At 39.1% G+C, this 72,089-nt stretch overlaps 1 protein-coding gene across 1 annotated transcript; it reads right to left on the reverse strand.

Moving 5' to 3' along the window:
- Positions 1-636: 636 nt before the first annotated feature.
- Positions 637-52,112, reverse strand: LOC139732218 (uncharacterized). Its single transcript, XM_071643426.1, has 27 exons — positions 51,331-52,112; positions 50,223-50,498; positions 49,342-49,525; positions 48,824-49,006; positions 44,000-44,328; positions 43,105-43,215; positions 42,420-42,573; positions 41,736-42,017; positions 41,066-41,254; positions 40,028-40,309; positions 39,008-39,280; positions 37,232-38,224; positions 35,607-35,846; positions 29,258-29,376; positions 25,311-25,607; positions 24,392-24,650; positions 22,383-22,445; positions 19,089-19,499; positions 16,276-16,416; positions 15,214-15,435; positions 14,245-14,322; positions 13,161-13,489; positions 11,915-11,941; positions 5,056-5,151; positions 3,353-3,564; positions 1,973-2,145; positions 637-1,113 (listed from the first exon to the last, which is right to left on the reverse strand). Exons 1-27 carry the CDS (start codon positions 51,466-51,468, stop codon positions 695-697), a joined length of 6,480 nt encoding a protein of 2,159 aa, XP_071499527.1. The 5' UTR covers positions 51,469-52,112; the 3' UTR covers positions 637-694.
- Between the last annotated feature and the right edge of the window lie 19,977 nt (positions 52,113-72,089).

Below are 72,089 nucleotides of genomic sequence, written 5' to 3' on the forward strand. Positions count from 1 at the left end.
ATTCTCATCTTCTAGGGATTTTTAAGAACAGAACAAACTTGCGCACTGCAAGATGTCTGTCCTCTCTGACTTCTTTATGGACTTTCAGGATATCCCGGGCAACACCCAGTCCACACTTGTGCAGGTACGTTTTCTCGCAATCCTCTCTCACACGTGTGTATGGAATTTGCTCTGTCATGGCAACAGACGACATGCATGTTTTGCATTATGTTCACACCCCCCGTGTAGTCTGGCTGCACACATAGGCATGTTGTCTAAGAGATGTAATGGATACAAGATGTTTTTGACTGCTGAGCCATAAATAGAGAAAGCCTATTCTAAGTATGGAATGTAATTTGATTTAAGGAGACTTATGATAGGAAAGAACAGAAAAGAAATTTATATTCAATATCCCAGACAGCTCAAACGCACCTCTGCATAAGCTGGCAGACTCTGCCCACCATGTCTGAACCCTCAAAAGAGCTTTGGTGTGAGAATAAAAGAACTCTACACAAGATTTCTTGCTCATCAGCCTAGATCTCTTCAAGAAGTAAGGTTGGCAGTTTTGAGAGGACAGGATACACCTCTATTGAAGGAGACAAGAAGGTGACCCAGATTGAAAACCTTTGCTCTCGAAGCCAACTATCTTCTTTTGTGAAAAGACTATACACTCTGCATCTTATCACTAGGATGAAACTAGCATCCATCCGAGTGACTAGCCCTCTTCTGCCCCTCCTGCAATCTCCTTGTAGTGCTCCTTCAGCGAGTCCGGGATCTCGATGCCCAGGTAGTCGAGGAGCTCGAAGTAGGACCACGTGAAGGCGCGGGTCATCTCCTGCGAGTGGGCGAAGACGTTGGCCTCCGAGTGGAGCTCCTTGTTGAACTGCAGCCGCGCCTCCAGCTCCTTCTGCCGCCGGGCCATCTCGAGGGCCAGCTTCTCCGCCTGGGCCTGGGCGATCTTCTCCTCAATCTCACGCCGGATGCGCTCCTCCTCGGCGATGCGCGCCGCCTCCAGCTCCTCGGCCCGCTTCCGCTTCTCGTACTCCAGCCGCTCCGCCTCCTCCATGGCCGCCAGCTGCTCCGCCTCGAGCCTCTGCCTCTCCTCCTCTTCCTTCCGCCGGACCTCCTCCTCAGCTGATGTCAGGACAGAAAGAGCGAGAGTGAGATAAAAAGACAGACAGATAGACAGACACAGACACACAGACAGACAGAGAAAAAGAGAAAGGTTGAAGGAAGATGATGATTTATATGGGTGGAGGGGAGGGATGGGGAGAGAAAATTCAATGGAAAGAGTAGGGAGGTCGATTAAATGTGAATCAACCGAGCTAGATTGTTGGTGTGAAGAAGATTAATTCCTACAGGTTAATATCCCTTTGCAGCTACCATGTCATTTTTTCCTACATTGATGGCATCATTTTCTCTCTCACATCAAAATGATTCACAATTCAAATACTTTTCAACATTTTGTGATGCCTCTGCTTGGGTACGGTGTACACTACATTCCAGTTACCCTACTGCATGTTTGTTTTGTTGGCCTTTTTTTTTTGGGGGGGGGTGCATGGGGGCGGGTGGGGTGATGAAGGAGGGGCAAAAAACCCTTGTCTTCTTCAAGTGGCCATTCTTTTTTTTTATCAAAATACAATCAACCTTTAAGATGAATCTGTTTGGACTGAAGGAATAGCATCGACTTGAGAAATCAATAGAATGTAAAGAGACTAGGACTTGAAAAGACCTTCGACTTAGGTGATTATTTGACTTATGCGAGGTCGACTTAACCCGTTGGGGATGGGCTGATTTTGCTACAACCGGCATTTTCCATAGCCACCTACCTGAGTATATTCGGAACTAGTCCTCAATGGGTTAAACAAGGTTGACTATAGCATGGATTCCATGCCAGGCAGATTCAAAGCAATGCTTTTACTTCTTTTCAAACACATCTTGCATACTTTCTCAAACTCTTAAATTTTACGGATGGATTTGACGACAATCTCACCTCTCTTCTTTGCCTCCTCTTCTTTCTTCTTGCGCGCCATCTCCTCCATCTTGCGCTTGTACTCCGCCTGCTGCCGGCGCTCGCGCTCCGCGGCCAGTGCGGCCTGACGCTGGCGCTCTTCTTCCTCCTTGGCTTGCTTCTGACGGTCCAGCGCCTCTCTCTCTGCACGTTCCCTGCAATGGTTGGGAGGTCGAGGCACAAACATTACACACTTTACCCATCAATGTCCTGCAGGGTAATTTTGCTTGCAGAAGTTACCTCCTAGTAATCATCAAATTGGCAACTCTTTCCATTTTTTCTTTTACTTACATTGGCAACTCTAAATGTCACTAAGTATACTCTAATACAGAAAGAGTTGATGGAACTACTTGAAATAATTAAACCTGTACAAAACCAGACCCCCCAAAAAAACAAAAAAACAAAAACAAAAACAAAAACAAAACAGAGAATTTGCCAATTTGAGAGAAAGATATTCACTTCAATTATCTAAAATGTGTTCAGATACACATATATAGCAATTCAGAGGCTTTTAATAATTTTGCAATCACAAATACACAATGGCATATGTTAGAAATAGAGCTTTAATGCAAAGAGAATTTTTATTCTACCTTGCTAAATATTGATACAGGCTACTCTCATTATAAGGAAGCCCCCTATGACCGGCAGTTTTCCTCTGTTATATCAAAATTTTGTCATAGCTGAACAGTACAGTACATTGTATATGAAGATAAATAGACTGTAATCTTAGGACCTGAATATTTACTTCATTGTAGTAAGAATTTCGTTACAATCATGATCGTTATAATAGGAGTGCACTGTAATGGACAGGGAAGATTCTGCTGTACAGACACAGCAGTAAACCAAGGATACAAGGAAATACATATAGTGTAATTTGTATTTACGATAAAGCAGACCAAAGTCAGTTTTTGTTTTACAGTGCATTCTCACTCTTTCACGAAAACATGAAAACATTATTCTAGTAATTAGAGTACCTTTTTATATGTATTTTTCTTTCTCTTGTCTCCAGTGTTATCCTATCCATCCTCTTCCTAATCTTCATAATCTTACCATTCTTCATTGCTGTCTTCTTTTTTAACACTTTCCTTTTCTCATTCCTCTTCTCTGCTGTCTCTTCTTCCTCTTTCTCATTCCTTCTTTTCACTGTCATCATTTCCTTCTATCACTTTCCCATAGTTATCTTCTCATCCTCTCCTTTCTCTTCTTCCTTCATATTCTTCTTCCTGTTCTTTTCCTTCTTTTATCTCTTCTTTTCCTACTCCTTTCTTCTTCACATCATAATTTTCTTTGCGTTCATTCTGCCTCCTCTTCTCCATAACAAATGTCATAGGTCATAGGTCATAGGTCATGACCCCATCTCACCTTGCTTCTGCCTCCTTGCGCCTCTTCTCCTCCTCAAACTCCAGCTGGATCCGCTCCTTGCGCTCTGCCTCCTCCTGGGCCTTGCGCTTGGCCTCCTCCCTCTCCCGCCTCTTCTTCTCCACGGCGACGCGCCTCTTCTCCGCCTCCGCTGCCCGCTTAAACGCCTTTGCCTGGGACCGCGAGATGCTGCTCGGACCCTGACTGGTGGAATCCTGGATTTCGAAAGAAGATGATCCAAGACAGAGCGTAGAGATGAATTTACTGCCTGCCTGCCCTAGAAGAAGTACTGGCATTATTTCCTTTCTTTTTTTCTTGTTCTTTTTGTTCAATCCTTGATGGATGCTTTAAAGTGACTTATCTTCTAGAAGTAGTTAAGAGATACACAGTACAGTGTTATACATAACACGTTTTCTGTTTTCTAAAGTTGATGCAGTGGTGTTCAGTATCTTTTGAATTGGGCTAATGTGGCCAAAATGATACAATGTATATTAGAAATATTTTGCAATATTTTACAAAGTACATGTATTTAGAACACAAAGTATTTAGACAACAGCTAATTGCACCCCTTGTGTATACACAAAATGGTGAAAGTACAGTGTACATCATATCATAATGATAACTAGAGAGCACTCTGAGAGCGCAGACCTCCGCCAAGTATGCAGCTCATTTCCACCACTGATCTTGTTAGAAAGTCGCCCGATTTCCCAATATTGAAGCCTTTGTTACGTCATAAACCCTCAGCTGCACGGCGCGCCTCACCCTAGCAGAAACTAGAGCACACACTTTAGTGCGCGCATGCAAACCTCAAATAAGCGCAGCCTGAACTCCCAAGTTCATTGACCCTACCTGCCAAAATATCAAAAATCCTTCATAAATTCCCCCAAAATTCTCGGATCACTACCAAAAGTTAATCATTTGTTACTTGTGTCATTCTCAACCTTTCCTGCAAGTTTCATCCCAATCCGTTAACTACTTATTTGAGTTATTTTGCACACGGACAAACCAACTAACTAACTAACTAACAAACAAACACACAAACCAACGGTAACGAAAACACACCTCCTCCCTTGGCAGAGGTAATAATAACACTTATACAGCGCTTGATATGGGTATTTCTAAGGGCATTAATACAGAACAGAACAAGAAAGTTACTGATAATAATAATAATAATAACAATAATAACAATATGAAATGTTTATACAGCACTTCATACAAACATGTTTCGAAGCACTTTAAAACTAACAAAAACAAACAAACAAACAAATGAAGTTGAATTAAGATATAGAATATAATTACAAACATCATGATATGCATATGGCATAGTTGTATATCAACATCTATCTACAGCCATTCGGTTTTCTTATTGTAGGTTCTACTTTGTGCCTGTATCAGATGGAAAAGGATCTCTGCTGACACCTCAAGCAACCCACAACATTAACCACAAACAAGGGCTATGTATGGTTAAACCCTACATTCAAATCACATTCAATACAAATTTTCAACTATGTCATGGCTCCTTGAGAATATTGTGTTAGTTGTCTGATCAATGAAAGCTTCTCAAAGGGAACTATCAAATGACTGGCTGACAAGGGAACTCATTGAGGATGGGCTGATTTTGCTACAACACGCATTTCCCATAGACGCCTGCCCGAGTATACCCGGGACTCGTCCTCAACGGGGTTAAAAGAGATAAAATCACTCACTTCTGTGAAATCTGTGAATTCAGACATGTCCTCGCTGGGGACGGCTGATACCGTGGGCTCCAGCTGAATTTCAGGTTCCGGGGGTTCAGGAGCAGGCTGCCGTGAACAAAAAAAAACATAAAATTCATATCAATCACGAGGCACAACATGATTGCAGTGGAACCCATGCAACTATGGCTTTATCTTTTTCTTTCTTTTCTTGGTATGTGTACAATGCTATGACAAGACAGATGAAATATTCAGTTATCATACGTATAAGAGATCAGTTAGGAGGCTAGGCTTTTCTTGAGTTCGATATAACATGTTGTTTACAGTACTTAAGATATACTAGTATACATTTTGTACCATCATAAGGCCAATGATTTCAATGACCACAGCAGCTGCCAGGCAATAGCAAGATTTGAGCATTTGTGTCAATGCTATAGCGGCTGGAAACACTCTAACTTGAGATTATTGCATACTTCTTTCTGATTTGGCCTCAGATGCTCACGCTCATGTTCATTCTAGCACTCCCAGCGTATATTAAAGCATGTTTTGTGTGTGCTGTCAGAGCTATGAGCTGAATGCACTACGTGCCTTGTTGACAACTTTGTACTTTGCAAGCTTGATTCATATTTCTACTTTATCTGGCATTTCTTTTTCATTCTTTAGATACTTAGTAATGGAATTCACTATCGAACTGTACAAATGTGTTCACAATTTAAAGGGTTTTTAAGATTGTAGATATGAAAAGAACCCCAACTATGTAGTATTTAAGAGACAGAACACATAAAAGACAGTCATTTTGATAAAGTACATTGCATATAGACTTTTAAAAATTATTCTTTACTGAAATTTTACAGTTTTTACCTGGTGCCTATGATCCATATCAACTTGTCAAACAGATTTTCTGTCAAAATTTTACACAAATCATACAATGCATTCTCAACCAAAAAGAATTAAAAAAAAAGCTCCATGCAGTATCTAAACTCTCACAATATTATCAAACGGGACACCGGGTAAAAATCAGTCCTACAAAAATCATGCACACAAATATAAATGCTATCTAAATCACAAGAATATACACAATCAAAGAATGCCTGTCTAGATTCACATGAACGAAGTAAGGCACGAACACCTAAAAAATAATAAGGGAAAACACAATACTTCTGCACAAAAAGTAAGTCTTTCCTCAGACACTACTAATAGGATGTTTGCACCAGAACAATCTTGCACAAGACCTTCAAGGTGCACAAACACTGGAGAGAGAACATGCAAGCTGTCCACGGGCAAACAAGACGTATGCACATGTACCAAAGCATTTAAGACTTGAAGTTTGGACCCAGCTGCATCAAACTAATGGTAACTTTACTCTTAATGATAACTCTGCATTCAATGGTAACTACCATCATCGCAACACTATTCCACAGCCAATAAAAGCTATGAAATCATTGATGGATAAACTAATTGCAGAATTAGATCTATTATAAAGTTACCATAGCTTTATGCAACAGGGCCCTGGTTGAAAGAACATGTAGTTGATTTTAACCATTGATTGGAAAGAAAAACATACACGTAATATCAAAATAAAATGAGAACGCTACCCCCTGCGGTGTGACTGTTTTCAGAGATAGATAACAATTGTCTGATAATCAAATGTCAACTCAGTAAGAATCTTTATCCATTTCTTATAAAAAGTGCATACAGTAAATATAATGATTATGCCATTGAGTACATGTACAAGTGCTTGTATCATGATAACATTGCCGATTTGCAAAGTTATCATGCAAATGTAAGATATTTATTTTAACAGATATATTTACTAAATTGTGAAAGTTAAGATAATGATAGCAGAGACAGGGGTGATTTGGATGTTTTCAGTGGCAGTCATGTGGGAAGGTGATACACACGTTGCCATGGTAATTGATAGTGACTGATGAAATTTGAGTATGTGCTCGATGGCAAACACAGGGCAAGTTTGATGAGGAAATTGGAATCACAAAAATCATGTGAAAATCTCAGTTGCAGATATAACTATGATATGTGAAATGAAAGTAAAAAAAAGAACAACAGAAACTCATTGTGACAGTAATGATGGTGATGACATTGGCAGATCTATGAAAGCAAAACATTGTCTGCCAAAAGGAGAAGAAAACAAATCATGATCATGATTGTTAAAGGACAAGTTCACCTTCATAGACATGTGGGTTGAGTGAATGCAGCAATATTAGTAGAACACATCAGTGAGAGTTTGAGCAAAAATCGGACAATCCATTAAAAAGTTATGAATACTGAAGTTTCTGCTCAGTCACGGCTGGATGAAAAGACTACTATAGCTTGTGATGTCACATGAGTACAACGATACAAAGAAAGAATAAAGAAAATTCAACATATTTCCATTTTTCTTGCATAACAAAAGAACACTCGACTTCTCTCTTTCAGAAGGCAGGGGGAATAATATTACCCTTAACATACGTCAGTAGCAAGTCGAAGAAATGTGCACTTTATTCAAAAAGTAAAGTTTTGTGAAATTCTCTTTTTATATTCCTTATATAGTTGTACGCATGTGACATCATACACTGTAGTAGTCTTCTCTTCCAGCAGTGACTACGCAGATACTTAAAATATTCGTAACTTTTGAACGGATTGTCCAATTTTCCTCAAACTTTCACTGATGTGTTCTACTAATATTGCTGCATTCTCTCAATCCTTATGTATATGAAGGTGGACTTGTCCTTTAATGAAAGACGTGAAAATCTTCTGGTGTAATCATATGCATGCTGTGTTCTCGTGTGCGGTACTTTCTAACAATGACAGTATTGATCAAAGGTGCACGGAATGATCTATTCTGTTTATAAATCCCATCATTCAAAGTGAATGTCACAATTCAACAGCGTGCGCTCCACATCACTGTGAGGCATAAGATCAATAGTTTTATAAATTAATTGATTGGCAATTAGGGAGTTATTTCTGTACGTGTGAACAGTTGAAAAAAAAAAATTGAGTTTCAGAGCACGCTCTCTAACCTGCTAATTTGGAGCATGTGAATGGTTGCAAAAAAAAAACACTTGAGTTTGGGGCACGCTCAGTAACCTGTTATTCTGTACATGTGAATGTGGCTAATGACTGAACAATACAAAATATATATGTTTTTTTTTTTAAATAGATGCCTGAAATATGCAATTCTAGGAATCTCTCATGCCCATGGGAAGTTGCTCAGCATGCATTCTTGCAACAAACATGCCACATATTTTCAAAAATTAAAAAAGATGGAAAAACAATGATCAATCAATGAATGTGGAGGGAAAAAAAAACTCACCAGGTGATATGAGAAAATGGTGGATTTGTCCAGCCAGAGTGAAAGCAGTGACAAATGATTTTGGATGAAAAAAAAAAAGTGCCAAACAAATGAAAAAACAATCAGGCACTTGAAAACACACACACACACACACACACACACACACACACACACACACACACACACACACACACACACACAAATATAGACAGATGTACTCGGATCAAATAGATTCCAAACTGCAATGTGACAAAGCTTGTGGTGAATGGGTGATTGAAATTTGAGAAAAAAATTAATTGTGAAAGTAAGGTTATCTGTGGGCTGTCTGGATGATGTACAGTGTACTGGTGCATTTCACATTGAGATGAAATATGAATAAAATGGAAAAACAAACAAAAACGAACAAAAACACACACACGTACACACGGATATGAGAAATCACAGTCATTGACAGCAATCTACAATTATGTGCAGAGAGGGAATGAGGTACAGTGTACAGTATGTGCACATGATTTGTCTGTGGATTCATGGACGACGAAACGAAATGAAATCGGGCAGGGTTGTGGGGTGTTCCTGTAGCAAAAACATTGATGCTGAATGAATGTGTGAACACACTGCTTATGTACCACTCTGTGCATGTGTTTGTGTGTGTGCTTGTGAGTGTATGTGTGTGAGTGCATTCACACTGGAGAGTCAATAGCAGAACAGATGTACAAAATGTAACTGTGCCACATTAAATGCAGGGAAGATGGTGATGGTGTGAATGTGTGTCTGTGTCAAACGTGAAGTTACAAAACACAACAAAAACAGAGACAATTCCACACTGTGGTCTCCTCAATCATAACATGCTACTTTTTGCTAAATAAGTTATTTTTCAAAAGTCTGTGACTAAAAAAAAACCAAAAAAAAACATGACAAATTAAAACCGTTCTTGAACTCATCACTGAGACGAGTTAGGTGACATGCAGGAGCCGAAAAAATATTGAGTGTTGCTGATCATCATCATCATTCTTTGAAATTCTGGAATCACTATTCAAAGCAATAGGGCCTACACTTGGAAAAATAACAGCGGAATAAATTATATTATACGGGTCATTATTTCAGTGTAGGTTTGCAAATACCATGCAGGTTCATAAATACATGTACCATGCAGGTTGGTACACAGTATCTGGCCTTAGAAGTGCAAGTAGGAAACATCTTCAACACCTGCCTGTTTTAATGAGAGAGTCTGATTTACAATCAAACACATTGTATCTTCATGTACTGTGTATCCAGCAGGTAGCAGATCATGTAATTAACCTGCGTGGAGCTATGATCAGTGGTTTATTTGTTTTTTTTTCTCCTGTTTGTTTGTTTGTCTTTTCTTTAAATAATTGAACCTGTATGCAATGCCTACATACATGGTGAATAGGAAACACCAGACTTAAACGTGCAGGAAACCCAATGGTACTTCACTAGCTTAAATCATCTTCTGAATGCAGGAAACATAAAATTTCATTATCTTGATAATCACAACCAGCACAATATTGTGTAACAACTTAATGTTAAGGGTCTGCTTGAGTAATCTGATATGTAATCAACTTTTCACAGACCAAATTATGATGTATCTGCAAGGTTACAACTGACAGTCACTCTGGGGTAGAGTGGGAGAAGTAAGAATACGGGAGGTGGGGGGGGGGGGGAGGGAGGGGAAATAAATGCCTATGGAGAGGGGAGGGGGAGGGGGAGAGGAAGGGGGAGGGGATGGGGTAATAGAGGGTAGTGCATTGCCAAAAGTGGGGGGGGGGGAGGAAAAGGAGGTGGAGAAAGATAGAAAGGTATGAAAGAAGGGAAGGAGGACAGAAAAATGACAAAGGGATTAGGAGGGAAGGCATGGAAGGTAAATGGAAGGAAGGTAGAGGAAATTTAGAAAAGACAGGCAGGCAGATTATTTTACAGTAAGGAAAGAGGGATGGGAAAGGTAAAGAAGGAGTGTGGGAAGGGAGAAGAAGAAGAAGTAGAAGAAGAGAAAAAGGTGAAGTGATGGGCAAAGGATATTAGACAATGGAAGAAGGGAGTACGACAATTTCAATGTGCTTTAAGAAACTACAAATTTAGACATCATACAAAATGAGTGCAATGTGACATGGTGCCAAGCTCTGGTTAGTGTTGTAGTTGCAGAAGAAATGAATACCTGAAGAAACTTTGACATGATAAAATTGAATTTAGGGTGATCACATGCATATGATAAACTTTCAAACTTAGATTTTTGTCAAAATCTGTATTCAGAGTGATGTGAATGGCTGGCTATGGCTAATGAAAAAAAGGAACTTAAGTATCAAAATCCAATCAGAAGAAAAAGAAACGGAGCAAAGAAGAATAAAGCATAAGGCAATATTTTTTTCTGTTTGTGTATATCTGAAATTAAAACTCTGAACCCATACTTCTACTACTCAGGTTCTCATAAACATGGATAATACTCAATCAGACTTCAAATGGATCTCAGCCCCTTATAAAAATAAGGAAGCAAAAGACTGAATAGTAGCAGTAGTAGAGGTAGAAGTAATAAAAGGAATGATAAATAATGAAGGGAAGGAAGAGAACAGCGAAAGAAAAGAAGCAAAAAGAAAGAGGAAGATAAGAAGAAGAAGTAAAGAAGAAAAAGAAAAGGAAGAAGAAGATAAGATGCAGATGTAAAAGGGAAAAAAACTTTTGTTGCTACATTTGAGTTAGAGATGGTATTCCTTTGTAATGCTTACAGAATTTATTACATGTGATGATACAATTTGTGGTTTTACAGAGAGAAGCTTTTTACAGTAGGTTGAAAAACTGAAGAAAAGTGTATACTGACTAGAAAAGCAATTTTTTTTTTTCTACCTCCCCCCCCCCCTGGAAAAAAACAAAAAAACAAACACAAATAAGAAAATGAATCAGAACTGCTGAAGATCATCATAACATTAAAATATAACAAATAAGATGTAGCAAAATGATCTTCTACAGTTGACACTGTCTTCTGGCAGTCCTGCAGTTTCTCAACAAATTCAAAAACTTTCATATTGAGTAGATACAGATGACACAGATACTTCAAAATGCATCAAGTATTGTATTTGTTGCAATGTGTCAAACACACCTGCAGTGCTCATCCTAATTCCGTGCTTTCATTTACATGCACAAACAATACCGCCCAACCCCTTAGATTATATTCAGTAAATAATCTTGTCCTTGATGAGAAAGCCATTGATACAACAGATCTCTCAACATAAGCGACATCGTAGGTAGTCATGGAAACAGTGGTGTTAGCTCAGGAAAGTCTTTCTGGAATTTGTTTCTCATTGGCGTGAAATCTTATTTGATACCCATAACAGTACTACATGTTGCACCATCAGTTAGATTTCTGGAAGAAAGATTTCAGTATCGCAGTTGTACTAGCACAAAGTTGTGAATAGTTTAGTCTCTTCCCTGCAGCAAACTGATGTTACCATGTATACAATACAGGTTTTGACCAGTTTATTATTTTTTTGTCTTGCATTATTACAAAAGTGAAAGTGTACGTAATGTGGAATCGGTAAACGAAGAAATGGAATGGGTGATGCGGATACATACCGGTTCGTCCTCGGACTCGGAGAATTCCTGGATGGAGGGAAGATGGAATGGGAATGAAACAGAGAATGGAAGGGGACACGGTAAAGGAGTGATCTTTAAAGGGATGATACAATTTTGGTTGTGGTCCTAATTAAAAGTGGGACCTGCCTTTTATTAGGATCACTTTGTTTTGGATATCTCAGCCATTTCAAAACCAACTTTCATGAAAGAAACATTAAATTCCTCTTATTGTATGCACTTATTGTATGCTTTTTCATATTTCATTAAAGTAGTTTCTCATTATCTCACAAAAAAAAGAAAAGAAAAAATCTGAAGCCCCATTTTTAACCAAACCTATACCATCCCTTTAATTGGTGTGTCTGCTTGTTTTTAATAAAACATTTCACTTATAATGCAATCCCATACCATTTAGTTAACTTCCATAATTGACACAAATCCCCAAAAGTAGAATGGCAGAAGTGGCATCAATATTGGATTTTTGGAAGTTAAAGGAAATAAAACAGTTTCATACATGTACATGTGTGTAATGTCCCTCCCCCCCCCCCCAAAAAAAAAAAAAAGTGATATTGGTTGCGAGCGCAAATGCAAATTTGAAGAGGCAATGATCTTATCACCTCAGAAGTCTGCAAACAAAATTGTATTAATGTGTTGTTGTTTTTTTCCAGAAATCACACAGGGAGAAACTCTTGAAGTCTTCAAGTCAAATAATGCCATGTTGTAATAACTGTTGAAAGTTGTAAAAGTGTCGATTTGAGTTTAAATAACACAAGCTTAAAATGCTCTAGAATATGCAATTCCAATCGATACATCCCTCCTCCCTTGAATAGTGATATGTATGCTACAAGAGTATCTTTCCCTGCTAAAAAAGCAGCTGTCATGCTCACTGATGACAAAATTATTTGAACTGATGATACTCCACGCATATAACATTTTCCTATGATTCCACCCATGTACACAACAGAAAAATGATACAGAAATGTAGAAGCATACAAAAACCGACATTATGAAGCAAGTGCCACCAAAACGTGTGATATACAGAGTGTACTTAGACAGTGAATTGAAGTCGTACAACATATACAATGGTGACCATGAAAATATACAACCTTTGACCAATCAAAGTCACTTAATGCAACACACGCAAATGTGGAATGCCGATGTATCAGAAGATAATACAAATATATATACATGCATAAAGAGAGACAGTATGAGTTGCCATGGAAACGGTCTTCAGTCCAGCTTTACTCACATCATGGATGAAGATGAATTCCGGAGACTCGGGAGACTGTCTCTCTGCTTCCTCCTCTTCCTCTTCCTCTTCTTCCTCCTTCTCCGGCGGCTGCTCCTCCTCTTTATCCTTCTCTGATTCTTCCTTCTGTACTTCCTCCTCCTTCTCCTCCTCCTCCTTCTTCTCGCTGGATGCTTTGCTCTTCGCATCCTCCTCCTGCTCCAGTCCGTCCTTGGACGACTTGGAGGATTCTGACTTGGGCTTCTTCTTGGGCTTCTTCAGTTTTTCCGGCTTAGGGGCCTGAGCCTTCTTGGTCTTCTTCTGGATTTTCTTCTTCTCTTTTGGAGGGGCTGCTAATGAAGCAGAACAGGTAATGAGGCAAAATGAAAAAAAAAATGATAAGATGGAAACCCTAGCACTATTTGTCCAAATATCAACAGCTGAAAGGAAGTCACAATCTAGCACATTTTACAAAAAAGCTGATTGATAGCAATACTGCACATTATTCTGACACACTCATGTTTGGGATAAGAAATTTGGGGAGGGGGAGGTAAAGCACACAGATGAACTTAAATGTGTAACTGCCAGTTTTCATAAAAAGAGAGAGGAATTTTGACTGGAATACACTGTCTGCTTCATGAGTTCAAAGGAATATGCTGAATAAACACAAACAAGTATAGATAGACAGAGACATTGACACAGACACAGACACAAACACAAACAAACATACACACGAGTAACACACTCTCACAAGCAATGTTCCCGCTTTCCAAGACATTTCCTTCCATATGAAAGCTTTGGATATCACTTGGATCCAATTCGGAAGCTCACAGATTATATGACTACACTGTACATTGGTATGCATCACATACTTTGCACCTAGGCCAAATGAGGCAGAATCTTTTTTTTTTTTTTTTTTGGCCTGACGTCGATGCACGGAATCATATTTTGAATCAACATCCTAATATTCTGATCAACTCAATTTCTTCCCAATGAAGTGCTTACAACACATAAAAACTTTGCCTATATGGCACTGATATTCACATGTTATGCCATATCTGGTCGGGGGGGGGGGGGGGGGGGGGGTAGGGAAGCATCAACTTACGTTTCGGTTCCTCCTTCTTCGGTTCTGGCGTCATGGGCTTGTAGAGCATAATGTCCGCCTTGCTTTCTTTGGGTATGCCTGGTAGAGAGAAAGAGAGAGAGAATGCAGAGTCAAAGTATTGTACACGCCATATACGTACGTATGTACATGTATTTAGCGAATCTGATTTTTCACGCATCTGGACTTCCCGAGAATTTCAGCAGAAAAATGTATGCGTATATGTGACCTTCATGTCGTGAACAGAATTAATATCTTTGTGCATTTTAAATTTGTGAATAGTACCTGATATGCGAAATTCACGAAAATTAAAACCTCACAAATATATTAGGTGTATACACAGTATGCTACCGCTTCGATGCACCACACAGAGTGTGCTGGTGTATGATACATTCAAACCCTGACTGAGGGAGGGGAGTTTTTGCAGTCTACATGAGGAAGAAAAAAAAGGGTTTTGGGATACTTAGTTTTCATCTCACACAAATGAGTGATAAAACAATAATCTAGGATGTCCTATTAATGCACATTTCTGTAATACATGATATTTTTGCGACATGAAATGAGCCAAATGTTCTCAGCATGACATTTTTGCTACTTGCCTCTTCCATTCAATGCATATAGTGCAGACATATAGTGCAGTGCATATGAAACCTCAAAATGCACAGCTTGAACTCCCAAGTTCATTGACCTGATCTGCCAAAATATTAAAAATCCTTCATAAAATCCACAAAAATTGCCGAATCACTACAAAAATTTAATCATCTGTTACTTGTGTCATTCTCAACCTTTCCTGTAAGTTTCATCTAAATTCGCTCACAACTGTGTGAGTTATTCCGCACACGAACAAACAAACAAACCAACAAACCAACAAACAAACGCTGAAGATAAAATAGCCTCCTCCCTTGGCAAAGGTAATAAGGATGATATTGCTAAGGGAGGGGAAGGGGGAGAAAGAGGAGGTGACTCTCTTACCAACAATGAAGGCGTCCTTCTCCTCAGCATCGGGGGCATCCTCTGCCTCCTTCCCGTTGGCGGATTTCTTGCTGCTCTTGTTGCTCTTGCTGCTTTTCGTGCTACTCTTGGTGCTCCCCTTCTTGGACTTGGGACCCTTCTTCTCCAGGAGGCCCGTCTCCTGGACGATCTTCGCCAGCTCGTCGTTCAGCTTGGATTCAGAGTCTTCCACCGATGGTGTCTCTGATCGTTGATAAAGGATTGATGATAGAAACACAAAAGCAATGAAAAATTAAAACCAGTTTTTGTGCTCCTTCATTGAACTATGCATCAAGCTAGAAAAATTAAAATGTGTTGATTCTCTTTATATTTTCTTTTATTACATCATTGTCCTGCGGTAACATCATCGTAGTCTTCTCACCCAGCAAGGGCAGAACCAAAACTTTAAAAGTCATAAATTTTTGACAGATTGTCAGATTTTCTTCAAGTTTTGCTAATGTGTTCTGCTAACATTGCCACATACACTCAATACTTATGAATACTCGGATATCACTCCCTTCTAAGTTCTGAAATCATCCAGATGATTATGTAACATTTCAACAGCCATAACCAATGCTCCTTTGCGCTGAACTTTTCAAGTGCCCTGCTGTTTGAAGGTTGCTGCCATTAACCCTGTCAACACCGCTGTCTCAAAATGCCATTGTCACGGTACTGCACAAATACAAGCCGCCTGTGGTTATGGCAGATTTGATTGGAACTACATGTACATGCATATTGTCATGTTGAGAATCAGTTTGATGGTTTTTTCCCTGAATATTTCACTGCTTCGCTAATATAGTGTCATTGCCATTACTTGAAACAAGTATTTTGGTCAGGTTAGGTCTGGCTTCATGCCTCAATCGTCCTGCAAATCAAAGGGTGCTATAGAGGAACAAGATGCTGTAATGATTTAATCTTGCAAACTTGTCATGCATTCCAACAAAGGAAGAATGGAAGGATGGACAGAAGGGTGGATGGATTGATGAAGGGACGGATGGATGGATGGAATGACAGAAGGGCAGAATGAGAAGGGATCTGACCCACCTTGCTCATTCGTCGGCATCCTGATCAGAGGAGGCTTCTTCTCCGGCTCTGCCTTCTCAGCGACCCCGATATTCGTGACCCCCAGCCCGAGGGAGGTACCCCCATCCGCATCTTTCCCATCACCCTGTGCCGATGCTGCACCTGAGGGATGTAATGTAACGCAGCCCAACAACAAAAGTTATGCCTTGAGCAAAGACTAGTCTGTGAGTTTCTGCCTCATAAACTTCAGTGGCATAATGTATGTGTGTGTGTACAATGTGTGTGCGTGTGTCACATTACATCACATCAATTTATCACATCACATCAATTTATGGTTCATCTCCCTATCAAGGGTGTAATCATCTGACAAATGAAGCATGTTCTTAACGAAATATCAAAGTGTCCATGACATAAATGTAAGGGCACAGTTTTTGAAAGTAGAAGAGCTCCTGAACAAAACCTGAAAAAGGACATAGCTGAATGAACTGACATGTGACTGGCACACATAAAATTAAGCTGAAGGGTTGGCAAGCATCCAATAGCGTTGATTTTGTTGTTTTGATCCGAGGCAGGAGTCCTTCTAACATATCCTAGAAATATGAAGAACCACAAGTTTGAAAATCATTTGAATTTAACAGTGATTATTAAACACAATGCATTTTTGTCTGATGTACACAGCAATAAAATACACATTAAAAAGACAAAAATCTTTTTATTAGAAGGGAGTGTTTACAGACATCTTCATTCATTTTCAGCCACCACCAAGGGAAAAAAAAAATCAATCAAAATGAAATCACAAACATATTAGGCATTTGTAATTGAAATGCAAGATGTACAATTTGTATATATGTTGATATGGACATAATAATACATGTAGGTATGTTGTTTCAATGAATGTTCACAGGACTACACAATGATGCTATGAGACTATGCTTGCACATTTGATATGCCAGGAAACAAATATTGTACATGAATTCAGTTTTTGCATTTCTCTTTTTATGTTGCACAATTAAGAATAAGCAAGCGCATGGTGGAAGCCATTTTGAAAGGCGTTATAATGCAAAGCATGCAACAGTAGCATCACAGAAAGTCAATCAGGCAAATCAATATATACACGTATAAGTGTGTGAATATCTGCTTGAGTAGAATAAGACAAAACAAAGCAACTGCAGCATTCACTTACCTGGTTTCATGATCACAAGACATGAACTGGAGTCGACACATTGTCAACAGAACACAATCACATATTTGAGAATCATATAATCATATAGACCAGCACTGTTGTTGAAATATCTGAACTGTACTTTCTTCCTGCGGATCCTAGATTTTAAAAAATACCTAGTCACAGTATAGGAGGGATGTACTTGAGACATGGATAACAAACACTTTATTTTTGCAAGAGTTGATTAACAAGTAATGTATAAAACTGTGTGCATTTGCATGAGTGTGGGTGTGTCTGTGTGTATATGATGTAAGGTGTGTGTGTGTCTATGTGCTCGTGTATAACTGAATATTGGTTAGTTTCAATCAACCAAACTTTATTATTTTTTAAAATTGACAAAAGTAGAAGAAACCTGACTTGATGTTTTAGATTCTGCGCAATGAGTGATTCTACCATTCGTACCTTTTAATTTCACTAGTGTTCACTTCGTTTTGGACTAGTCAGCTACAGAAAATTCCCTCTTGTATGTGGATTGAACAGTTAGTGCATTCCTCTATTACAAAGACTGATGTTACAGTCGTGTATATTGAGTAGCATCTGATTGCAGGATCATTATCATCTGAAACCAAGTGATATATCATGAATAAATGGCCAAGATCTTTGTAAAATAAGGTTTCATTCTCTTTCAAAATGTGGTTTTGTCTCTTCCTCTCTCTCCCTCTCTCTCTCTCACTCCTCTCATGCAACTTCCGCCATTCTTACCTTTCTACATAATATAAAAAAATAAAATAATAACAGTCATATAATATTTAGTCAAAAAGTAGCGAACAACACTAATATATATTCAGACCTTTTCCCTCGCTCTCTCTCTCTCTGTATTTGTCTTGGTCTTTGTGCTGTATCTTTCTCCGTAAGCCCCCCCCCCCCCCACTCTATCTCTCTCTTCCTTTGAAGCACACAGCGGATAGTGGCAGCATCAATTCCTTGACTTCCCTAGAGAATTTTGATCAATCATCTATTTCCACTGGTTCTATGTACCAAGGTATCACTCTATTTTTATACTATAGGGATTCTTTCTCATTATTTCCTTCCCCCCCCCCCCCCTGGCTTTGACAATATTTCAGCAAACATTATTCAAGTTAAAAGTAAGACAAATAAAACAACAAACAGCAAACAGTGCTGGAAAACACAAAAGGCTTGGTGCTCATTAAATGTTAAATATTTGCAGTTCTTCCATATAGTCTACATTTGGGTTGTCACAATGTACCATAAATGTACCACCCTGTTTTGTTGACTTCTGAGACCTATAAAAAATTTTCAGGGGTAATAATACCACTGAATTCTTATGAAATTTGTGAGTAGATTCCTGAATTAGTGTGCAAGGCAAGTAATAAAACTATCTCTGAGTGCTCCACACCACACAGTAAGATGCACTTATGCTTCATACCCTCTTTCTCACTTTCCACCTGAGGCGCCACGATCTGTGGTGCCGGTGGTTCTGACACCGTCGGTGCCGGAGCCACCTCCTCCTGTGGTGGTGCCGGTGGTGGCTGTGGTGGGGTGGGCATTGGCGGTGGTGGCTGTGGTTGTGAGAGTGGTTGTGGTGGTGTTGGTTGTGGTTGTGGTTGTGGTTGTGGTGTGGGTGCGGCGTCAATCAACGTCGTTACCTCACCTTTCGGCGTTTCCACCACCACGGACGGTGCCTGCGACGAGGCCGTCGCCGGTGGACGCGGTGAGAGCACCGCCAACTGCATGGCTCCGGTTCCCTCTGTAGGACCACCTGCAGCTTCCTCTTCCATCACCGACGCCCTACTCCTTACGATAAACTCTCTCTCAGTCTTGATCTCTTCCTCCGGCGCCGGAACCTCCTCAATCTCCTCCTTTTCCTCTTCGGTTGCCGCATCACCGTCGGTGTCATTGTCTGCGCTAAAGTCTGTGCTGGCGTGGCTGGACTCTAGGAAGATTTTTCGCTCGCTAATGTCCTCAATCACCACGATGCTCTTGCTGTCAATTGGTTCTTGATTCTCAATCATGTCCGTCACATCTTGGCCGATCTTCACGTTGGAGTTCTCCTCCGCTACACCTGTGAACCACGTGGAGTTATTTATTACATCGGAAGCAAGGAAGCTAGCAAGTTTATGGGAGCATGCTTAACTTTGCGTTTAAAATGTACAGCAAAGCTGCAGCATGAAAGGGGTTACAGAATCTTTCAGAATTTTTTTTTTTTTTTTGTCACAGAAAAATATGTTTGTTATTACAAAAAATAAAGAGGCATAAATTGAGTTGTGACTGTAGGTAGGAAAGCAGCATATGCATGCATGGCATCAGAATGACAAAGCAGAAAAATATCCTGCAAAGTGTGTTGATGCAAACATAACTATACTGTAAGCCCAATGCATAGAACTTTGCTTTATAGTATAAAACTACTGTATATGATATAAATACAAAGAACAGTAAAATTTGGATCATATTCTCTATGTTGCTAACCTTCTTTCTAAAACTTGATTTAGCCTTTAAAAATGTAAGTGGTGTAGACTAATACAACCACTAGTATCATTAAAGTCCCTTTGAGAGCTAGGCAATTTTTGTTTTCTTTTTTCTTTGTAAAAATGATCATAAACCTTATATATGCAAAGATCTCCACAAAGGTTTGATGTGATGATTTTCTCATCAAACATAAACAGTCTATTCAAACAACAGTTTCATGTTGCTGTGTTTTAAATGATCAACAGGTACTATAGTATTAAAGGTATTGCTGGTAATAGTCTAAAATCAACTAAAATAAGAAACAATCAGTTTCACATGGACATTATCTGTCAGTATCCAAATGCATTAAAAAATAATATGATGTACACTTACATGATAGTGTGATCAACCTGTGCCACAACATTTTTCTTTCGAAAATATATTGATAAATTTGGATTATCAAAGACAAGTGTCAGTCACGAATGTGTCTATACATCATAAGACTCAGTTTGCAGAGTCAAGATAGGGTTGATTTGAAGGTGGCATGTACATGTACATGAACATCTAAACTGTACACACTACCATGTATTAAAATGTACATTATACTATGGTCTAAAGCATCATTCCTGAAGGCATGCAGTGGAACAACCATGCAAAATGTAAGTTATGACCTTGTAGCACACAACACACATATAGAGAAGAAAAACCAAAGGTGTGAAATCCAACAGAAGACTAGTCCCAAGTATACATGGACAGGTTTCTACATGCATGGGAAATTCAAGAACCCAAAATCCCATTTTTGTGGTCTGGTCCTGTATCTTTGCCATCATAAATTTGAATATTCACAACGTTAGTGTTTCTCACAATAAAAGTATATTCTCTTTCATTCTAACTCTTTGTTGTTTACTATAATTGGGTCTGTTTGTTGTTGTTGTTGTTTTTTTTTTAGATAGCAGAATTTTCAAAGCCTCGCAATTGCTAAATTCAAACTAATCTGTAATCTGGAAATACATTTTTGAAGATTAAAGTTAATGTTTCTCTTTCAAATTTGCAAGTGTATGTTAAATTCTTCCCAATTTTGTGCAGATTTAATGAATTTAACTAGATCCATCTTTATTTCTCCAACATGCAGTATTCAGTGACTTTCAGAAGTAGCAATCTAGTACAAAAAGATAACTTGTGCTGCAAACTGCCCACAAACTTGATGGTAATACGAATTGGATTTACTGACGTCTTCAAACTTTGATTATGACAGTGAAGGTGCAGTGCCTTTAATCACACAACATCACTTGGTGCATGAAAACTAATATACAACCAGGTTAATGACGAATCTCTTTATCTTCTTTCAAGTAGTACCATTAAATGCAGAATAGTAGCTACTGCTGGTAAAATTTAGTGGATGTTATGCATCTCATACCAAAATGACTCATGCATCTGACATCTATTACTTCCGCATTATAAATTGAACTAGATGTTCAGATATCTTGCAAACACAGTGTTCACACACAATAGTTTGAAACACCAACTACAACAAGAAAGACAAGAATTAAGTTACATGCAACCAAGTTCCTACATATTGTTGAGTTAAACAATAAACGGAAGACAGAAGAAGCCTAGGTTACAGTTAAGACAAAAACTGGCATTTAAGGCATTTAGGCTTTGTATAGAAATTGTCTGATTAAACTGAGTATAACCTATGTGCCGATCAGGTAGCAGCTTGAATAAACATACTCTTGTTCATGCACTATTTATTTAGTATTCTCTACAGGATACTTCTCTCAACGAGACCTGATACAAAGGGAGACAAACGTCATGTTTTCTATGCTAATAAAGACAGTAAATGCAAGTCGGTGACATTTTTAAATATATGTTTGTCATCAAGGGAAGAGCATCATGCTTCCTGACAGGTTTGGAGTTAGTTTCATGCTAGTATAACAAACTCGCTGGGAAGCATTTTGACTCAAAGGCTCAAATTCACAAAGGTACCGGTTAGTTTGCATGTACTGTAAATGTGGAAATTTTCACGCATTTCGCACCACCAAAAACTAGTGCAAAAAATAAAAGCATGCAAATATTTTTGCTTGCCATGTGTTCCAGTAGCTGATGCCTTAATTCTGCGCAATTAAAAACACACAAAACTCTTCTTACCCAGCTGAGCGCAAAAATTAGTTGTGTGAAAATATCTGCTTTTACAGTATGTCAAATCTATGTTTTCAATTCAGTCCATGGATTAAAACATATGAACTGCATTCACAATTGGATGCCATTTGGCCCAAGCAATGTGTCATGTGCATTTGTGCAATCAAAATAAGCACAATCCACGGAGTAAATGTAACCACCTTTGTGAACTTCAGCCAAAGCATGCAGAGGCATGATGAACATTGAAACACAACATTATGGCACGGCAAACAGGCAAAACACATGCAATAGTCCCACATGCTTGCATCCATGCATGCAAACATGCACATGGGAACAAAGGATAATGAGTTATGATACATACGGGAGATCAAGCTTTCTAAATCGTTGCTAGACAGCGATTCAACATCATCGTTATCTGCAGGAGCTGCAAATGTATGTATTGCCACATAGAGAAAGGAGCAAAGCAAGGAGAAAAGAATAAATACACTGCTGAAGCACCAGGCATATTGGTTTATTTCACAAGTTAGAGTCAATATTTTGCAGCTTGAAAACCATGATATTATTGATGGAAAGATATTTTGCCATATACAGATTAAATTGCACACATACACAAGGCTTGCACGCTTGTAGATAATATAGCAGCCTAGATGATATAGCAGCATATATACATATAACATACAATTATATAATGGGGAAAGTACATTAAAAGCACAGCATCAGAACATGCAGGTGAGCAGGTATTTTCCTATGCATACAAAAGTGTACAATGAAATTCAACAGAGACAATTGAACACTTCCAATTTCTGTTTTATCTAACTTGAGTGGATTGCATGAAAACCAGCAATGTAAGGAACATTTGAAATATGGCAACAGTAGCAACATTAGTGCAAGCTTCTGTAAATGCATATTAGACTGCCTTTGCTCCGAGCTTCATTTATACATACTAGAATAGCACATGAGAATATATTGATCAGAAAAGCAAGATATGCGCATCAAAAAAAGAAAAAGAAAGGAAGATAGAGTGAAACCTTTAATGAATTTGGCAATTTGATTATGGTCTAGAAGCAACACACATGTACAAGATGTCAAAAACACCCAAAGACCCTGCTGTAAACACAGATGTACACGTGTGTAATGCATTTTGAATTGTGAAACAAACATCAATTTTTTGAATAAAAGGAAACTGTCTGAGATGCACAGGAAGTCAATGCAGATGTGTACATGTAGCTCTTGCAAAAATAAGAGGTCACATACGCATACGAGTCGAAACAAATTATAAGAAAAGAGAGTCATGCCAAGCATACATTGTTTGCACAGATGGGTTATTGGGAGTGATGTAATATCATGTAAGAACACAGTAACATCATTAATATCTTGTAGTCACCATTGGAACACAACACCACAGTGCATCCATTGTGGTCAGATTCATCCCGCCATCACCATGTCATCACTAATCTTTAGACAACGCAGAGACAAGAATGTACAGTATGGTAGCTCTGAGGGAAAAATAGATGAAAAGCCTGTTGTCCATGGCAGTCTCCATACGTCACATCAAAAAAACTCTGACAGCCCTTTCAGCATGAAAGAATGTGTGCTGGAATAAAAGTATTCAACGAAGTAGATAAAGAAAGGATCGAGTAAAAATGGAATGGATTATCCAGTATGCAAAAAGTTTGTATAGGCTTCCTTGAGATCGTAGTTGCCTGTGAATGGAAATACAAAACATTTCAAAATCAGTAAGTTCTAAAAAAAAAAAAAAAATCATCATCAGAGTCAATCCAGCACCTATTGGTGAATGAGACACAGGGGATAAAGAGCACAGTAACACACAATGAAAGAAAGAAACTGCAAAATGCTTTTTGATGTTGCACAAAAGTAATATCAAGACCCAATGCATACTGAGTTGACAAAATGTTCAATTCACATGATCCAATTACAGCCAGACTCTGTTTTATGGATCATATGGATCAGTTTTCTACCTCCACAGCATGCTTTCTCTGTATATGTATACCATGAATTGCAGAGCTGTGTACATCATGAAACCTGCGGATACAGTAACAAAGTTCAGAGGTCAGACCAGTGGATACGCAATGACAAAGTTCAGAGGTCAAACCTGTGGATACACAGAGAAAAAGTTCAGCGGTCAAACCCATGGATACACAGAGAAAAGGTTCAGAGGTCAAACCTGTGGATACACAGTGACACAGTTCAGAGGTCAAACCTGTGGATATACAGTCAAAAAGTTCAGAGGTCAAACGTGTGGATACACAGTGAAAAAGTTCAGAGGTTAAACCTGTGGATACACTGCTAATTGACAAAGTTCAGAGGTCAAGCCTGTGGATACACAGTGAAAAAGTTCTGAGGTCAAACCTTTGAGAAGATGCCTCAGCAGGGAGATGGCCGCCTCTGCGGAGTGGAGACGCCGGACCTTCCGGATCCGCTTGCTGGACATCGGGGTAGCTCTCTGACCGGATCTGTCCTCTTCTTCGTTGAGCATTGATGAGGTGACTGACGCCGCATCTAGGGAGTTGCGGCGCCTCCTGTGCGGCGCCGAGCGGACACGATCCGGTTCCTCACGATCATCGGTGAACAGTTCCCCAAGTTTTTCAGACCAAAGCTCAGCTGCCATCTGAAGATTGGATGAAGACACCATTTAATTTAGTGTTGTGACAGTGATGCAAAGAACACTAAAACATCAAATACACTTTGTTTTTAATATTTTCCGTGCTCAAATATTTTGATTATAAGAATGCATTCATATGCGTGGCCAATTTTTCTATGCAAAATGTTTGATTTCAACATACATTGTTTGACCACAAACAAAACAGATACACATCTTTTAGCATAAATTTGTGATGCATTTCTTTTGATGAGATCATGATTAGAAATAGCCTAAAATTGTATATTTTATTGTTTGCTTTGTTTTTCAGCAGGTTTAATTGCAAATATCTCAAATTGACCAGAATGGAGTTAATTTGTTTTGCGGTCAAACTCTTCATATGAATCTCTTCCATGGTTCCATGACATTTGCTCCTGTGACTATTGCTCCCATGAAATATCTGCGTGCTAAGCCAAACAAAAATCCTACCCACATACATAACCCTAAATGTAATTCTAATCCTCTTATCAAACTAAGCCTAAACCCCTACCACAACCCTAACCCAACCCTACATCTTTGGAGAAAATAAGACTGGAGCAATTGTCACGGGAGCAATTGTCGCGGGAGCAAATGTTGTGTCACCCTCTTCCATAGACCAGGGAACAACAACGCAGGGATATCAGGACTGACCTGGGCATCGGAGGCGAGGTCACGCCCAGACCGAGGTCTCTGCATGATCTGCTCGACCACCACGGACGCAGCCTCCACCAGCTGCTCCAGCTGGGACTCCACCGTCGCCGGGCGGGACCGCATCGAGTCTGCGGCAGAGGGTGGTTCCAGGCGGGAGGACAGCTGGCTGGATGCCTTGCCATCTCCTCCTCCTCCTAGTCCACCCTCCTCCGCTGCCCGGTCTTCGGCTAGCTCCACGTCCACCTCGCTCTCTGAGCCAGCCATCGAGTCTCCTTTGCGGGAGTTGACCTCGGAGCGCTTTTAAAAGGTAAATTTGAGCACACAGAGAGGAAAAACCTTTAATAGCAAGTTAAACACAAAATATTTCAGAACATTGAAATTTTCTTGCATTTCCTGTCGTGTACACATATCATCAATAAAAAAAACAACAAGACACAAATCAAGCAACCTCATCTTCACTCTGCAAAAAAAAGAATGTAATCTCATCTCTTTTTACCATTAATGAAACCATGAAACTATGTAACCATGAAACCATGAAACATACTGTACTTATGTTCAAAAGGCTTCCTCAAACAAACATAAATTCGTTGCAGAGAAAAGAAAGTGTTCCACTGTTCACCTAGCTGCTGAATGAATGCTTTCTCATATGCATAATTTCTACCTTTCTTTTAAAAACAAGACCTTTACAGGTAAGTGACGGTAATCCCCATCCAGCAAAAACTGCATTAGCAGTCTTTAATCTACTGATGAGCATGCTCTATGGACCACATCACTGGCACGAAGACGGGCGCATAGATGTACACAAACCTTTCACAATTCCATGATTGCATGAGACTATTACAGATACTTATTTTGGTTAATTTCATATGCAATATATCATTCACTTCTGTCTGATCTATATACTGTATACTCTAATAATAACTTATGCACAACAAACAATCATGTACAACCTCACCCCTGTATATGTACAATGAAATACTATACTGCCATTCACAGTCACTTATCCATGTTCACTGCTACAGGGTAGGTTCTAAGCTGTACATGTATGTTCATGCCTTCTGTCATGTTAATGCTACATTATATGTATGTACATGTATGCACTTAATCGATCGAGACTTGTGACATAAACCCTGGGTAGAGGATACCAGACATCGTGTACACTTGTGCCATGCTTGTCTTCTACACTGAATGTCGTAGGCACATGCCACTATTATACAACTGCTCTCTTCTGCAAAATGTGACATCACACACGAGAACACAACTGCATCTCATCATCAAGGATATCTCATGTGAGGTGCTAGCAGGTGAGCTGATAAAAGATGAACATGAACATTTTGTACATGAACACTGCCTCACAATTAAAGAAAATTTTCTCTGTTCTGGTTCATCAAAACAGCTCAGCCCCATCTATAAAATCGGTGTATATCCTGATCTATTTGACCCTGGAAAGAAGTGGTATCTTTAATGCAAGCACCAGAGAGTGTGTAAACTCAAAGGAAGTTAAACTATAAAAAGGATATTGTGATAAGAATATGACAACAGCTTGAATGTCTGTACCATTATACATAAATGTAACAGGTCCTGTAGCCATCTCAACACAGCTGCTTTAAACAAATTAACTATGATAGTTACTGACAAATAGTACACTGTACCTCATTTGTTTGGTAGCTACTTTAAACTTGACATGATAAAGGATGGAGGATACAATCATTTTTCTCTCTCTCTTTTATTTTGAAGTGGATATTCTGATGACATCCACAACCGCTAAACATCAGAGGTTTCTTTCGTCACAATGCAGTGCCAAACTGTTTATTTCCTATGACAGCAGTGATTCAGATGACAAACACAGAAACATTTTCGAATGCAAGAAAGCAGAATGTGCCTCATAACACTTCAAGTGATGGATCATCAACAATGTTGTGCAACTGTAGCTCACTGCTGCTGGCAAAAAGTTGTCTTAAAAGTTGCAAAATAACTTCCCCTCTACTTCAACGTCTTTGCAGAGGTGCAAATCACCTACAGGTCGGACTTTCAAATCTGCAATCACACCAGGAGTGCAGCATTGTGCTAAGGGGAAAAAAAAATGAAATAGTGGTGGATGTATGTTCAAGTGCGGTTTGTCAGCTTGACAGCTAAACATGAAATATGAGCAATCTCTTTGATAAGTCAGAAGGAATAATAATGATCAGGCAACAACAACAACAAATGCTGAACAGTAAACACAATCCAGTTCCAGAAGTGCTTTGTTCCACACACAACATTCCAGTCTCTGCTCTTGAGTGACGTGACATTTGTCCACGACACGATTTGCCAGCAATCGTGAAGACATGCAATGTGGGGTAACGCTTCGTACACTGCAGCTGGGGGAGCTGTAGTCCCATTCATGTTTTTATATGTGTGTGTGTGCCAGATGAAGAGAGTGGATAAAAAGGAAATGCTCGGTGGAGAAATTGTTCACGCTAAGGCTTCACAGCGAGACGGCACGGTGCGGCAATTGTGTCGTGGGGGTGTGCGGTTTACCTTCAGGGCGCGCTGCAACATGAGGGCTCGTAGTTTGTTGTCGCGCTCTCTCGCCCGCGAGATGGAGCGCCCCTCTCTCGGGCTCTCTACCATCTCCCTCAGTCTCTCCATGCTCCCGACGCTGCCGCTGGCACTCGCCGGTTGGGAGTCCCTACTTCCTCGTAACGCCAAGGGAAAAACTTCCTTCGTATCCTGTTGTGGCATCGACCTCCCTCCTTGAGCAGCCTTGAGGAGGGGCTCCGCGCCCGGTTTTACACCATCTGTCTCACTGTAGGCCAGGACTTCTTCATTTATATGGGGATCCCCTGATCTCACGTCCTGGGTAACAGCTGACTCAGAGGGCGCCACAATCTTACTCTGGATAACATCGTGAGGTAAAGCTTGTAGGGATGCTCCCAAGTTTTCATTACCATCCTCAATTTCTGATTCTATCCCAGGCTGAACGCTGCCCCTCCTAACTTTGAGGGTCGCCTCTCTCTCATTGACGGCATCAGAGAAAAGATTGTCGTCAGAATCCGAGGGTGGCTGTTTGGTAGGCTTCGAAGCCCACACCACTTCAGAGGTGGGCTGGCCAGATTTCTGACTGGGAATTGGGTGGTCTGAATTCGTCAGACTTACCTGTGTGTGCTGGTTTGTTTTAAATTTGTGTATTGGAAATCAACAGGGCAAGAAGCATAACTAAGAAGGTATTCCTTAGTACAAGTGTAGGTTCACACAGGGCTAGTGAGCATTCAAGAACCAAACACAATTTAGCTGGCCTAAGATGAAACATTTGTCCCTTTATATGGAATCAGAAACTAAATTTCCTTCATTATACAATATCCTGGAAGAAAAGCTACAGAGAGGCAAAATCACTGCTACATATTTACAGAACAAATGATAGAGAATTTCTTCTTGGTGGAGTTTATACCAAGCCCCTCATTCTGTTTGAGCATGCTCTTCTTTTGAAGGTGCCTGGTGTTTTGTTGTTTGTTTGTTTGTTTGTTTTGTTTTGTTTTGTGTTTTTGTTTTGTTTTTGTTTTGTTTTTGTTTTTGTTTTTTTTTGGGGGGGGTCTTTACCAGTCCATATGTTCACGTAGAAGTGCACTGAAGACATTACCTCTTTCTTTAACCCCCCCCCCCAAAAAAAAACAATACAAAACAAAACAAAACAAAACAAAACAAGAAGCTATACAAGAGTCATGAATATCAATCTTTCAATATTAAAGGAAAACTAGTTTTTGTGTGCATGACATTTGGATACGAACATAGTTGTGGAATCATTGCACTTGAACTGAACATATTTCAAGAAGATTAACACTGGAGTATTTCAGAAACACTTGAGGAATTTGGAAACCTGTACTTGATAATTCATTCAGCAGAAATAGATGGAGCTTGACAACGACGTAACAACAACTACATTGTACAACAAATCTGTGTCTTCTTACCTGTTCCTCCTGTTGACTGACAACACTTCCCGCTTTGTGGCTGGCAGCCTGTGATTGGTCCATTTGTCCTGGCCACACCCCCTCTTGCTCTTGGTCGGACAGGAGCTCGTCGTCAGAAGCTGAGGGACATCCAAGAAAGGAATATGGGACATTTCAGCTTTAGTTTGCATGAAGAGTGCAGTTCTATATGTCTGGTCTCTTAGAATATTATGCAAAATCTAATGAATACTTTCCAAGCATACTAAACACATCTTTTGATGTCTCTGGCAATTCCTTTGTCAAAATTTGGCAAAGGGACAAGGATATCAAACATAATTAAGAAGAAAATAGAGAATCTGAGAGCACTATAATTCTACACCATGTAAACTGCATAAGGACAGTAAAAAGATACAAAGATACAGAGGGAGAAAGAGAATAGATACTGAATGGAACAGGGAAAAAAGAGAGAAATACAGTTTATGAGAGAGGAGCATGAAAGATACATTACAAGAAGTCCTCATTTTGTGGGAATTACCAGAATTACATAAGATGAAAATCTAAATTGCTTCCCATGAAACAATGAAAGAATAAAAAGAAGTTCTCTTTGTATGACCATGCACTGTATTTATATATATCCACTTGTATTTGACCTGATACTACAGGTGGAGAAATCGACTCCATGAATTTACATGAAATAAAGTTCATTTCCACACAATCTCTCCTTTTCTTCTCTATACACACTATCCTAAATTTTGCATAGATAGTGTAAAAAATCTGACAAGGTCTAATTCTTTTTCACTGTTATCTTACCCAAGATTCATCATAACCATATATCTTATTTCATCTGTATCTTAATATCCTTAATTTTTCTTTTCTTTTTTTTTTGGGGGGGGGGGGATGGGAAGCATGGAAAGTGTTAAAAATACCTATCTATCATATCAAACTAGCAGTGAAAGGTTTGACAGTAGTTATTCTTAAACAAATGTCACTAATACAAGGAGTTAGATCCCCATCTTTTTCAAGATAATGTGTTTGCAAAACTAAAACTAAAACAATGGCACAAACAATCAACACACTCAATACTCTAGCTCTATGAAATACTAGGTTTGTTTGTTTGTTTGTTTGTTTTTTTACCTCGATATTCAGCAAAGGGGCAAAGAGGTGTCAGTAGCTGGGATTAATCCTTTAAACTACAATGTACTAAAGAAAGATGTCCTTTGACAACTGAAATGATTACTGTGTCTAGAATATCTACAAAAGCAAAGCTGTCTTGGCTACTTTGCAAAACTGCACGTTTTCACACAGCAATATTTCTTGCAAAGCTGAAGTTTTAGGAGTACAGAGAAACCATTTAAAGACATTGACACAAACATGTCTGCAACAATACAACACATGAAAACAAAATCATAGTTTAGGGTTACTTTATCTAGGAAACACAAACAACAAATGATAACAAAATGTACCACGAAAGTACAAAAGGTCCTTACAGCGATTGGGGGGAGGAGGTGATCATGGAAATGCTGCTACGCTATTTCATTCACATTGTACACAGCATTAGGTCAAGGGTATATTATGCAAGAAGCAGACAAAGCTTTGTGAAGGGATGAATAGATAGCATATACATATTGACAGAATAAAGCAAGCTGCTAACATCATATTTCTTGAAAGAAAGATATTATTCAGAGGGGTGAAGGTTCAGGTGCGAGTCTCTTCACTTTGTCTCCCTCTACAAATTAAATTTGTAAAGATCGCAACTGCTGACCTGTTAATTTACAGATCAGCAGTTGCAATCTTAACAAATTTAATTTGTAGAGGGAGACAAAGTGAAGAAACTCGCACCTGAATCATATTGGTAGTAATTCAGGGGTGGATCCAGGAATTCTGTAAAGGGGGGGGGGGGGGGCACAACTAATATTTCTGGTGGCACTTCTGGGTTTCATTTAATTTGTTTCTTTTTATTTCTTTTGTTTTTGACGAAAAATAAAGGGGGCATGCGCCGGTTGCGCCCCCCTCTGGATCCCCACTGTAATTGCACCAACTGCATAGGATGGAAATCTTCTGTTGAAGGGGCAACATTCTGCTGCAGGTTTTGCCCATCATACTGCTACCAATACACACATCATACTTCTAATGATGTATTGGCACACAAGATGGGTTCATTTGATCCAAGACTGTGACATCAGGATCAAATATAATCATAGAGGAAGTTTCATCTCCAAAAGAGAAGCTAAGTACTCAAGAACATTATTAGGATAAACTGTGTGATATCAAATCTTTCATTTCAGATTTGATAGGTAAGTGGACACAACCTGCATTATAAGATGTTCTCCCAGTAAATGACACATCTTAACTAGTCAACTCTGTCAGCATTGTCCAGGTGAATTTTGTGTGCATTCGACTGAGGGTATGGTCAATAGGTGAACATATACAATCACAGCATAACACCCTTGTTTCAGGGAGGCAGTTGTTCCTTCAAACAATGACCTTTTTTGACCCCTTGATGCCAGGTATACCCAAATACATGTACATACAAACCCAAATTGATGGACAACTTGCACAAGTTTTCCAACATGTTATTTCAAATATCCAGGAAACCCAAGATTGCTAGCTTTGGGGTTTAACACAATTAGTTCATCTCCTCCACAGTCCTACAGAAAACAACATGAAAGTAACAACAACAAACAAATAAACTCCCAAACAATACCATCAATCAAATTACTGGTACTCACAATGAGAACAATGACAAATGACAACAAATAAATGAACAGGAACAATAAGAACAACATCAAAAGCATGATAAGCACTGCTACAATGGAGCTGTATTCAAAGACAACTCTCATACCACCACACACCCTCAAAAACATGCACACAGTCACAGAAGTATTATCTCCCAGGATACATACACCAAAGATTTGTGTGCTTGAAGTCATTCCAACCAATAGTGACCCACAAGAAACTTGACCACCGTGGACCCACAGCCACGACTGATTATTCCCCATAAATCCCATAGAAAGACATTCACAATGATGAAATTTACCTTTAAACCATCAAGAAAATCTATTCTACATATGTGTACATGCATCACTCATTTGCACTTCTGTAAATGTGAACATACAGGCAACTGTAAGCACAATATCCTCTATACGGATGCTCTTCATACATCTGTAAGAGCTGGCAATGTAGCTTAATTCAGTGGAAGACCCTCCTTTTACAATGCTACTTAGCAATTATCACGAGGTAAGTTACATGAATGTGTGTCCTTCTGTCTGTTTTTCTACTTCTTTGTTGTTGTGGGCAACATTCATCTTAATACTTTTATAGGAAGCAGATATTTTGCCCAAGGGTATTGATTTGGGATTATCTCGATCTACGTTATCAAAAGATGGATGATCACAAATTAGTCTACTAGCCACTGCAAGTCGTGATGAGTTTGATGCTAAAAATTCAAAGATGAGCTTATTTCTATTATGAGAGATATTGTAATCATGACTCCCAACTCTATTCCCAGAAATAAAATATTTCATTCTCAATAAAAAGGACTTTACATGTGATGAGGATGAAATTGTTGCCAAAAAATGTTACTTTATAACCATTGCTCATGGCTGATTTAGTCCTATACTAGTGTAACCTGCAAATGAATAAAGGGTTAACATACATAAATGGTTATCCTAAGTAAGGTTTAGAACAATTGTATTATCAATTTTTGTTGCTTTAAACTACTCTACCTTTTTGAAAAATAAAAAGTGGCTTCTATTTGACAGCAAACACTAACCACGTTGCATCAGGCTTAAGATAAAAAGCATGATTTGGTGAGGTTTATGAATGATAAAAACTTTTCATTTGGAAAAAATATATATATATTTATATAGCAAGGCAAAGCATTAATGTTAGTTCACATAACAGCTTTCATTTTAACGGTATTAAGGAAACCATTTCTTGGATGAGGTGTGCTACAAACTGCCTTCCTCCTTGTATGAATGAAATCATTTGTTTTTCTTTCTTTTTAACAGTTATTACTTACATTGTTTAACTCAAATTCAAAACTATCACACTGAAAGTGGCATGCATGTATTATTTGTGATTTAGCCATCAAATAAACTTTGCTCACTCCTTGCTCTTTGAACTACATGACGTTGAGGGAAGAACAAAACAGAGGCAATTACAAGGTACTTCATGTTTCTTTCTGTTAGAAATGCTTCATTATCTTTGTTCACTGAACTTTTGGCTGAGATACTGAAATGAAAACAACTCTAACATTTCTTTTTCTTTTTTCAAAAAGAATTCTATGATTCTTTCTTGCACTCGTACATTATTCCAGAATGTTTAACATGACAGGACCTGCTATGTTAAGACACGAAAGAGTATATAAATACTATGTACTATTGTGTATTCCATTATAAGAAAATAAAAATCTATAAAAACAAGGAACATTCAGAGAGCAATGGTTATTGAGTGGCACTATCAAACCCTGCATGGCTGCAAAGACTCATTGCCAGTAACCATGATTGGGACATTCACATGTAGGAAAGCAGTTTGTTGCACCCACAGAGAGCCATGGATACGAAACACTTGTCTTCCCGACATTTTCCCCAACACTCTGAACGCTCCTCTTTCTACAAAGCGGCGTGACACGTAATATACAAGTGTTAATATTGAATGTTTTTAGAGGTTGGTTACTGCTTCTGGAGCACAAAAGGTTTTCTTGGACTACCTCTGGAGACTTTGCTGGACTGTGGATTCCGATGGGCCCGCTGGTAGCTGAAATTCTGGAAGGACTGCATGATGTCCAAATCCCCTTGATCTTAAAGACGATGTCATTTTTTTTTTTAATGGGGGCAGGGAGTGATTGTTGTCAAAACAGGAGACGGGCACAGAAAAAGATATTCTTGTCATTTTTCAAAGGCGTCAATCATTCACAAACCACTCTCTATTGTGCTTTACTAAGCGACAATACATTTCATACACATAGGACTTTTCCCCGAGATATCTCCTTGGCTTTTTACATCATATACATTGTATCAAGGATATTACACACTCACACAAACAATCAAAACAGAAGTCACAGAGACTTCTTTGAGCTCAGACACCATCCCATGTTGACATGGATTTTCCAAAAACTTTAAAAGATATCATGGCTGTGGACAGTTTTATATACTCCTACTTATGTGTAACAATTATGCTTCCAGTGAGTTTTCTCTTTCTTTTTCATTTTGTTCTTCTTACACCAGCACAAAGACAAATAAAGACACTTTGTGAGAGTGCTGGCCAAGTCAAAAGAGTTCAAATAAAGTGTGCTGTGAATAACCAGAATACGGCACGGAGATAGATAAAGATAGAGAGAGTTTGAAGAGATGAATTGAGATAGAAAGATAGAGATGGATAGTGGGGGTTGAGAGAAACAAATACCATGTAAGAGATAAGAGAGATACAGATAGATACAGATAAATAGAGAGGGGGATAGGAACAGCGATAGATAGAGAGAGAAGTATAGAGGTAATGTAGATAGACAGACACAGAGAGAAAGATAAAGAGAGATAGAGAGGGAGAGAGAAAGAGATAAATTGAGATAGAAAGAGAGAGATGGATAGTGGGGGTTGACAAAAATAAATTAGAGATAAGAGAAATACAGATAGATACAGATAGAGAGAGATAGAGATAGGGACAGAGATAGATAGAGAGAGAAATATAGAGATACAGTTAGTATAGATAGAGACAGAGAGAAAGATAAAGAGAGATAGAGATAGAGAGAGGATAGCAAGGTAGAGCCAGCAGTAGAATCCACAAGGCACTTTGAAAACAAGTTCACAAATTCTATTCAAATGCAACTTCATGCATGAATTAACAATGTCTGTACCATCAGCAGGAAAAGGAAAAAGAAACAACAAGAATTCAAAAGCAAAGAAAGGTCAAAATTCCTATATACACTGTATATAGGGTTCATCTTGCACCCACGGCATACCATGTGAAAACTGGAATAGACTCATGTGTGGTGTACATGTACTTGTTTAAAGTTTGCTTCATAGAAAATAAAGAGATTCCAGTCTTTCAGTCATTGATAATCAAAATTATTTATCCTGCAATATGAACATCTCATCCCATATACATGTATATAATCTTTATAACAGCTGATGATGAGTTCAGTCTCACACACTAAAAAAAAAAAAAATTCTCATGTAAGGAAAACTGTGAAAGATCCTACATTACAACTTGTCGCATTAGCAACATACGGAAGTAATAAAGGCATACTACCAGGTACGTGTAGTTGGCATTCGGCCAAATTGTGCACAGTGACAATCACTTTCCTTGACCTTTCACGAATAAAGGATGATAAACATAACATATAGTAAAAGACTGCGCGACGGTCACTCACCTATCCCAGAGTGCACAGACTCTGATTTCACCGAGCCCTGAGTTGACGATTTCTTCGATCGCGGCTGACTCTTGCGCTCTGACATGCGGTCACTTCGAATGGACCCGGGGCCTGGCAGCTCTGGCTGGGGCAGCTCGATGACCCCTTGTCCCAACTTGACCCCTTTCCCTTCATCCGTGACCCCAGTTTGACCATCACCTTCTTCCTTGTTTCCTCCGTCCACTGAGGAAGGGAATTCATCTGGAAAAAAAAAATGTGTCAAAATCAGAATTCTGTCTCTGAATTCAAACCTGAACATCTACGCAATTGTGAAAAAAATCCCAAAGGGAATGAGAAGGAAATGTTCACTTACTGCAAAACTTATTAAAAGCCAATAAAACATAATGTCTCAAAGAAAATTTACTTTTTGCCAAAGTAATGCCTGTTGTAATGAACACATTGGACTGAACATAGGCAGTGTGAAAATATCCTACAATGTCATATCTTCACTTTATCTGAAAGTTGTCCCAAAAGCAATATTTCTTTCCTCACGTTGATCATCACATGCTTGTCTGTTACAAGATTTTAAAATGTGTAATTTCCCAAGTGGTAATATATAGCAACCAGTCCTACATTTGTACCACAGAAAAAAAAAACCAAACAAACTTAGGACACTAAAGCAATGCCATACACACATTGGTTCTTGAAGGTATGGGGTGAGTTTAGTGTTTGAAGGCCATTGGTCAGTTTCTATAAAGCATCCCTTCCTTTACTGGGGTTTGAACAGTTTCTCAAAGCACCAAATACATGCAAGAAACTGAGTGTGCATTTGAATGAGGTTACTTATGATGGTAAATGCATACACCAAAAGTTGAATGTACACTGTATACAGCTAAAGTTGAATGTGCAACAACAAATACAAACTTCATAAATTGTCAGTGAAAACATCTGAATGATTGATTATTCCACAGTTACCATACAGGCGCAACAACAGTAACTAGTAACAACTGTGCACAGCTCTTAACTTCACTTCAATATGAGAGTGCCAATGAAAACAAGCAGTTAGATAGTGCCACAGGAGAACAACAAAGTGCAATGATTACAACATGGATCACATCAAGACGGTGAAAAACATTCCAGCTCCCGGCTCACGCAAGCACAGATGCTGAAAATTATGTAACATCACATGAAAATGTATGATTTGTTAAAATTCCCTCTCTCATCTTCAATGAAACCTCATAATGACGAGCACTAAACTTGAGGTACTCTCTACTTTCATAGTGAAAACTTTACGGGACATTTCTCACCATTCACTAAACCAACATGTGTACCTGGAGTCGTAGATGAATTGTAATTGATGTGCATGAGGATTCTCTGTAAAAATGGACACATAAGTGAATTCCGAATGAAACTACATGTACATGGCAATCGGTAAGAATGATCCACCACACTCTGCATGGAAATTGGCTGGAAGCTTGTGTAACATCACTCGAGCTCACAACATAAGCAGCACAAGTATGTTCTGATGATACAGCAATGCACAAACGCAGGAATAATCCAAATCGATGAAATTATGACATGAGTAATTTGCAGGGAAGGACTGATGGCTGAAAAAGGATCAACAGAAATCAGCGAGAAACCTTTACTGTGAGTAGATGATTCCTTGCTCCTCTGTCCTGATGAGGGAGGCACATTCGTGCTCCTAGCTGTGGCACCAAGCTGGTCCAACTCTGGTTTAGCAGTAGGACCTGCAGGGATCTTTGGCACGCCGGGCCGCTTCCATTGATAGACAGTAGGCTCCTTTCTGGGACTGTATGCAAATATTTTAAGTATGGAGCCATCATCTTCATCATCATTCTCAGCAACATCATAGCCTACTTCCTCGTGGTAACTATCACCAGTAACATCATCATCTTTGCAACTTGAAGTGACCCCCTCTTCCGGCCTCTGGATCCTGTCTGGGGTAAGGATGTTCTCTCTCTTCTTCGTTTCCACGGTAACCCAGATGACTGGCTCTGCCTCCTCCAGTGGACTCCTCTCATCTTCACGGACACTGGCTATATTGCTTGCTGAAGGAGAAACAGAGCTGGTTCTCTGGCCGGAGTTTTCATCTTCCTCATCCATTGGCTGCATGGAGCTTTGGATCGAACCTTCCCTCTGCTCTTTGTCGTTGTCGTTTGCCAGACTATTCTCCCTCGTGTTCAGATCGTCAAGAGTGCCAACTGATGTTGTCCTGTCTGTCTCATCTTCTGGAACGTTCTTCACAGAACCTTCGCTCCCTACGGTAGCATCTTCTTCTCTCTCGCCTTCTACATCTGGATCTTTGATGCTGATTGGTTCTTCACCTTCATCTAGTGCTCTGTAAGCCTGTCCAGGTGGGCTTTGCCTCCAGTCTCCACCAAGAGACACAATAGACGCTTTCTTTTTTGGCTCATCCATACCAACGACACTCAGGGTTACACTCTGGTCGGTGTTGATGATTTGGATTTCCCCATGACCACCATCCATGCTGTTCCTAGGCGACTGTCCAATACTTTTAACACTGTCGCTTGATGGAACATGTTTAGCGTCATCTTTATTGCTGCTTTCCGCAGGATCACCAGCATGAGAAGGAGAGAAAGAGTTTGGAGCAGGAGAGACTGAAGGAGGAAAAAAGAAGAATATAAAAAAGATCACACACATACACCACACAGTGAGTTAGATGTTAAATACACAGCAACTCCATGCATCAGAGCAGAGAATGTGATCTTCATGGTACCATTTTATAACCCTTTGCATTTTCATCTCATGCAAAAGAACGCTCATGAATTATGAAAGTACCAACGTGTGAGAGAGTAGAATGCAGATATATTGTGTGCCAATGAGAAAAAGGTAGAAAATGGTATCGATAACAACAACAAAAAGTACCAAAAAAAAGAAAATCAGCATTTGCAAGGTATAATTATAATTTAATGGAAGACAGCAAAGTAGATTAGAAAGGAAAAAGATGATTTTTGCTTTGTTTTGATTTGGTTTGGTATGTTAGTTACCTATTGTTGTCTTTTTCATAAAGTGGAGGTGTCAAGTTATGTTGGTTATGCAAAGGCAGGAATATTTATCTGAGCATTCAGTAATGGTTGGCAGCTCATATTAGATGGATAAGATGACAGGGAAAATAAAAGAACAGGCATATACAAAGGAATTTGGAATGGAAAAACTTGCAAAAAGAAAGTTAAAAAAATCAATTGACAAAAGAGGTGTATTCATACACCCCATTGTCAACAAACTGATCGGTGCATGCTGGATTGTGCAACTTCTGGTTAATTTTGTTGTTGATCTGTGCAAATTAGAACACCAGGAGAACAAAATTCCCACACAGTGCATTCTCGGTTAATGCTTGCTGTTGAAAATTTGTAAGACAAGCAGACATAGACGTCATATACCCGTAATGACTGAGTGACCATCGTCCGTGGATGCTGCCAAATCTGCCCTCGAGCCGACGTCTGACCTGATGGCCGCGGCGTCAGACTTTGTGGCTTTGACCGGTGGCTGCGCTTTTTCCTCGACTACCTCTCCTTTCCCATCTCCATCCGTCACCGAAGTGACTTCGGTCACTTCTTTTGTCTCGGACCTTACCTCTCCCCTAGCTTCAGGCTCACCCCACTTTTCTACAGTGGGTTGGTCCGGAACCTGTGGGGTGCTGGCAGGTGTTGGAACTGCTCATTTGAATTGGGGGGGGGGGGGTTACAGTATGAAGGAAGGGATGGCAGAGGGAAGGAAGTACGAAAATAAAATAAAACAAAGGAAAGGAAAATGGATGATTGAAATCAAAAGCATAGCTAAGAAATGCTGAATAGATTTTACATGGCAGATTTCAATACAGAGCATAGAATCATAGAGACAACTTCAGAAAAAAAAATGCTTCATACCTAACAGACTCTATGACAGAAACTTTTCGGCATGTCACACAAAAGCAAGTTGGCTTACAGTTGGCGGAGTAGCAAAGTTAAGTAAAGGTCTGACATAAAGAATGGCAAGGATGTAGGAAAGTTTTGCATTTTCAATAAGATGTATATCAAAATAGCATGAGAAAGAGTTGACAGGAATTCAAGAAAATTCAGATCAATCTTAAAGCAAATTAGGTTTTCATGGTGTACTACTGATCAAACATTCACTGAGAGTACTTAAGAAGGTAAAGCACATAGAATAATACACATATAAAATGACACTCCACATAGGTATATTGAGTGATATGTAATGTTGAAAAAAAAAACTAAAAATAGCAAGAAAAGTGATCACAAAAGACACAAAATCAAGAAGATGTGTAGTAAAATAGGGACAGCGATTCTGGAGAAATGGGTCAGATGCACCTTGATAGATTTGATTTTTAGCATCTACATAATGTAATTCTAGGAAAGAGCCACAGAGTCACAGAAGGAACCTTTGACCTTGCAACAACTCACCATCAGCTGGCTCTGACGCAACCGAAGGGGCGTTGCTCCCCTTCCGGGACCCTGTCAACACGAATCCCGTGCTCCCATCGTCACCAGGGGCGGCGAGTAGCAGGCTGCCGGCATCGCTCTTGGCGCTCCCCTTGTAGGAGCGCATGCTCTCCCTCAGGCGTGATGGCAGCGTGCGACCAGATGGGAAGCGGGCGGACTGCTCGTTGGCCCCCTGAGCCAGGTTCTCCAGGCTCTGGCTCAGGTGGCTGTTGACGGTCAGGGCGGGGCCGCTCTCCGATGATGCTGTTCGTATAAATCACAAATTCCTGTCACGATATTGTTTTCTTCCTTATTTTTTTTTTTTTTTGGGGGGGGGGGGTCTACATTAACTTGACTTTTCAAAATTAAATGAAAATCCTTGATGGTGATTAAAAACAACCATCTACAACGTAGAATGTCTAACATGATTTATTGACATGTAACTACAGCAGTTGGTAAAAACAAGAGAGACTACTACTTGTATAAGTAATGAGAGGGTGCAAAAGTCTTTTGACAGATATGAACACACCTGCTCCATAGTATTAACACTACATGCAAGAAAAGACAATTTGATGCAAGCAGTCGACATCCCTTTCAGAAGTCATGGCAGTTGCCATAATTTTGCAATGTGCAAAAGGATGTGCTTTGTAATGTGCTTGGCTGCCCTGAATGTTACCATAGCAAAACTCTGACTGTCATCTGCTGTGCGACTGTTAACAGTGTGCAGTGTTCAGACACGCTCACTCTCTGACTTAATGACAACCCTTGATAATTATTTCTTCTACAAGAAGGAATTGCCTTTCTTAAATCCTTCCCAAGTAGATAGGGGAACTACATTGCTAATTCTTTGAATGCCATCAATCTCCAGACTCACATGCATTACAACCCCTGCACTATGACCTCCCAGTATTGTTTGCTACTGAATGTTCACCTAAAATCAAAACCACACAGCCTAGAGGAACCAGTCAAACAGCCAACGCGTGTGAACGCACCTCCCCCACACCTTGATTGCAACTTTACCTTTGCTTGCATTGCTGTGCACACTGTGCTTGGAGGCCGTCTTGTGCAGGCTGCCTTTCTGTGAGGAGCGGCCACCCTGGGTCCAGACCTCCTGGTCAGAGGCCGCCCTCTCTTGTTCTGCCTCCTCCGCCTGCCGTAGGAGATTGTCCTCATCGATGTCGGCTCGCCAGATGTTGGTCTCTGAGGAGGCTAAAGTAGGACAGAAATGAGGGCAAAATTCGGATTACAGTCATTCAAACCTAAAAAAAAACATGAACTGGGATTTCAGTAATTCAGTCATTGTTGTTACATTTCATTCACTATTTGTTTGGTGATTCAAATGTTCATTATTTGATGACTTATTATGTCATTACCCGCACAATTACTTCCTTCTTGATTTGTTGAATTGATATGATCTTCAATTCATATCCTTTCATCTTCTTGATAAAAAGAATAGTGATTCATTCATTTCATGATAACATCTATCCATCCATATATTCCTTCACTCATTTGAGCATATCTGTTCATTCATCCATCCCTCCATCAGCTGGCCACCACTCATTAATTCATTTCACTTATTCATTCATTCATTAACGCATTCATTCATTCAATCATTCATTTATTCATTTACTCATTTATTCATTCATTCACTTATTCAGTCATTCATTCATTCATAAATTCACAAACTTACACTCATAGCTAGCATTGGTCGCTGTCTTTCCTCTGCTTGACCACCCTTGTGAGAGCCGGCTCCCCCTGATGGTGCCACTGAGTCGAGGGTGCTGAGGTGTGGGTGGTTCCATCATGATGACCGGCGCCCCTACTGGCTTGGGGGGCGGGATGGGCCACAGGGAGTCGCCCCCTCCCAGACCACCCTCCAGGGAGTTCTGAATGGGTGGGAGGGGCTGTCCACCTCCCCGCAAACTGGACGGATAGGTATTGCGTAAGTTGCTCTTTGCAGGACGGGTAGCACCTGGACAAGATATATGAATTACCCATTAGTAAATATCACTGTGAAACACATCACAGAAACTCTACAGATAATAAGCCAGTCAGGGTTCCATTTTGAAAATGAGCAGAAAAAGGTCATTTGTACCAGCAGAGCAATGGTTTTCAAATTCAATGAGATAAGCATCTGCGATGAAAACCAACAACACAGGCTGTGTTTATATCCTGTTAAGATTTCTCAAAATCACATTTATCGTTTTACAAGAAAGGAGACGGATGAGCCTTTGCTCCATACACAAATTTTATTCTATAGACAATTGGGAACAACTGTCTATTCTCACGCTGCCTTATGCCAAGAGTCAATGCAGTGGCATACATTCAGCCACACCCACTAATCCCTACAATTGGGCGGGTTCATCCTACTCACCCTGAGGCCACTGGGAGGGGGATGCTGATGGGGGTGGCGGAGGGACCGGCATCATGGCGTTCAACTTGCTCGCCTTATACATCTCCAGGATAGTCTGGTCTGTGAACGCCGTCGAGCCACCAAGGATATTCGTTGAGTTGCTAGTGATCAGGTTCTGGGATGAGCAGATTTGAAGCGAAATAGATAACTTTATCAAAAGTTTTCATCTTGATGCTGACTGGGTTTCCTACTGTACTTGGCTTCTACCCACATTGCCTGGTGTCAAGGCTGTTCAATACCTCTCATTCCTTCACTTGTACTTCTTCTCCTGGAATTTATTTTTTATGGGCTAGATATTGCCCCCCCCCATAAATTTTGAGCAAACTGTCTAATTGATTGAAATCAAACTGAAACTGAAACAAACTATGAGGACTTTTGCTTCAAATACTGATATTGGGAACCACAGAGGACTACTTGGGATCTGCACTGACACCAAGTACAATGTAGCTCTCAGCGGCAATCACTGCAGCAGACTCAATCATGAAATGGGTTCACTGAAGCTTAAATACATGCAATGTGACATACTGTAAAGGTAGAAATTTTTACGCAACTTAATTCTTTGCACTAGGCCTGGTAAGATTAATTAATAAACAATAATATTACAAAAAACACTAATATGGCATCTCATTAGGCAGGTGCAACTTACTGCTATGGCATGCTCCATATCCACTTCCCTGGCATCCGGGATGATGAGGCTACCATGTTGGGTGCGGTTGCTGTCCCCTCCCTTCTTCTTGGGTACCAGGCTCGGTTGGTCCTGCGGGTTTCAACAAACATTTCACTGAGATGCTGTAACCATTGCATGCACCTGGCTTTAAGTTTGCAAGCTCTCAATACATTTAGCATTAATCCTCAATAAATAAACATGATGTAAGTTGACAATGAACTAGAGTTGACTGATGCCTCAGTCACACACAGAGGCCATTTTGACACGACAAAGACTGATTGGAGTTGTACCCCAATCCTATTCAATTGCATAATATCTGTGCCAGTCAGCAAAGTGAGGCTGGTCATCTCATGAGCATAGGCATATTGGGAAATACAGCGTAAGAACACCACTGCATGTATGTGTACAACATTTTTTGCTGGTATGGCTGTTTAAGTCTCATTGGGATAAACAAAGAAGAGAAGCAAAAGCTATAATATGAATATTCATTCTGTTGCTTCTTGAAGCTGACCCTACGTAAATAAATTCTGACTTAAAGGACCTCACAAGGCAATTAACACTAGGTTTGGTATGTCTTTAATGTTGCTATAAATATTTCAGGTGAGTGCTGTCATGTTCGAATATTAATGATAAAAAGAGTCTAAACTAATTTGTTTACCATTACAATATGTGCATGAATACATGTAACATACATGACAGTTACAATGATGATCCATCCAGAACTGTTGTTTTGAGGGCAAACACATGATAACAAGCACAAAGAAAGAAGTTCTTTACGCACCCCGTTTGGAAGGCGTGGCATCTTGGCGTTGGATTCCTTGAGGCCCATCTCGTCCCCACCACCGCCACCCTGCTGCCCCGTCTTTGCCTCTACTCCGGCTTTATTCTCCTCCCCCTCCCCCGCCTCCTCCTCCTCCTCCTTCATCTCCCGCATCATGCGTAGGTGCTGCTGCTGATGCAGGGCACTCTGCAGGAGCAGTCTCTGGAGAACCTCCCGTTGCTGGTCCGGCTCCAGAGTCTCGTACTGGACGGCGTGCGGCTTCTGCTCCATGTCTCGCACGATCATGGCGATGGAGCCCGTGACGTTGAACGGCTTGCCCGCCGCCGCCGACTTCCTCTTCTTCCGCGGTCGTCGATCCCCGTTCTCATCGTCAGCATCGCCTTCCCCGATGTCGGCTTCGTAGCCCTCCTCCGAGTAGCCCCCTGGATAATGGGGTGTTACAAATCATACCAGCATCAACAGAGACTCTTAGATGTGAACCAGCTTCAACATTAATTCTTCACCTCATGAAACCAGCATCACCAATTATGGTGTATATGGGCACTAATAATTGGTTTGATTTTTGTCATTCTTGACACATGCAATAAGCACCATGAGTGAATCTACAAATATAAGCACAATACAAAAAGTTAAACAATGTTTTTTTGAACAAGATACATACCCATGTATGAGCTTCAGTAGTGATACCAACAAGCACAACACCAGCATGAGGAGTGATCTACGCATGATATCACACTCAACATAGGTCTTTCGTGCACAATATCAGCTTCAAAGTTGAATCTTTCAGCAAGACACCAACAATGTTGAGTTTTTAAAGGAAATATTGGCTTCACAAGGATTTTCTTAGCAATACAAAAGCATCAACAGGAATGCAATTTTGGAGGGCTTTCTTTTTTTTTCTTTTTGTTTATGTACATGTAGTGTATTGTCATCTACGCATGCAAAAGTTTTCCTTTCATTTCTTGTTTTTGAGGAGTGAAGAAACATAAAACTTGCAAAATATGGCCTACATGTACCTGGCACCTGTGATTGAAAATACTTGTACAATACATTTCTTTGACCCCGTTTACAGTGCGAGGCTCGGCCGCGGCTCGGCCCAGCCCCACTTCAGTGTAAACTCGCAAAAGGCCAAATGCAGGGCCAAAATTGGCCTCGCATTTGGCCTCGCTCTGGAGGTGGTCTCGGCCGCGGCCGAGCCCGGCCTTTTCTCAGTGTAAACGCAAACTGGGCCAAATGCGCGGCCAATTTTAGTCTGGCTTCCAAACCCTCTGCCCGTACTATTTCGCTATTCAGGATATTAACCCCCTCAACGTCAAAAGCTAGTATAGTTTAAGGTGGCTTTGTCCTGCAAAGGATTTTTCCTTCGGCAAAGGCCTTTGCCCGAACAGCGACTTCGTCGCCACGGAATCCAGTTGACAGAGGGTCTGAAAACCAGACTATACCAAATTGCGTTTGTTTACAGGCAGAGCGCCACTACGAAAAAATATTGAAAGGTTTGAATTTAAAGCGCGGCCGAGCCCGGCAGTGTAAATGGACAAAATTGCGGGGCTCAGCCTCGCAATTGAGGCTGGGCTCAGCCGCGGCTCGGCCCAGCCCCGCACTGTAAACGGGGTCTTTGTCACGTAAATGAATTGCACTGAGTGCCAGTATGCATATGCCATACTTACAATGTACATGTCATACTGAACGCAAACTACTGAAGTGAACATGGAATTTTTTTTTATGCATACCAAATAAGATACAGAGCTACAAAAAATGCAAGTGATCCATTTCCAGTCTGAATGAGATTCATTACATGTTAAACATCTGTGTGTATTACAGTGTTTTAAAAATTTTGAAAATACATCCTGTTATTCTATGCATTTCTTAACACAAACTGGTAAGACGAACTACAGTAACCAGGTGATTACAACACAAATGGTGGATTATTGATGAGCAAGATGCACAAAATTTTACCACTATGTGGCTGACATGAAAACAAAGTATGTGAATTTTAACAAACAAACAGATACTAGGAAAGAAAAGTGTCTACAAACTAACTTTGCAGAAAGTCATAATATGCATGTACAAAACATCTGTATCTATCACTTTCTTGAGCAGTCAAATAAGATAAAATGTAATGTTACAGCTGCAGGCTTCCTTCATGCAATGTCTTTCTTGCCATTCTTAAACAGAGTAAAAATCTGTGCACCTAATTAGCGCATATCATAACAAAAAAGAAATTAATAACATGTTAAATCAAATTATAATGCAATAATAGTTTGTAAACAAGATCCAGTGGGTATGATAGCAACAAAATACTTGAAGTGCATATGACTATTCTACAGCATTGTGAAGTGTTTGAATATTGGCCCTGCAAGGTACACTACTTCAGAATGCTCTCTGTTCCCCATGCCAGACAAAATGTTAAATTTCGTGGGTCCTTTTGCAGCCCTGCAAACTACACCAGTAGATTCCTTTCATAAGCTGGAATATTGTAGAGATCGATAATTCAGACATTTAAAGTGGGAACTTCTTTATGCTGGATGGGGAGACAATAATACAGATTTCCGGTGAATATACTCAGACCCTGAAAAAATTCCAACCATTATTTTTGGTTCAAATGGGGAGCATATTCTGAGGTGACATGGGGATAGTTTAAAAAAACAAAAAAAAAAAAAACTCTGAGGTGAATGATCATAACATTTCATACATGACATCTGAAAACATTATTCTTCAAACATGCAAAATTCTGTGACATTTTCAAACGGGATATATGACATCTAAGAAATTAAAGAACAGATACTGTAAGTTTGCAGATGTTAAAGTGAGCTATAAATTATAGTGACGAGAAGAAAAAATTATCTTAAATAAACAAATGAAGAAACAAATAAAGAAATTCAAGCTTGGGATAGACTTTGTAAAATCTTCTGTGACAGAGAATTCAGGGCAGGTGTCAAATAATGAAAAAGGAACTAAAAAGGGTGCCTAATAATATATCTCATGCTTTTAAAATGTGATGAAGCATGGTTCTTGTACTGGAATACATGTACTTGCTCTTACATCTAAAGAATAATTTCATCTTTTGAGATCATTCACATTTGTATCTGGTAGAGTCTTCCTGAAGGCTGTCACAAAATCAAAGACAAATCATGAAATATCTCTTTTCTTTTTCTTTTCTTTTTTTTTTGGGGGGGGGGGGGGGGCGAGGTTTTGGAAAACTCCTCCCACATTTTGAACTATCACCAGAATCTTTAGAGCACTATACACTTGCTTTCCTAATTTTTTTTTTTTTTTTTTTTTTTTTTTTTTTTTTTAAACCAATCATACTTATCACATTGAAAGCGCTTTCAGCTCTGCTACGGTACAGGAGAATAACTTTTATCAAGTTCGAATTCTTCATTGTCGCTAGCTTTTAATCTAAAATTCTGCACCAACAACTGCGTTCCTTGCTGCATCTACAGTACAGACATACAATTTAAGACAAAGCAAGCTGGCATCATCACAGTAGCACATTAAATAGCATTTAAACAGCACTTCATATGAACATATTCTTCTATGAAATAGTGAACAAAATACAACACTGATAGACAGTCTATCATTCTAGTACACAGAGGCATGGCACTAAAGTCTGCAATGCCATAGGTGTGTCTTACACAATCTGTCAAAAATCTCGTCCAATGTCAAGGCATGACCTAAGCTCATGAAATTGGTGAATTAAAGGTGAAGAAATTGCGGAAGACAGAGAAACAGTAGAATGAACAACGATTGGTTGATTTCAAATGGCTCAAGAAATAATGAAAACAATGAAACAATCAATGAGTTCTTTTCTCCTTCATTCAATAAATATTGTCCAACGATAATCCCCCCCCCCCCCATTTTAACAAGCCTTTTTGCCACAATCATAATTGAAATCAGATACCCTACACCCTTTACTCACTACAATAAACTGAAATACAGAAATAACTTTTATATCACAAGCTTTGCAAAATTGACAGCATCACACAAAGCCTTTAATGGCATATTAGTTTATCATAAAGGGAAAATGGTCAGTAGAATAAGTTAAGACATAATTTACCATTTGCAGATGAAACAAAAACCACGCATTAGTGCTTTAAAAGAGTTTTAATATGTGAGTTTAATAGGGATAGAAACAACCACTGTAAAAATTTGAATTGGTAAAAATCGAGATTGTTAAATATACAAAATATGAACAATAGTTATAATAAAAATGTTTCCAAACTGAACCTTCTACCGTTACGGTTTATTGAGAAAAATAAAGATACAATTATATCTCCTCATATTTTAGGTTTTATAACGAAAATTTTATATGATAGGATGTTTTGTGGCACAACAGACCTACACATATGCAATAAATGTCAGATCTTGAAATTTTTTTAAATCACTGTTCCCAAAGGTAAAGAGGACCTTTAAAGTCACATGGGTGCCACCATTATGCTCATTCACAATCATTTAACCCATTTCATACAGGAACCTGGTGGCCTGTGTATTAAGTCTATGAGGATTTTAGAATTCAGTATGGAATGGGTTACATCATCACATCTGCCTAGTGATGCTGGTTAATGTTACATGAAATCTTCACTGATATCTTACTCTCTCCTTCAAGCTCTTATTTTTACTTTGTTAAGCTTTTTATTGGAAATCAACTTTCACTTTTAGACGTTTCAAACTTCTCTGTTAAAATTACTGATTACAGAACCAGGTACTAAAGTAAACTCCAGTACTTTACAGCTCAAAGAAATTTTATCCCACAGAAGCATGATGGATGATACTGGCATACTGTGGAATGCAGTTTCCCAGTGCATGTAACTGATTACTGCTCCTGCTTGACATTTTAATAAAAAAGGGGGAAAAAATCCTATAGGACTAACTGACGATTACCCAGTATAGAGCTGGCATTTTGCATCTCTGTCCTACCTGAGCGTGCACTATCGGGTCGTATCCTGTAGAATTCCAAGCTTTCGAATTCGCCGGGCGAGACGAGCATGTTGCGAGTGACGCGGTACGGCATGGGGATGAGGGAGAGGTCGTCGTTGATGCGGCGATAGAGGTTGGGAGCAAGGACGTTTTGCTGGAACAGATTCTTGTCCCAGATGTGCCCTGTTGACAAGGCAACATATTAAACCGGAAATCGAAATACAAGTACACAGCAAAAGTATGGCACGGTGCAATACTGTCGACTTGAAATATTGTCACCCTCAAAGTACTATCTTTCTTAATGTCATGTAAAAACATTTGAAATCTTTCAGGCAGAATTGTACTGCTTATAATGTAGTTAATCCCGGTGTACTTTTTGTAATCTCTTTGGGCAAAAAATGACAAACTAAAATGTCCATTTTGGTAGCTTATTTGAGTAAACAAGTACAAGTATATTTGAAAGTGTATACCTTACAAACGTACAAACATACACATAAAGGAAAAAGTTTTCAACATACCTTCACTCCTAAGGTAATTCAAGATGGAATCGTCCCAGCTGCGGGACCAGTTTGCGAGATAGCGCTTGGCCGAAAATCCCGGCCGGACGGTCCTGTAGGGGCCGGCTGCCCTCTTGTTGTGCACGAAGCCCAGGTAGACGCTGGATGAAGGGCTGTGCTCTGCCGTAGGGGGAAGGGGTTGTGGCTATATGGTACACAGAGAATGAATCATTGAATGTTGCTTAATGGCCAAGTTTACGTTATAGTACAAAAACTAAGGTGTGTATTTTGAGAGCACCATACCTTTTTAGGGTTCCCTTTATGTTTACCATTACATTAAGAAATTCTCATTTTACACAGATCCAGTTGAAATGACTTAGTGTGGTAAGAGACATTCTTTTTAACTAACAAACGGATGAACAACCAAATATAAACTCGTATCTCGAGCATTATAGGTGAATAATGAAAACAAACATATACACTATACAGTTACATTCTTTCTTTTTTTTTTACCCCTGGTAAGTCATCAGAGAATTGTGGGGACAGGAAAAATTGAGTAACAATTAAAAAATGATTTCACTACTTTACATCATGTCACACGTCCCCATATCACAACTATATTTTTTCTCAAAAAAAAAAAACTACACATGGTGACATAATCTTCAGTCAGTGCAATTGTCTAGCTGCTTTATTGAACATTTAATCATCTCAGGCAACAGAATGCTGTTGTTGTGGGTGTTGTTGTTTTTTTTTTCAAAAGAACATCTGATACTTTCAGTTTGTTACTTCAGTTTATGACATCCCCACATCCCCCCTCCAAAAAACAAAAAATACAAAGGCAAGTTTAGCACTAGTCATCTCATTGGTTTGTTATGCGATACAGTAGATGCTTCATCAATTACCCTGGCATTACTGCTACCATACGACAGCACTGCATTGCGTAGATCGCTGATGGAGTTGAAGTAGCTGGAGTCCTCCGCTTCCAGGGACCTGTTCTTGCCTGTGCCATCACTGGCTGTCAGAGCCAGGTCCTCTGCGTAGAGGAGGAGGGCCCCCTTCCTGGTGGTGTAGGTCTTGTGGGCCCTGATCTCCCTGGGCGAGACATGCTTCTCGTTCGCCCAGGCCTGCTGCTGCAGGGGAGGCAGGTAGAATCTCCGCCCCTGGATGTTGTGGTAATCCTGAAAGACATCGGACAACAAGAAAGCAAAAGTGACGAAATCTAGCACCATTCCTCGTGTGAAAAGTAACAAATGCTTTGCACCTCTATTTACTGAAACTATGCTTGAGTCTACTGATTGCAAGAAACCTTGGTTTTTGTGAAAAGATAGACATTCAAATTTCGATAGATGACAGTTAGAGACAGATATCTATCTTGACGATTTGACTCCCATTCTAATCTTAGTTCTTGTTTTATCTCCCCACACTTTTCACAGTGAAAGCAGCTCTCATTTAATCATTAGCTGTACTGTAGTGTAACACAGAATATTTTCTAGATCCAGAGACTCCAACCCCAAGCACCTTCTGATCTGGAGATTATCCCGCCCGAAACCTCTAGCAAACGGGAGACTCCAAGTTGATGTGTGCGAAGCACGAAATTCCTAGGGTTATAGATGTTCTCTGGTGCTATCTAAGGCTTATTTCTTCAACATACGATAGCAATAAGTAAAAAATCCCTTCCATCGGGAGACACAGAGCCAGGACGGGAGAAATCAAATCTCAAACGGGAGAACGGGAGATTTTGCCAAATGGGCTTTCGGCGGGAGATCTCCCGTCGAAAACGGGAGAGTTGGAGTCTCTGTAGATCTGTCTGCTTCAAGAATCTAGATCGGTTTAATGCTAAGAAAATTTACAACCTAAATTGATATTCAACTGTCAACACATTTGTCATTTGATTCTTCCTGTGTTTGCATCTCATTTCACGACAAATCAAGAAGTCTTGCTTGGGCTATTCAAACCGTCCATACATTCACAAGTTCAAGGGACCTTTCATCTGAAAATTTGATGGCCTACCTCTGGCTCGAGGCATACTTCAAGCTTTCTGTGACCACTTTTTGTTTTCCTTTTCTCTTCTCCGATACCTCTGCTGAGCAAGGAAAGACCGGGATTGGAAGACTTGCCAATCACGGACGGCACATGAGTTGTAAACATGTTGAATACTAGTTCCACACCATTAATACTGAGAGTGATTAGTCAGCCATTGCAGCCGAACACCATCACTGCATCGCATGCATAGTTGTCGATCACCACACAGACACAGCTCGCTCGTTTCTCGGTACGCTGAGCCCCGCTGCCCGCTGTTGTGCGGATAACCTTGCCCCGTAATGAAAGCTGACTGCTACATGCACGGCTGGGTCTAACGTCTGGTAGCCGGCAGTCAACGTTACGAAGGTCAAAAACTCCCAGTAAAACTCAAATTTACGAAAAACAGGTCACATTCTCGTCATCAACGCTAAATCAGTGTCCTCACAGACTCTAATGAGGCCCGGTGAATAGCAGGGCCAGTGTTGTATCAATCGTATTTCGATTCGCAATCACTTTCGAGAACTCGACGGGCGGACATTCAGATCCGTCCATGGGCACCGCCATATTGTTTGATCACGTGATAGCAGTGTTGCTGCGCAGCCAGCACGTGACGTCACTTCGTGACATTGAGCCCCATCCCACATCCGTGTAAGGTCCGATGCTCAATCTGATAAAATTCATACTGTCTGTTCAAGAACCGTTTTGTGAAAATTAGCGAAACGTCACAATTTTATGGCGTTGGTATTAATTCGTTGGGCAAAACAGGGTAGAATTTAAATGGGGAAGAGGCGACACAAAAGTATTTCGCGCCTTCCCAAATACGATCTGGACGATGCGACAACGCGCACCCTCCCAATGATGTTAGTAAAGACGAGAAGGAAAGTGTAATAATATCCATCGCTGTGAGAGGTATGTGTGATATTCTTATGTCTCATTTTATAAGCCAGTGAAGAATACGGTGCAAACGCAGTTGCAGCAATGATCATGCATGGTGTAGTAATTTGCATTGATATAGCAGTGTACACTGTCTTGTAGGTCATAGCTTATGGCAACCTATTCCACAAAGTCGATAAGTGGCATCGCGGCATCGTGGCATCTGCGGCGGATTCAAACCCCAGTGTTTACCAGATATGATTAAACTTCTCTCCCATTTGCCATTAGTAAGTCCAACAATATAAGTAGTCTAATGAACACAAGAGTTGAGTAGGCCTACTTTATGTCCAAAGTGTAATAAAGGAACATAAATATATTGATTGTTTAATCAATTGTTTAATCAATTTCCTTCGGAGCATAATTATCTATATCGTTTCTTTTCCTTTGTGTTGTCACCACCGATCATTTTGACCGATTAAAATTTTTAGAGGTTTGTATATAGCTGTAAGAACACGCTATATAGTATCGACACATGTAGTTGATTTCTACATCTGTAATCTACTTCAAATTTTCCACAAACCTACAGCTACGTAACGCTAACAAGCCTTAAAGGACAAGTTCACCTTCATAAACATAAGGATTGAGAGAATGCAACAATATTAGTAGAACACATCAGTGAAAGTTTGAGGAAAATTGGACAATCGATGCAAAAGTTATGAATTTTTAAAATTTTTGCGTTGGAACCGCTGGATGAGGAGACTACTACAGCTTGTGAGTCATGTGCGTACAACAGTATAAAGAAAATGTAAAAGAAAATTCAACATATTTTCACTTTTTTCGCATAATAAAAGAGCCCTTGACTTGCCTCTTTCTAAAGGCAGGGGGAATAATATTACCAATAACATTTGTCGGTAACGAGTCAGGGGAATGTGTACTTTTTTCAAAAGATGGAATTTTGTGAAATTCTCTTTATATTTTCCATATATTGTTGTACGCATGTGACATCTAAGTTATTCATACACTGCAGTAGTCTTCTCATCCAGCGGTTACTGCACAAAAACTTCAAAAATTCATAACTTTTGAACGGATTGTCTGATTTTCCTCAAACTTTCAATGATGTGTTCTACTAATATTGCTACATTCTCTCAATCCTTATGTTTATGAAGGTGAACTTGTCCTTTAATCAATAACCAATATAGGACATGGGAGGGGCGGTTCTCCAGCGGGAGAGCTCATGACGGGAGACTAGCACGTAAAGCCATCCGGGACCGGCGTGATGGTTAGGGAAATCTGATTATGTTGATGTCCCAAGAGCCACACTGTAGGCCCTATATACTCCTTGTACTCCTTTACCTGTTGAAAATGAGTAGAATTTTTGGGTTGTGTGTTGTTTGTTTGTTTGTTTGTTTGTTTGTTTGTTTGTTTGTTTGTTTGTTTGTTTGTTTTTCTGTAGGTAGGTAGGCTTGTGTCTTTGCGGTATATATTTGTTTCTTTCCAGGTATTTTTTTTTTTGGTACTCAAGATTTAGTAATGGTAATTTGTAGAATTAAAATTGTTTTTAGTATGTTTGAATGTGACGTTCTCCTTGTGCCTGTGGTTATGACATTATTCTGTTTATATAATTTTGTATATCTGTGTAATTCAACTTTTAGTAGCCCACTCAAATTTTTTGATAAAGACCTTTTAATCAATCAAGAGGGATGACAGGCGGGGTGCACGTCACGAGATCGATAGGTCATGAGTCATACAGCCCACGAGTTATAGCCTATACAGCCCATGAGTAAAGTAAACAGGGCCAACTTGACCGTTGTATATATGGGCTGTGGGCTGATGGGCTGTGTTTTTTACCTAAAGCAGGGAGGTGAACCTCACCTCCCTGCCTAAAGTGTCATGGGCTTTATTTGCCAAGTGTCGAACTCCTGGGCTGTATGACTCGTGGGTGTACTGTCGGTCTCGTGGGATGGCCCCGATAGGTGTTGGCATAAGCCTATGAAAGTAAGTGTACAAAACTATACCGTCATATTATACCACTCAACTTTTCTACCACCTACCCATTCATCATTGCTTTCATCCCACTGCCAGTCGTCGAACGAGACGGAAGACGAGTCGAGTGACGAGGCGAGCGATGACGAGGCTGACGACGACTCCGATGTCGACATGTACTTACTCCAGAGGGCCGAGAATTTCGCGTCATTGTCCGCCCTCTCCCGTCTGGTTGACTCGGGGGTTTGTGATCGGGGGATCCCAAGAGGTCGAATAGGGAATTTCTTTCCTTCTGTCAATGATGCAATTTAGACTTAAAGAGATCGTATAGTTTTGGTTAAGACCTAACTTCATGTTTCTAACATTTCTTGGTGAGTTAATGAAAAACCTCCTATGAAATGTGAAAGAGCATGTAATTCCAAGAGGAATTCAACGTTTATTTGATGAAAATTGGTTTTGAAATGGCTGAGTCATTACTTTTCGTAAATTCGAAAATGAAGAAAAGCTCGTTATTCCAAAGTTACATAATACGAAAATGAATAGAAGGTGCGTACTAACTCATCCTCGGAATAACGAACCTTATTTCATTTTTCGGATTAACGAACCTTCGGAAAACGAAATGTAAGCGAAAGTAAATCCTCAGAGAGCGAAGAAATTGTGTCGCCCCAAAATGAGTATGCAATCCAAACTGTATTTGATTTGTGCAAATCGCCTATGACACCATTCACCACTTTAATCTTCTTTGTAAATATTATCTCGTAAATCATCGTCTTGAAATTAAGTACATTTGTTTTTATTACATTCAGGTTTCGTCTTCATCAATTGCTTTTAATAATGTGGCCATGTGATATTACGAATATAAATAGTAATTCAGTGATCATAGATTTTTCACAACTTCATAAAATTCTTCATGAGCAGGGGCGGATCCATGAATTCCATAAGGGGGAGGCGCCTTTACAAAATTAAAGGGGGGCGCACAACCCCCCCCCCATTTTTGTTCTTTTTATTTCTTTTGTTTTAACACAAAAAATAAAGAGGGGGCGCCCCTCTGGATCTGCCACTGATGAGGCTGGTATGGATAGCAAGGCAAGCTAAATACGATTACCCATTACATGTTTTTTAAAAAAAATCTATATGATTAAGATTAAATTGCTGAGCTTTCTTACCTGTTAAGATCTTGGCGTATTTCCACTTTTGCTTATATGTCAGTGGTCCTGACGTGGCATTCTGATGAGCCTGAGCATGGATTGTAATACAACTGTAGTTGACAAGTGACATGATTGAGGAACTATTATCATTATGGTAATGTCATGGTACGTTCTCGTCATGATTCATATTTTTCCTATCATTATTATGTTTTCATTATGTTGTAATAGTGACACGTGCTTTTTAGGACATTATCGTTATGCGATTATTTCATTCGACACGAAGGTTGACATGATTGTCGACTGATTCAAATGTGAGCCATGTTGTTACTATTTTCCAATCAAGGACATTCTAAATAAGTGATGTAAAATAATGATGATAATAATGATAATGATAATAATAACGATATTAATAATAATGATAATGATAATAATAGTGTATCTGTAATACCATCACCACGAGATATCCGTTCCTGCGTATTGTTCTTCTTTGGTACATATTGTATAACAGCCGCACTACCACGCAGTGTCAAACCAAGGACGGTAGATCCATGGTCAAACTGATCACAGAGTTTGAATTTTTCATGTAAAAAGAAAGAAAAACTGATGAAAGGAGTGAGACCATAGAGAACGCCTGTAACGAGGATAGGCAAAGAGACTTCTGATAATAGAAGTGAGTCAGGAGTATGATGCCAGGTATAAAAAGAAGCAACACCTTTAGTGGCGTTGGCCGGCTTGGCCAAGAACCCGGTCCAGCTGTACGGGTCTGCTCCGGAGAGCACTCGCCGCTGCTGCATTCTGGAACCACAACGATTTTCCGGCCCTGGACCACCCCGACACCACGGCAGAGCTCGGACAACATGGTTCTTAGACTCTAAGAAAATAACAAATAAGTAATATGATGATGAAAATAAAATGCGTACATGATATGAATGAAAAAAATATTATGTCAGTAGCCTGAGTTTATTACTCAAATTACTCAAATAGATAAAATGATATAAAGCAATTAATATAGTATAATGGATGTGTTAGTGAATGTTTTGTACCACGTCGTTGCTCTTTTATGTATAAGTTATGTTGAAGTGTCAAGATCTTAATTTTCAAATTTTGAAGTTTAATGTTGTCATAGCGTGTGGGCATAATCATGAAATTGTATACACAAGTTAGATTGATCATTCCCTAAACTCTCTCTATCTGTCTATCTATCTTTCTATCTATCGATCTATCTATCGATCTATCTATTTATCTATCTATCTATCTATCTCGATCTCTCTCACGAGGATACGGTTTGACAATGAGAAGTATAAGAGTCACAGATTTTTATATGGTTAATGATTTAGCATCTCCTAGGAAGTCATCGTACCAAGCTATTGTTGTTTTATGTGTATAGGTTACAGCCTTACAACCGTATGACAAGGTATTTGATAGAAACTTGATGAAGAAGGGTGTAATAATTATCTTTGGGATTTTTTTAAAAGAAGAAATCTAGTGAAAAGTAATTGTGTGAAGCTTCTTGAAAGACATTCGCTTGCACCTGATAAGATTCCCACTCGGCATCTCCGGTGTAAACTTCCAGATCCCTATCCACTACAGTGTATCAAAGTGTTTCCATATCTGGATTGTGCCGAAATTGGTATACCTGTGGTCGCTTTAGAACATCTGTGGATGCTCACATCACTACATGTACGTCTTATCAGTTAGGAAGGTCAAAGTTAAGTCATCCTTTTAAAGTTCTATAGTAATGATATTTGTAATGCATAAACCACGAGAAAGTTAATGATTCGGTTCAATTTTCAGTCAAATTTCAAATTTATTCTCATTTTTCTACAAAAAAGTAACATTATGCTTCACTGTCGTTTGTAAGTTCAGAGAATAATGTAAACAATATACATCGTGAAATGAACAGAGTATACAAAGTTAAACACTATCGGGCCTAATAATGAAACATTGTAATGAACAATCAAAATAAAGAAATCAATAAATGAACGAAGAATGGAGGCATCCACTGAAATTTTCAGTTGAAAATCAAACAGCAAACTTTACATCTCCATTAATTTTCCTGTAGATGTTTGATATAGATGAACACACACCTACATACACACACCGATACGGCATACACACACCCATATGTATTATAATGATGTCATACAGTTATACATAGATATTATGTATATATTCATAATGATATATTATGGGATATTAATGTATATAAACATGTATATATCTTATATATATGCATACAAATATAAATTACACAATATGCACCAAAATTGTGCAGCTGTTTATTCCCCGAAAGCAAAAATGGCTTCGCCAAAAATGTACTCCTTTTTCACTTTTTCGCATGACATTTCGTTTTGATACGTTTTGTTGATGTCTTTTAATGCGGGAAGGGGGGAGGGAGAGAATATATCAATCTCGAGATAATTCTACCTGCGCATACACGTGTGCATATACACATGTGCCATCAAAGAGTAAGAAGAGAGAATAATTATTATGCTTATGACTATCTTGAAAGGTATATACCTATATACATGTGAATATTGATGCATACCGACCGAAATGCCGGAGCCAAGGTCGTTTTGCAAATTGGACGTTGTCGATGCACGCAATGGCACATCGGTTGCTACGCGATGCGATTGCGGTGTAAATTGAAACTGTACCAATATTGTCTATGGGCGCTCCCATGATACGGCCTATATACGCGTCCATGACTTTCAGATAATAATGATTATATCCATCGACGGAATGTCTATGCACTGCGAGGACCGCTGTGATCATAGATCATCATTAAACTCTGCTTCACTGGCGACTGGTAGTATCCAGAATCAAGAAATAAGAACAAATTTTATCCGTTCTACAAAGCTTACTCTGGCTTCCGGGCCAAAGTCGTTAATAGTTGAAGATGTACCACTACCTGTAGGCCCGAATTCACAAAGATGGTACAAATTAAACCATGGTTTAAACCATGGACAAAAACCATAGAGCACCAAGTGTCGTATCGAATATTTCCTTACGAAATCGGTCATTTCGTCGATGAAATGATTGCTTTGTAACGAAATGACAACATTTTGTAACTAAATGAAAATATTCCGTGCGATACTTGGCGCTCCATGGCTTTTGTTAAACCATGGTTTCATTTGTACCACCTTCGTGAATTCGGGCCTAAAGGTGTTTTTTATTTACTTGCTTCTCACTATCTGAGAGAAATACTTCAAACCTACACAAAAAAGGAACCTTTGTTCAAAAACCAAAAGACTTATTTGTGATTCCAAACAGAAATATCAAATTTTATGGAGAACGAACATTTGCCTATGATATACCTCTACCTTAATATGGAATAATCTATACCTCAGACTGACTCTATGATAAATTCCCAACATCAATCAATAGAAATGTGCTTTGCGAACGCATCTCTTTATAGTTTAAGTAAACGTAGAAAACGATATTGTTACGATTGCATATTCAACTATGGTCTCTCCTTTTCTTGAATTAAGGATAGGTACCGGTATAATGCACATAATATTATGTGTTTATGCAAAAAGTTAAAAGCCCAATCCTCATCTCCACTAATACTATATCACCCCTTTAACTGTCACACAAGAGACCCGAAGCTATAAAGCAACTTATTGCTAACCACTGATCATTTCTCACATTACAGGGAGATATCATATATAACCCTTTCCGTTCCAGGGACTTTGGACAATGTGTATACAACACTATGTGGTTTTCTGTGCCAAGCGATACGCAAAGCACACAAACGGTTAATGTGATATTCCAAGCCTATATCGGCTGCCTTCTATAAACACATAATTCTGAAACAATGGTCGTTTGAACTCAAAGTGAAATGGAAACCTTTTGCAGTCTCAAGTTCAGTTGCCAGAGAGCGATTATCAGAACAGTTGTTATAGTACACAATGTAATCAAGAAGTGGTTGACAACCATCCCCTTGTTACGTAATATCAGGAACACTTTCAGTTACAAGGTGTCTTCACATTTTCCTATTTTGATAAAATAACCTGCTTTTAGATTGTTCATAGACCATAGACTGACGTAGATACAGAGACTGTGTACGGAATTCCATGTATCAATTTCACTATAGGGGGTCTATAACCAAAATTCACACATTACTTGAAAATTCTCCTGCTAAAGTTGTCGATTTGCGGCAGGTTTCCCAGGTTGCTATATATTTATGATTCTTTTGAGTCTAATCAAACTGGTGTGTTGATTCATCCAGCAAGGTTATAGCTTTCCTGATATATAGAAGTAAGCTCATTATTTTACATCAGATGCACGTTAAGTCACCCATATCTGGTAATGATGATGATTTCATAGTATAACAATCCTGATGATAACGATAATAATAAGTATGATCATTATCATCACTATATCATTTTCACTATGACGATCGTTATCATTATTTATCAATCATATAATTACTGTTAGGTGGGGTGAGGCACAAAATTCATGGTGCCGTTATAGGCTAACATCGCAAATATAGATTTTGTTATTGAAATGATAAATGAATGCCACGAAACACGCGATGCATAGAGTTAAACCAGCACCAATACCTAGGCTGGTATCAAAAAGTTTCGAATATGTTCTAACTTCGTTACCTCCAATGATCATGATGGATGAATAAACACTTTGATTATACATTTGTAAGTGAAAGATTAGACAGTGAAATTGCTTGAACATCAAACACTGACATTCGCGAACTTGCAATATACGTCACTGATGATGGACAGGTATACAACAGCATCTATTTCGTTCCAGATATTACTTTGTTTATTTGCAATTCTTTCATGCTTCAAACTTACTTGATTTAAAATACTATACATCAATAATTTAGAATATGCATCAACCAGTTCAATGGAAACCGGAGACAATTTCTGTCGCTCACTTTTATCAGATGCCAAAGCAGTGCGAGGCTATTTAAGTAGTTCTACGAACACTGCATGCAATTTTGCTAAATATGATATGCTAATCTGCTGCATTTGTTTGGAATTTCAAGCTTGATTGTGGTCGGATTAGCAAAATAATTCGAATAGAGAGTAACAATAATAAATGAAGGTGTATTCATTGATATTTCATTTCATTTCAGTTCATTTATTGTTTCTGCATGGTACAATTAATCATCAAATAACTTTCGAAAACAAACACATTGATTCATCATTAGTCATGGCTAACATTGCACATGAAAGATATTAAGGAGATCCTCGTGAGAGAAAACGGAGATATGATAAAAGGAAAAAAAGAACAACAACATTTTTGACGAAAGTAAATATTCTTACCAAGTCACTATCCTTTATAGGCAGATACCAGATGAATGTTTCGTAGATCCTGTACCATCAATCCGTGGGGTTTCACAGCTATGACGGATGGAGGGCACACAAACTGGATGATACGGAAGGCAAATTCCGAGAGGCGAGGAGGGACAAAACAAAAACAGAATCAACATAAATTGTTGCTCAAAACATTTTTTTGTAGAGATAGCATCCTTTTTTAAATAACAACGAGATGTTCTTCTAGGTTATATCTCCTTCTCCGCCATTGCCTCTCGTGTATTATCATCATCATCATTGTTGGTTTTCTTCTCCGCACTAGTCAAAAAAGCACTCCCACCATGAATCGCATCCACCAAGAATGTAAGGCATTGTCTCCGCTCTCAACGCCACGAGATGAATTCGTCCATTTCATAGATTACATGTACGTGCAATCGAAGAGCAGCATGACGTTACCATGGTAACGTCGTTACAACAACGAGTGGTTCTATTTTTCTTCCCCTCTCTGCGATTCGACGGTCCTCTTACTGATTAATGTAAATTGAAATCAATTAAGCTTAATGGACGTATAATTGATAAAAAGGGATAACCCCATGCACGGAACATAAACGATAAGAACTCGATGATTTATAAGTTTCATGTATCCTTTTGAAAGGTGAATCTTTATCCTGCGTAAATGTATTTGGTCCTAATAGGGATCTAATGATAATTAGCACAAAATAATATCGGTTAAAATTTTGGGTTTTTTTTTTCTTCATGTCAAATCACTCTCCCCCGTTGTCATTGCAATTTCTTTTTGCGTTGTTTGCCTGCTAACATCTGTAAAATAGTCAGCAAATTAGGTCAATTCAATTCAATTCAATTCAAAATTGCTTCCTCATTTTCTTCCTTTCTTTCGTATATTATTCTTTATTCGAATTTCGTTCCATGATTCAGAACTCATATTCACAATGAAACAGTGATATGCGTGCATTCCACTCGTAGATACTGTTTGATCACATAAACGTATAAGGCAATGCATACAACTCTTACACATTTATTTTTAATGAAATTTATACCAGCTAGCGTAACGAAATGTGGGAGACCGCAAGGGCAACAGATATTTCGGGAAGCGTATCATGACAATCATACAAGGTGTGTACACAAATAGCCTATTTGACTGTCCCCACAAGTAATTGTCCCACCTCGCCCCCAACACAAGACTGGCAGCTAAACTCTGTTGCTGACGAACAAAAGGGAAAAGTTATGAGCACGCATGATCATTATAATTGGACTATGATTGAATTACACAGTGGACTTTTTATTGATATGACGCTCTGCGACTCTCCTGCTAGAAAAAAAAAATGAATTGACGCAATTTCATTTTATTGTCAATAAAAACAGGAAAAAAATAGTGCGTAATCAGCTGGATTCTCGTCTTTGTGTATTTATTACATGAATTTGGCACGTCACGAGCATGTGTGCAGATATATTGACACAGAGTATGATCGCACGCACTTTATGTCGGAGAAAGCAAACATGATGTGAATGATAAATATATGTTTTAAGAGATCTGCAAAATCTAATAAAGAAATTGCTATCAACATTATTCATCATATAATTTGAGCCTTAGCAGCTCTCGGAAGATCCCGAATTTCTGTCATATCCACTTTTGTAGAAAGTAGCTATAAAAAAAGAGAGAATGAAACGTTTTAGTCCATAGTTCCCTTTCTACGAAAGAAAAAAAAAGAAGAAGAAGGGAAAAACAAAATGTGAGAAGTGAAATCCTTTTATAGAGTGGCACACATTGCAAATACGTTATATCATATTTTTTGGTTAATGCTATTTTCTGAAGAAAAAAATATATATATATCATAACGACAATGTATACAGATCAAAAAGACCATGATGAAATCCCGGTGAAGTGTTCAAACACACATAAAAAAAGACTAATCTTCAGGATTGAAGGAGGCAGAGCACGCCCAGAAGCATTAGAAGAAGGAGATAACAACAAAAACTTGGATAATAATGATAATGATAATGATGATGTTGATGACAATAATAATGATAGTAATGATAATAATAATAATAATAATAATAATAATAATAATAATAATAATAATAATGATAATAACAATAACAATAATACTAGTAATAATAATTATAATAATAAAATGATGATAATAATGTTAATGTTGTTAATAGTAATAGTAGTAGTAATAATAATAATAATAATAATAATAATAATAATAATAATAATAATAATAATAATAATAATAATAATGCCAGCAAGTAATTACTAATAAATACACATTTCGTCGTATACATTACAAATATGTTATACGAATGGTGTCATTGTAGATTATAAGCTAAATGTTCAACGTTGTATATGGCAGTGGTAAAGAGAAAATAAATTTCCAATTTCGTTGTGCCGTATAGAATGCGACCGTGTGGGTATATAGAATTGATCACCTGGGAACGCAATTATTGACCCATCGCTATTTCTGTTTGACCAAGCGAGTAACATTTCATTACGCCATCTCACCAATGTAGCATCAAGGGTAAAAATATAGCATGTTGCTTTTTTTTTCTGCAACCCCTGTATCCATTGCTCGAGTGATAGGGATAATTATGCAAGATATGGCTCGTTGTGGCACTCGTTGCCAGGCAACCGGCCTCTCCGATAATGCAATTTGACTTATTGGGATATAGAGCAGCACACAGTCACTTGCGAGGAAGGTCAACAGTGGAATAATGAATATAATTATTATGTTGTGTATACACCATACCCATACCCACACACACACACACACACACACACACACACACACACACACACACACATTAAAAAAACAAATATGCGCACTTATGTTATGGATATATATTGCATTGGCACCTCATTGGAGGAAGATTGTGAACGAGAGGAGCGGTTCCACAAGATAGATGAACAGGCAATGCACCTTTTTGTAAGCTGAGGGATGGTATAGTATTGGTGGAGATGAGAATTGGCCTTTTAACTTTTTGTGAGATACCAAGAAACCACTAATGAAATAGTATAGAACATACTATTGTAAGAGGACTTCAAAGCTTATTGAAATGGAAATCGGTTTTGGAATGGCTGAAACATCCAAAAACAAAGTGAAATAAAGCGATCATAAAAAAGTGGGTCCCACCTTTTATTAGGATCGCTCTTTGGGGTATCTCAGCCATTTCAAACACGATTTTCATCAAATAAACGTTGAATTCCTCGTGAAATTACCTGCTCTTTCATATCTTATCAGAGGTTTCTCATCATGTCACTAAAAATAATAGAAACGTGAAATTGGGTCCCAACCAAAACTATGCGATCCCTTTATTTGTGGTTATGAAAGTACATGACTGTGTCGTCTTTAGCACAATAGCCACGTGACATAATGGATCCACATCATGGATGTAATTATGTAAATACAGAGATAACTGTAGAGATATAAATATCATAACAATTTTATGATACACATCATAATTTCATTACATATCATCATAGTTCTTGTTATCAGTGTTACAAATATCGCCGCTATAGATATTGCCACTATTTCAATCACCTTTGTTATTTTGGGGGTTACTTAATCCCATAATCCTTCATCGTGAATAAGAATTGCCATTTTGTAAAATCCTTAACACATGACAACATCGTAAGTTGACTTGCATTTCAAGACAAGGAAAGAAAAAAAAAATGTCACAGCTACCACAGTGTATGAAATGCACGTTATATGAAGGTGCGATCTTCATAAAACATGCTGGTTATTTAGACAGGCTGGATAAGAGGTTAGACGTATAGTGTTATCCATTGCCTATGATGAAACTATTTTCCATTTTACGTAGAAATGACTTCCAGTAAATCTTCTGATATAATGTATCTTATACATTATTATTTTTGCTGATGATACTAGTTTTTTTTTTTTTACACACCATAATTCTTATACAGGCCCTATTAGCCTGTGGACAAAAATAAATAAATGTGGAATTGGTCAAGATTATTGCAATAGATAAGAGCTAAAAAAAGTATCACTTAATTTTCAGAAAACTAAATAACCTTTAGTAATACTATATCTTCTTTACCAACATGACCAACAAATATGGTTTTCGATGAGATTTCTGTCTAAAATGTTCCTCATTCAAATTTCTAGGGATAGTTATTTATAATAAACACTCTCCTTGAATGTCATGTTGATAACATCGCTACAATCATATCTCGAAATATTGGTGTTATTAACAGAGTTTGTTTCACCTTCCAGTTACTTCATTGCGTATGCTTATACTCCTCTCTGATTTTATTTCATTTCCATTACCGTTTGTTTGCTTCAGACAACGTCCATCAAAATCTGTAAGCAACAATAAATCAACACAAGGGAAGTTATGATGCCATTAGGTCATAAATATTTGTGCTTAAATCATTATACTATTGTTATATCATCATCACTCTTTCTTTTTATTGATACCTCAGCAACCACAATCCCTAATTTCAAACTTCGTCAAATGCTAAGTCTTCACAACTCTGCAATATTTGCTTTTTCTTCATTCAAAAACGGAAATCGAGAGAAGGTATGCCAATCACTGGTAGACTTGTGTATCAGTAACAGCGACACCTCCACTTATTTGCATATTCTTATCTTCGTTTAGTGGAAATCATGTGTAATTTTTTGACCTTCTCCCGTTTTCGTGCGCGATTCGTTAGAATGACACTTTTGTCGCTTAATTTGTCTAATTTTTCTTTATGAAGATGTCCATTGATTCATCATAGAGTGGCATTTTGCTTCAGCAGGATCTCTTGAGGCGTAATGGAAATGACCACCGGAGGTCGAGGTGGAGGTCGAGGTCCCCAGCTCGAATCCACTTGTGGGCTGCAGCCCTGCGGTTGTGCCTCTGTTATAGGCTGGGCACTTACCCTCGCTGCCTAGTAATTCGGAAGAGACAGCCAGTTCTGGTGTTTGCCTGCGTGTAACCATTCATTGTTACCCTATAGCATGTAAAAGCTAGTGAGCTAGCTAGTAAAATCAAATCAAATCAAACACTGATCTGATAGAAATCCGGTAAGGTACTGCGTCTTACGAAATTAATGGCTCTCAATATTAAGCTAGCATGATCAAGAGATTGGCTGTGACATACTCCTTTGTTGGGGGGGGGGGGGGGTGTCAAAGAGAAATAAAAAACAAGTCTTACATTTAGCTGCTCTAAAACGTTCCTGGCATAAAACGTTGCCGTAGATAAACTATGATGTTTTCTTTACGGGTTGGTTCATGCAAAATCTCACGCCACTATTCCCAGCGAAGCGGACACACAACCTTGCAAGCGACGAGTACAGCAATGTCCCCCTCTACGGCAGGTAATTACCCCCCCCCCCCCCCCCCCCTCCTTGCCGACTTGGCTGGTCCATGGAATAAGGTATGCGGTACAATTGTACACGTATCAATGCTAATTTGTCACGTAGAATAGAGGGCTGATTTACTACCAAAGCCGTGGCGCCGAATGATCCTAAATGTTGTGTTAATGATCGACCAACTATATCGACACCTCCTTTCAGGTAAATCAGAAGAACGACATAAACTGCTTCTCGGGAAGTCGACTAGATAACCTCTCCGGCCCCGACACACGCACACACACACACACACACACACACACACACACACACACACACACACACACACACACACACACACACACACGCATGCCCCCCCCCACACACACAGTACTAAAACAACAAATTGTTGATAGGATAATCAATTTCATAAAGCTTCCTAGAGCTTATAATTATGTACATTATCGCGACGTGCTCAGCGTGCTCACAGTTGTAAACACCTTTAACGTAATCTGGTAATACGGGACAAATCTGAAGTCACATGTGTGCTCAGAAAAAGAACATGATAGAAGATCAAAAATGAAAACTGAATTCCATGTGTACTCGTTATAACGTGGAGTTCTCACCTGAAGACGAAGGGTCACATATTTCTCTTGAACTGAGTGATATGAATTCTCTCTGCTTAGCTGTACTATGGCAAAAATATCACATAGGCTGACGGTCATAATCTAAAGCGTGAATTTACTTTCATGTTACGACTGTACGACTTGGGATCACAGGAGATGATCCAAAGATACCTCATCAAATCGCAGAAAATATGAAATATTGTTTTCAATTCCCTATGGTTTCAGTTGCAGCCAAATTCTCATCGTCATGACATGCTCCCAGTCATCAATCTAAAATGTAGCCTTCATTCTTATATACGTCACATGTTTATTTCTTTGTGGGCTGCAGAACGTGAAACTTTTTGTATTTATATTGTGCTGCTGATAGATTTATTCATATCTCGATACAGTGTATCATGATTATCGTTTTTTTTTTTTGCCTGCGTGATCCCTTCCTTCTATATCTCCATTAATTTCTCCTATCTCTCTCTCTATATATATATCTATTTCTGTTTGTCTTCGATAGCATCTGTGTGTGTGTGTGTGTGTGTGTGTGTGTGTGTGTGTGTGTGTGTGTGCGTGTTTGTGTGTGTCAGCTTAATATCGACTTTCACAAAACATGTTTCTAAATGTAAATGTAAGAGCGGTAAAGACAACACCCCCATATCTTACAAATGGATTCTATCCTTCGTAGCTTCCACTTCAGTTGTTGATGACGCTTTGGTTGTGATCACCATCATGCTTATATTGCGAACAATTTGATTTCATTTGATTTGCTTTCTGAATTTCTGTTTCATACATAAAATGAAATACAAAGTCAATAGAACGAATTAATTGAGCAGTGATGCACATACACAAAACCTATAACAGAAACAAAATGTTATTTTTATATTCTCTTTTATCTCTTCTGACGACTTTGTGTCCTGACTGATATTAACATGGCACTTTGGTAGAATTGGACTGTATACTCGTTGAGAGCAATTCATGGATAGAATTGCATGGGTAAAATATTTCTAAAGTTCTTCCGCTCCCTCCACTCCAGTACAACAAGTGATTTGAGAGAATAGCGGGGAACCGTCATCTCCGTACTTGCCAGAGATGCTTGACCGAGATATTATGCTTACCGTTGGTAATCAGTCATGCATTGAAAAAAGCTGCAGGAAGCGCAATTTTGAGAGGGGATCTCCAAGGATTATCAGTCCACGGTAATGATGGCTATTTTTGCATTGTGTTTTTACGTGAAAAAAAAAATCGCGCTCGATAATATCTTCAGTGATGGAACCACAGCTCGGAGTGATGGTATAGTACACGACTTCCCGTTGCCATGGAAACCACTTGTAGAGTCAGGGAGATGAAAAGGAAACAGATATAGTAACTAAGATAGAAAGAGGGAGGGGGAGGATGGATAGGGAATACTAAGTACTGCGACTGTCAATAATGATTTGAGTATAAAAAAAACGGACCGTATTCCATGTGATGCAGGATATAATTTCTTGAAATTGCAGAGCGGAAAAGTGAGAAAGAGATAGAATATATGTAGTGCTAAATAAAACGATATAGAAAAAAAAAGTAGAGAAGAGATACAGATAAATCACAGACGATAAAGTGTTGGGGTGATAAGTAAAGAAAACGGATGAGAAAAAGAAAAGGCGTATAAGGGAGGGAAGGAGAGAAAAGTCGAGGGAAAAAAAATGGAGAGAGAGAGAGAGAGAAATCTGATCAAAGGCTTGCCGACACGGGGATGTTCCTCACTTTGGAGAACGGGAAAAACCAAAGGGTTGAATAGGAATCCCGCGGGAAAAGTGCGCAACTTGCTCGAATCCGACAGAAATGGCTCTTTAACATTTCAATCGGATGAGAAGGTGTCACACGAGGTTTGCGGGCATTTCATGATTTGCAGAAATGAGTACGCCTTTGCATTATAATGATGTACTTCTTGGTCTGTAAGCACCGGGATCTTCCAAAGAAGGGAGGAAGAAGATGGATGAGAAGGAGAAAAGGTCAGAAAGACGAAGAGGAAGTGAAAGAGGAGAGAAAAAAAAGAGAAAGAAGAAAGAGGAAGTGGGGAGAAGAAAACGAAAGAATCAATATTTGCATTATCACTTTTTCTTTGTAGTCGCGCTCAACTCTTTCATGTCTATCAAGCAGATATTAATGTCCCATTATGTCTCACTGCAGGGTTCATCTCGACAGCTGCTGAAAATAACGGTAAGTCATCATTATTAGAAATAGTTTTATTTTTGTCGTTATCGTCGAATAAGAAAACAATATCATCAACAGAAAGACAAACCAACGGAAGAAATATAATCATTTAGCCTATGCATCATTCCTTAAAATGCATGTCGAATTTATACTTTTTGTACATTCTGTTGAAAGAAGTGAAAATAAAACCTTTGAACCTTTGAACCTTTGGACGGCCGCGACTTATATTTTTACAAACTATTCATGGGGACATTTTCGGGTAGCTTTTAATAGACAATTTTTTGAAAACATTGGGCGTCCGTGCCTTTTTTCTCTCTCCCTCCCTTTATGTCTCTGTTTCTGTCTGTCTGTCTGTCTGTCTGTCTGTCTGTCTGTCTGTCTGTCTGTCTGTCTGTCTGTCTGTCTGTCTGTCTGTCTGTCTGTCCCTCCCTCCCCCATCTTTCTTACCTTGCTCATTGTATACTGTATAGGCCTTGTCCTTGCCTCTTGCATGAACAGGAATACGTGAAAAGATCTTTAAATACCTAATTACCCCACAGGGGGTCTGTGTATTTGAATTGTGATGGCACGATGATAATGGCACAAAACTCACTAAATAGGGGAAGAGAGGAGGAGAGAGAGAATGAGAGAGAGAGGGAGACAGAGACGGAGAGGGAGGGAGGGGGGGGGGGGGGCAGTAGTACAAAGGCCAGTCTAAAGATCAGGGGTAATTTTATCCATAGCAAAACGGGCGAGTAAATACGGCTAACCCATTTATTTGGTAAGTGGAGCCGCGTTTGCATCACAAGAAAACGAAAAAGATAGGAGAGAGAGAGAAAAAAAATACAAGGAATGGAGTAATATGTGGTTTCATTAACACATCTGACTCGGGAAAGTTGTTTTTTTCCTTCTTTTTAACCTTGGGGCGTAGCAAGTCGCATTTTGTGAAGGGAGGTGAGCAGAGTACATGCTTATCCAAATCTCCGTGTGATGGAAAAGGTCGGGGGGGGGGGGGAATCGAGGCAGGGTGAGGCTGTTTTTTTTTTTTTAATATCGTCGACAGAAAAACATATTCACATAGTCATGACAACATTATTACAAATAAGTCTTTATGAGAAGATTTTGTCCATGGAATATATTTGATTGTAAGATGCACATTATGACAGATCTATTTGACAAAATATGATTTATTTCATGGTAAGACAAATTCTGTTTAGGAATACTGGGTTTTTTTTTGTGTGTGTGTTGTGTCGTGTTTATGAGGGTGAGTGTGTGTGTGTGTGTTTCTTTCAGTGAAAATTGGAGACGATTATTCAGTCGAAAGTTTTGTCCATTAAACTTACTACAAGCTAAAAACAAAGGAGGAAAAAGTCAACTGTTCTTACGGAGGAACCGTCTTTAGCTCGTTAAGTTATGGTAATGAAGAGCATTAAAGATTATGAAAACTGATATGATCTCTAAGAACTAGTGAGAGGATTGTCAAAGAGAATTAAGGTGATTTCACGTCCCTGCTCGAAGCTGGTGTGGAGCTCATGTATTATGCATGGTCATCGTCTTAAAAGGATTATGAGAGTGTCTTTGTTACAGGAGTCAAACGAATGTAGACAGAATAGAAAAGTGTCGAAGATTACCCTCTCAACAACATCATCCACCCCCGCGTAGCCATGTTTCCCCTTCAGACCCCCTTTCAACCCCCGGGAGCTAGCCCCGGTCGCTTTTGGATCGGCGTTCCGACCGGCCCGCCGCGGCCGACTTCAAAGGGAGGGCGGAAAATTGGATATTTCGTGCTCCTGCCAGTGGCGGGCGGCAGACGGCTTCGTTCGTGTGATCACTTGGAGGAAATCCTCGGATCTCACGCAGGTTCGATGGCATCTCTAAAAAATCGCGGAGTTCCATCCAACAAGTGCTTTGTTAGCAGACAGCAGACAGGTATAATGCCTATATATATATATATATATATAATTATATCCTGATATATACGTATATAATTATGTATATATACACTGTATAGGCAACACGCATACGCGCTGCAATGCATTTTTGGTACTCATATAGGCATAGAAGATGTGTATATGATATATATATATATATATATATATATATATATATATATATATATATATATATATATATGGACACACACACACAGACATATATATATATATATATATATATATATATATATATACATATATATATATATATATGCATATATAATTACCATGAATGTATCATTAAAACCATTGGCATTGTGCTTTTGAATAAATTTGCAAGTAAGTTTGGAGAGATTTTAATGGCACACATTGAAATTGACTTGTGTAGAAGAGAGAGAGAAAAAAATAAGTCCCAAATATTTATTGTATAAACATGTTCATTTCAACTTCTTTCTTTTTTCTTCACTTTTTTTCAACCTTTTGATAGAATGCACCAAAACATAATAATCACTGATTACAAATGTCGGCTAGCATAACATGCTATCCTTGTAGGAGAATGTGTAAATGCCAGATCTGATCAAGAAATTTTGCTCTATCGATGCCTATATACCCATAAAGAAGAGAACCGAAAGGTAAAATGGAAAGAATTTGCAAGAAAAGGGTTACAAAATAACTCTAACATAGCTTTCTGACTATGAAAGTTGTCTTGGAAAAATACCAAGAGGTGCATACGTCCTTTCGTAGGCAGTATATCGGAAATTGAAATCCTCTCTTGCTGCAGCTCTTAGAATTGCCATGGTAACAAACCTGCAGAATTGGCTTCGTGAATCATCCTCCTCTTACTGTGAGAGGAGAGAGGGTGGGATAGGGGGGGGGGGTGGAGGGGAATTTGAGGGGTTGTTGTTGCCTAAGTGGAGGGGTAGATAGACTGGAGGAAAAAAAATCGTTCAAAAAATTCAAAAACATGCACTGCGAACGGTCAACCAGGCCGTATCATATTTGCCCAGCTTTGGCCAAATTGCCTTCTAATCCGTGGAACGACGATCTCAGTTTTCAAACCCAATATGGATGGACCAGATCCATTTCCTCTTCTTCCTCTTCAAAACCATCATCATCATCATCTTTTTCTTATTCTCTTTATTTCTTCTTTCTAGGAATGTATTCTAATCACATTTTTTTACTATCGAACTGTACAGAGTGAAGAGTAAAGAGAGCCGGATGCTAAAATGGGACAAGAGCGGAATACGGCAAATAGTGTCGGAGTCCGGGCGGGTGCATGCATCTTCTCCAAATTTCCCGTTCTCGAGTGTAACGGTATCCCGGTCGCCACTTCTCTTTATCTCGCCGCTCGAAGAATGAGGTTTCCATACGATTATCATCTTCAGCCCATTGTCTTTTACCGACACGCAGCTGGTTGGTGGTGGGTTGCG

This window comes from Diadema antillarum, unplaced genomic scaffold (assembly GCF_040938485.1).
Source record: "Diadema antillarum isolate AM-2024a unplaced genomic scaffold, OU_Dant_1.0 scf00000000, whole genome shotgun sequence".
NCBI lineage: Eukaryota > Metazoa > Echinodermata > Echinoidea > Diadematoida > Diadematidae > Diadema > Diadema antillarum.

Bases quoted from the DNA above. Each gene is read 5' to 3' on its own strand.
- LOC139732218 (XM_071643426.1), bottom strand. From the start codon at position 51,468: ATGTTTACAACTCATGTGCCGTCCGTGATTGGCAAGTCTTCCAATCCC. The intron at 25,608-29,257 runs GTAAGAAGACAC...ACCTTTTAAAAG, and splicing joins TCAGTCAACAGGAGGAACAG to CGCTCCGAGGTCAACTCCCG. The intron at 2,146-3,352 runs GTGAGATGGGGT...CAACCATTGCAG, and splicing joins CGCAAGGAGGCAGAAGCAAG to GGAACGTGCAGAGAGAGAGG.